General features: G+C 46.7%; 2 protein-coding genes across 4 annotated transcripts in view; one reads left to right on the forward strand and one right to left on the reverse strand.

Moving 5' to 3' along the window:
• Window positions 1–19,021: 19,021 nt before the first annotated feature.
• Window positions 19,022–39,819, reverse strand: TLR3 (toll like receptor 3). Of its 2 annotated transcripts, XM_054990628.1 has the most exons (5): window positions 39,686–39,773; window positions 26,081–26,525; window positions 24,068–24,259; window positions 21,431–23,274; window positions 19,022–19,889 (listed from the first exon to the last, which is right to left on the reverse strand). In XM_054990628.1, exons 2-5 carry the CDS (start codon window positions 26,519–26,521, stop codon window positions 19,661–19,663), a joined length of 2,706 nt encoding a protein of 901 aa, XP_054846603.1. In that variant the 5' UTR covers window positions 26,522–26,525; window positions 39,686–39,773; the 3' UTR covers window positions 19,022–19,660. The 2 variants fall into 2 exon arrangements, with proteins under 2 accessions (XP_054846603.1, XP_054846604.1); XM_054990629.1 differs by lacking the exon at window positions 26,081–26,525 and having other exon boundaries at window positions 39,686–39,819.
• Window positions 39,820–69,254: 29,435 nt separating this feature from the next.
• FRG1 (FSHD region gene 1) overlaps window positions 69,255–71,384 on the forward strand; it is an 11,293-nt gene continuing 9,163 nt past the window's right edge. The window contains exons 1-2 of one of the 2 annotated variants that reach the window (XM_054990064.1): window positions 69,255–69,457; window positions 71,012–71,079. In XM_054990064.1, coding sequence (XP_054846039.1) covers window positions 69,396–69,457; window positions 71,012–71,079 — 130 coding nt within the window. In that variant the 5' untranslated portion in view covers window positions 69,255–69,395. Of the gene's footprint in view, window positions 69,458–70,031; window positions 70,186–71,011; window positions 71,080–71,384 lie in introns of those variants that run through there. The other variant, XM_054990065.1, reaches the window with a different exon arrangement.

Here is a 71,384-nt window from a genome sequence, read left to right on the forward strand (position 1 = left end):
ACATGCAGGGTATTTCTATTCAGACATATTCCACACAGCATTTTCACAAATAAATGTAAATAATGCCCTAAGTCCTGCAGGCGCTGTAAATTAGCGACACAATATAAAAAGTGGAAACAAACCATTCCTGAATCAAATATATTCCAACCTATGTTTATCTTTCACTGGGTTGTTATAAATTCTGGAAGATGACTGCAGAATTTATTTGCTCTTGGAAAATGCCCCTAGTGACTGGAGGATTTTCATACTATACTAAACCGCCTCAATGGGTTCTTCTGTGTCCATAAGTGAACAGCAAAAACCAGAGACCACGTTCTAGACAATAACTTCATAATATTTTAATGTGTTTACATGTTTTTGTTTTAAGGGAGCTCCTTTCAGCACTGTAATATTCAGTTTCACTGTAGAATACATTTGATTGCTCATCTAAATTTTTACCACTAGTGATTAAGGATCCCCCAAACAAAATTTAGCTTCAAAAAGTCAATGTGTAAATATAAATATGTAGGATAGGAATCCTGGCTGCAGAGCTGAGTAAGGTGGTGTTTAACCCTTTGTATAGAAACTGGCCTCTAGGGCCACTTAAGGTTCCTGGCAAGGGAGAAACAGGAACAATACCAGTCTATCTTTTCTCCTATAATGACTAAGAAAATTCTCAGGGGCCCAGTTTTGATCAGAGAAACAACATAAGGACATTAGCACTGGCTAATACTTTCCCCTTAATACAAAAACAAAGAATCCCCCATCAAAGCTCTAGCTTTTCCCAAATATAATTCTTTTTCACAAATTGTGACTACAGACAATCATCAGCAAAATGCTGAATTACTACCATGCACAAATAACCACAGTTGTTTCTCCTGCGATTTTGCCCCATTTCTGCACCAGATTATTTTAAAATAATAATTCTAGGGAATCTGGGAAATGGCAAAATTATACAAGTGGGGAAGGCGGTCTGTTTACCAAGAGGGTTGGTTGCATGCACAGGGGGGCAAGTTGGGCCTACTTCACAAGTGCAGGAGAATAAAGTGGTAGAAAGTTGAGAGAGTAGAAGAGGCCCTGCTCCCCCAGACAGCAGATAGGAGATCACCGGCAGGATCGCACTTTGGAATGATCCCTTATGTCATTGTGCACAAGGAGTGGGTGAGAGTACAAGAACCAGGGATTATTTATTTGCAAAAAACGAGTATGTTTCCCTGCAAACAGAAAGCCGGCACAGCAGAGAGCCTTTCTCTTGCTGTGCTATTCTGTTCCTAAGAAGATGCACAGAAGCATTCAGGGCTGGACTCGCCACCTGCAGTCCCCCCTGGCGCAGCGTAAACAGTTATCTATCTGCGTTTCCACATTACAGTATATCACTTCTTCAGAGCAGCGGTTTATCATTGCGTTAGTGATGCTCCCCCGCTGCCAATATTTCCCTGCAAATAAAAAGACAGCCCCGCAAGCAAAGAAAGGGGCGCCATCCCCTCGAAGTGGTCTAATCCGGGGGGGCTAAGAAAGCTTCCCTGTCATTTTGGTCGGTGCCAACAAAAGGCGCTGCCTAAGAAAAAGTTGGAGCTCCGCATGGAGCTTCTTGCGCCAAGAAACGAGCATCCGCAAGAGCCCGAAAGCGGAATGCAGCGGGCCCTGCGAGCACTTCGGACGGGCTCCGGGAAGCGGCCGTCGGACTCCGCGGCCCAGCAGAGACCCGCCCCCGGGAGAACCCGCCGCGCGCCCCCACTTGCCTGGGCCCCGAGGGCTCCTGCCGGGGCTCGGCGTCCGGCGCGCCCTCCTCGCCGATGTCGGGCAGGGTCCAGAGCAGCGGCTGCTTCCCCGCCGGCGCCGCCCAAGCCCCCGGCTCTCTGGGCAGGGGCGGCGCAGCCGAGCGCGGGGAGCTGCTGCCCGCGGCGCCGGCCGGCTTGGCCGCGGGCAGGGTCCGAGCGGCGGCGGCTGCGCCAGGCGCGTTAACGCCGCGGGCGGGCAAGGGCGGGCACGGGGCGGGCGGCAGGAGCGGCGGCGGCGCTTTGGGCGGCGGGAAGGCGGGCGAGGACGAGGAGGGCGAGGCGGCGGGCTTGAAGAGCTTGGCGAAGACGGTGCCCAGGTCCAGCACGGCCACTTTCATGGTGCCGCAGCCAGGCTTGCCTGCCTTGCCGCCCTCTGGCCGGGCGCTGAGGCGCAAGAGGCGACGCGAGAGCGAGAGCGCGCCCCGCTTGCCTGGGCCTGCCGTTCGGGGAGGGAGGCGGGCAGGCAGCCGCGGTTGCTACGCTAAACAAAAACCCAGCGAGGCGCAGGCGTCGGTGGGCGCCCGGCAGCCGCCGGCCTGGGAGGCAGGCGGGAAAGAGGGCAGGGGCGCGCGCGCGCTCTCTCTCCGGGACGCCGCGGGCAACCTGGCCCGGCCGGAGCCTCGCGCCTGCCCTGCCGTGTCCGTCAGGGAAATGATCACAGTCAATTTATACGCCACTCTTCAGGCTGGTTTGTTGATTTTGTTTATTTGTGTCATTTATAGTCCGCCTTCCTCGCTGAGACTCAAGGCGGATTACATAGTGGGAGCTCAGGTAGGCTTGCCAGCCTCCAGGTGGTAGCTGGAGATCTCCCGGAATTATAACCGATCCCCAGGCAACAGAGACCAACTGCCCTGGAGAAAACGGCTGCTCTGAAGGGTGAACTCTGTGGCATCATACCCCACTGAGGCCCCTCCCCTCCTCAAATTCCATCCGCTCTCGGCTCCACCTGTAGGAATTTCCTAACCTGCAAACCCTAATATCAGGGAAGTTTCAATACAGTGTCAAGGACATGTCCATAAACAATGCTATTCAAAGTATGTTATTTATTATTTATTTGGTTTAATTCGATTTATACCCCACCCTCAGGGTGGCTGAGTCCTAATAATGATAATGTTATCATTATCCCCACAACAACGAACTGTCTGTGAGGTGGGTGGGGCTGAGAGAGCTCCCAGAAGCCCTGTCTGACCCAAGGTCACCCAGCTGGCTTCAAGATGAGGAGTGGGGAAGCAAATCGGATCTCCAGACTAGAGTCCTGCGGCTCTTAACCACTGCACCAAACTGGCTTTCATGAGAGCAGCTTTCCACATGGTGTTCTATGCAAACACACATAAGAATGTTCTGTTCCATCGTAAATTCTATATGGCTATCCTAACAGTTTATTTTTCCTTTGCTAGGTAGGTTTTTGGGCTGTTTGACTCAGAACTTACCAAGAAACTACTTTTAATTGTTAACCTATTGATTACTGCTCCCTGTGCTAGATTTCTTGCTGCAGCGTGTAAAATTCGTAAGGAAATAGTAAGTATAACTAATTTTAACAAGTATTAATTATTTCCAAAGAATTTTATGGGTAAATTATGTATATACTATGTTTTATGTGTTGTAATTTTCTGTGTTTTATTCAAAAGAACAGTTTTGGATGTTCTGTGCTGGTCCTAGACTGTATTAATAAACTATAAACTGAAAACACACGCATGCAGCCCAGTCCTGGCACAGCAGTGGAGGGGGCTAAAGGGTCTTGACGGCACCATTTTGGATTGCGAGCAGGGGTTCACATGACTGAATTCACCCACATACCCAAAAAATAAACATCCCCCAATACAATTGCATGCTTTGGAGAAGAAATGCTCTAGCTCAGCTTCTCTCTTGGCTAGAGGTGGGCAGACGGGAAAAGAGACCAAAATTTTGCACTGATCAGGCCAGTTTGGCATTTGCAAACTGGCAGGTTCTAGAACGCCCATTTCCCACGGATCCATGACCTTTTCACCAGTCTGTTGGTCCATGGTCCGTTTATGCCTTCCGGTGCCACTAGCCAGTGACCCTGGGAGCGCTTTAACATTTAAATCCCCCCTAGCTCCAGCTAACTGGCGGCTGTGCCCACCTCTACTTCTGGCCTTGCTAGTTTTGTTCATGCAGGATTGTGGAACACTTCCGGATGTTTATTGCCCTCACCTGCAGCTTAAAGTGGTTGAGTCCGTAAAAAAATCTGCCTCCTTATTTGCCTGTGTGAAACCAGGCCTCAGTTCCTCTCATGTAAGTGTGTTTGGGATAGTTGCTTTTAAAACCTTAACTGTGCAAAGAAGGTTTGTGGCCGAGTTTTGTACATGGTGGGAAATACAGTTATCATCATGGATAAGGCAATATGTAAAGGAGTGTCAACTGGCGCCTGTGGCTCTCAACCATATGTGCACATGATCAGCAAAAGCTCATTTCTTCCCCATCATGTGTGAAGCAGCCCTGTGGTATGTTTCACAGTTTGCAAAATACAGCTGACAATGGGTGTTTCGACAAGAAAAAAAGGGCATGCACCCAATAATAGTCACTCGTAGTTTTGGGTTCTGTATTATTTCTTACTGGGCATTTGCAGGTGTTGCACAGTGGTTAAGTGGTCTGGCTGCGAATCAGCACTTTACTGGTTCGAATCCCACTACTGCTGTTAGGCACGAACCTGGTTGCCTTTAGGTGTCCCTCTTAGCCAATCACAATGAGAGAGACACACTACAGAGTCCTGTGGATTGAAGCAAAATAGATTGTTTATTAAACAATGGATGAGCAATTTTACACGGAAGTAAAGGGTCTCCTCGTGCTCATTGCTCATCAAAGCTACAATAGCAGTGCAAAGCAATTAATACCTTTTGGCTAATTATAATATTTGTTATCTTACTGGCTCGCAGAATGCAGGGGTCCCCCATTGGCATAGAAAGGGGGCCTCCTATCTTGACACAATCTGTCTAGGGGTACTCTAATTGGATGAAGCAACCTAGGTCAGCCCCGTAATTGGAGAACTTGCAAGATTGCAACTTCTTATCTGTCTTTGGGCTTGTTTCTCTAAAAGAAGGAAGAACATCTTCCTTCTTATGGGCGCATTCCTGCCCGCTCTATTTCTAATGTTACTTTTCTAACAGCGCCCAGAAGTCGCTGAAGCCACTTCTTTGCAACCTTGAAGCCTTGAAGCCTGCATGGAGCTGGGTTCTGTGGGTGGAAAGGAATGCGCCCCCAGTTCTGCCGCCTCTCTCTTTCCCAGCCTTGAGAGAGATGTTGCTAATTCTGGCTGACCTAGTTTGCAACATTTTGCATTAACTGTTCTTACAAAGAGCTTTTTGTATTAGAGTCATATAGAATCATACAGCAGGTGTGTGACAGGTCCATCTCTATCATACAGCAAGCATTGTACTGTTAATTCTCAGTTCTCACAGTGATTAACATGTCTAACATACATTCTTCTTTGGTCCTTTGTTTCAAATGTCATTTTCTTGCAGGTTGCATTACAAATACTACAATAGCTCCTGGGCATAGAAAAAGTGCATATAATACTGAAAGGCACAGAAATGGTATATAAAATCTCTTTCTTCAAATCCATATTCCTCACTGCCATGAGCTCAGTAGGGTGGCCTTGAGTAAGCCACTCCTCTCAGCCCAGCTCCCCGGCTGTATTGTGGGAATAATAATAACACTAACTTGTTCACTGCTGTGGATGAGGCACTAATCTGTCTAAAAGAGCGGTACATAAGTGCAGTTGTTGTTATTGTTATTATTAAAAATTCAACCTATCACATGTATTCTTTAAATCAGTTAATTAATCCTGCAATAATTTCAGATATTCAGTAATTATCTTAAATATTTGGATCTGAGTATTGTTCTGGTACTTTGCCTTTTGGTTTCAATTTCCAGGAAGACATTGAGGGGGGAAAGTTACTCAGCAGATACGTATTGAACAGAAACGTGATCCATAGTTCTGCCACACAGGATTGTCCCAACTAGCATTTTATTTCTTTAGAAAATGTGTAAGCTGTATAAGTTGTCTCTCTAAGTCCTGCTTGAGGCGGCTTACAAGTAAAAACAATACCATAGATCATAAATAATCAATATAAAAACAGAACAAGCTATTAAAAACAAAAACAAGTCATTAGAAACAGGCTAGAGAAGTATAAAAACAGCATAAAACAACTTTTGAGCTCTTTAAAATGCCAGAAGCAGACCATAAAACAACTAAATAAAACCCCTTAGTTGAAAGCTGCTTTTGGTCCCCATTGGTGAGAAAGGCAGGGTATAGATGAACATTTTAAAATAAAGTTAAAAGATGTGGTGAAAAGAAATGGTCGGGCCAGGCCCCTCAGAGAGAGTGTGGTAAGCCCCAGGCAAGCGTCAAGGGAGAGGGCATTCCAAAGGCAATTCTGTGCATAACGTTCCCACTCTCTACCAACCATTGCAGTGACATACAGTGCAGTCCTACGCAGAGTCACTCCAGTAAGCCCATGGGTTTAGACTGGAGTACCTTTGCACAGGATTGTAGTGGTAGTAGGTTTGGGAGGGCTTTCTGATTCAGCATGGCTGTTGTTTGGGTGAAGTGGCTGAAGTGGCTTGTAAAGATCTGCAGGCAGGGAGGGATGAGAGCCAGCGTGGTATAGTGAGTTAGAATGCCAGCCTAGGTTTGACTCCCAATCTGCCAGAGAAGCTTGCTGGGTGGCCTTGGGCCAGTCATACAGCTCCGCCTAACCTACCTCACAGGGTTGTTGGGAGGATAAAATTGTCATGAGCCCCTCTGACCAGCCCAATGACTCTGATTTGGAGGACTGAGGGGAAGAGCCTGAGGAGCCAAGGCCAGGAGGACCAGTGGGATCAGGCAGGGCCTGAATCGGCAGGGGCAGCTGTGACCGTGCTCCAGCACTGCCGGAGGCCAGGCTGCCAGAACCTGCAAGTGAGCTCTTGCCACTGGCCTCTGAGAAGACCACTAGACCTCTGCCAGGCAGGACACACACTCAGGCCCCTAGCCCTGCAGGACCATCTGCTAGCCCACAAGAATGGTGGTGGTGATGGAAAACCCAGGCTGAGGGGGCAGAAGAAAGCAAAGTGCCAGAACACAGCGCAGCCTCAAGAACTTCGACATCTGCCAGCTGATTACCACCCAGTCTGTTTAGGCTGAGGCCTGAGAGGGCTGCTGTGCTGATCAACCAGTCCGCTAGATATAAGCTCTGTGCTTATATCTGAAACCAAGTTTCAGTCTGCACTCCCAAGTCTAGTCAGCCAAGTTGGTGGACCTACTCCAGAGGAGCCCAGACCTGGCCAGCCTACAGAATGCAGGACAAAAATGAAGGAAAGAATAGTGTAAGCCACTTTGGGTCCCCACGGGATAGAAAGACGGAGTAAAAGTGAAGGGAAATAAAATGTGCACGCTTTGTCCCTCTGACTCCCACCCCACAAAATAGGCAGCTGAACTGCTTGGTGGGTGGAGATGGAAACCAAGAGCCAGTTTGGTGTAGTGGTTAAGAGCGCAGGACTCTAATCTGGAGAGCCGGGTTTGATTACCCACTCCTCCACTTGAAGCCAGCTGTTTGACCTTGGGTCAGTCACAGCTCTTCCAGAGCTCTCTCAGCCCCACCCACTTCACAGGGTGTTTGTTGTGGGGATAATGATGACATACTTTGTAAACCACTCTGAGTGGACATTAAGTTGTCCTGAAGAGCGGTATATAAATCGATCATTATTGTTGTTGTTGTTGTTGTTGTTATTAATCACCCATCCCCAGTAAACAGATACTCCAAACCAGACAGGATGTAGGAGATCACTGATGAGGAAGGATCAACTCCCTCTAAGGAGAGAGATTCCAATACTGACAGGCAACACTGAAAGAAACCCCCTCGTCCGTGAGCCCTGGTTTTGATTAAAAACAGAATGTTCCTGCCCCTTATTAAGAGTCTTGGGAGAAGAAGGGAAACCTCATTCACACACCCATCCAGTCATACTTCTCTGTCCTTGCTGCACAAGTAAGAAGTCTAGTTGCTTTTAAAATAGCTACATGTTCAGGTGTCAAAGAGCATTTTGTGCATTCTCATATTGCCACATGATCCAGTAAGTTCTGAGCACATGCTGATATGATGAATGCCACTGACTGATAAATGTCACATGCTATGCAGGCACAAAAATAGCACATGCTATCTAGCAGTGCAATTCTAAGCAGAGTTATGCCAGTCTGAGCCCATTAAAATCAAGGGGCTTAGACTGGCATAACTGTTTAGGATTGTACTGTCAATGTAGTTTTTTTTTTAATGATGCCTAATCTGCCCCTGATGCATATGTGATCCAAGCATGCTAACAAATTGTTAAGAGTATGCCATCAGCCACTATCCAGCTAGTTGCAAGGCCAAAGAGAACCATAACACAGATGCAAAACTATTTTGTTAAAAAAACACTTTAAATTGCAAGAAAGCCATTGTTGCAACTGTATCAGGTGGTCTACGGAAGTGCTAGTGGCCGTTGCAACCAAAGTTGGTTTGATCTTCCAGTGCCTTATTTTAGTAAAATCGAGTGTTTTCTCATCTTTAGGCCTTTTTGTACAGTCAACAGGCCTGGTTAATGGAATTGGAGCAGCCAATACTTTCTGTAGGGCATGAGACGGAAATCTCTGGAGGGGAAATCAAATCCCAAGAAGACCCATGTAAACTTCTGTGACCTTTCTAAACAAAACGTGGGGCTGAAGTACAGTGAATAAATATTGCTCCTGTTTTGCTGTACATGCTCACTTATAAACGCATGCATTTCCATTACGAGGACATCAAATTTGATGATCTGATAAAGGGTTGAATTTTATAATTTTGATAAGGATGACTTTTAATCATCCGAGTCTCACCTAAAAATGCTTAATGCTGAATTTTATATCATATAATCTTAGATTTAATAATATACAAAAAAGATAATTTGTCAACAATAAAATTAATATTCGGTAAGACATCTGTAAGTTTTGCTGATTTAAATGAGACAAAGAATCTTTATACATTTTGATTAAATGTACAGTAGTTTGGTATAGTGGTTAAGAGTGCCAGGGCTCTCTAATCTGGAGAACTGGGTTTGATTTCCCACTCTTCCACTTGAAGCCAGCTGGGTGACCTTGGGCTAGTCATAGCTCTCTCAGAGCTCTCTCAACCCCACCCACCTCACAGGGTGATTGTTGTGGGGATAATAATAACATACTTTGTAAACCACTCTGAGTGGGTGTTAAGGTGTCCTGAAGAGTGGTATACAAATCGAATGTTGTTGTTGTTAGTTATCCATTTGTTTTGGGGAATCTAGTTGTCTTTCCTGAAAGAAGTATTTCTGTTATAAGGATATCACATCTTGTCAACACTTAAACCACAATACTTTGTTCCTAGAAAGAAAATCATCTTTCTCTCTAGCTAGCTGGAAGATTATGCTGTGAGAAAATGTGTTTGTGCAAGCCCATTGCAAAATTCCTGTATTACTAGCAATGAACACAACTCCACCCATATTCATACTATTTTCTGGAATTTTTTGATCTTAATTTCTGTGAAGTTATTTTTATTGAGATTTACTGCAAAAGATCTCAATTTCAATCCCTGGCGCTTCTTGTTAAAGAGCAGAAGGTGATGTGAAATACCTCAGCCTGAGACCCTGGAAAGCTGTTGCTGCTCAGAGAAGATAATACTGACCCTAATAAACTAATGTTCTGACTAGAATAAGGCAACTTCAAGCATTCATGGGTTTCCAGTCCTTGGCTGGCCACATATGCATCACAGTACACCAGCTGTTAGCTGGAAGACCATAGTGGCAGGGCTTTTTTTCAGCTAGAACGCAGTGGAACGGAGTTCCGGAACCTCTTGAAAATGGTCACATGGCTGGTGGCCCCGCCCCCTGATCTCCAGACAGAGGGGAGTTTAGATTGCCCTCCACACCGCTCAGCAGCACAGAGGGCAATCTAAACTCCCCTCTGTCTGGAGATCAGGGGGCGGGGCCACCAGGCATGTGACCGTTTTCTCCGAGGGCAACCCACTGAGTTCCACCACCTCTTTTCCCAGAAAAAAAGGCCTGCATAGTGGCATTCCATTAGTCTGATACCATGTCTTTTCAGACTGAACATGTACCCAGTGAGCCAGCTGTAGTGAGATAGTCACACGCAAACACATGAAACTGCCTTATGCTGCGTTAGACCATCAATTTATCAAGATCAGTATTGTCTACTCTGGCAGGCAGCTGCTCTTCGGGGTCTCAAGCAGAGATATTCACATCACCTACTTACTCCATCTTTTTAACTGGTGATACCAAGGATTGATCCTGGGACCTTCTGCACGCCAATCAGATGCTTTACCACCAAGCTACAGTCCTTTCCCTGGGGAAAACTGGGCATTACACATGAACATTAATAATTACCAGTTACCCCCTTGAAGCTTCCTCGGCTTTCACGGCTTCAGCGAGATGGGAGAATTTGTCACTTGGACTAGAAAGATCAGAAAGATGAGATGAGAGCATCACAATGAAGATAATCCAATTACTGTAATTAAGGCATCATCACATACCAGTTCATCTGTAAACAACGTACTTTATTTTCACTTCAAGTCTTTTGTAAGCTACCCTTTAAGCTACAATTTCACGAACATGAAACTTACCTTGTCTGGATATTTAGTTTTTCCCAATTGTTTTATAATTTCCAAACATAGCATTAAAACCAAGCTTTATTAATATTTACAACTTTATTATTTCTCAAATAACAAAGCTGTAAATACGTATAGGTAAAGGTAGTCCCCTGTGCGAGCACCAAGTCATTACTGACCCATGGGGGGACGTCACACCACGATGTTTTCTTGGCAGTCTTTTTGTTACGGGGTGGTTTGCCATGGCCTTCCCCAGTCATCTACACTTTACCCCCCAGGAAACTGGGTACTCATTTTACCAACCTCGGAAGGATGGAAGGCTGAGTCAACCTTGAGCCGGCTACCTGAACCCGGCTTCTGCTAGTATTGAACTCGGGTTGTAAGCAGAGCTCGGGCTACAGTACCGCAGCTTACTACTCTGCGCCACCAGGCTCCTAAAAATATTTATAATGTACAGAGCAGAGCAGAGTCACCTGGGCTCAGGAGCACATGGTCTGCAGCTGCTAGAGGAGGTAAGGGCTTTTTGCCTTTCTTGGCTGTGGTGGGTTAAGCTGAGAAGCTAAGGGTGGTCCTCTCTAGCTTTGGGGCTTTTTGTGTGTAGTTTTGTGTTGATTTGAGTGTAGTTTTGAGGCTGAGTGTGTTTGGGCTTGATTGTGTTTGAGGGTGAGTGTGTTTGTAAGGCTGCTGGGGGTTGCTGGAGTACAAGCCACACACCCCTTTGTGCTCACCTCCTGTGCTTAGCAGGAAGTGACCTTTTGCATTGAAAAGGCAACTGCTGGGCAGGGGCGCGAGCCTTTGGCGCGAGCCGAAGGGCGAGAGCTAAAGGGCTCTTGGCCTGTGGCTCTTAGCCGGGGGATCATAGCCGTTTTCTTTCCTCTTTGTGTGTTATTCCTAAAACAGAATAATGAAGTCAGAATGCCAGCAGGGGGTTGGGGGCTTTCCAGTGTATTGCACTGAGTGTCACATGTATGACTATCTGCCTTCTGGTCAGAAGTCCTGGATGTGTGTTCACTGCAAGGAGCTCCTGGTTCTCAGGGAACGAGTACGTACCCTTGAGGCCAAGGTGGCTGACCTGGAGAAGCGGAGACAGTTAGATAGGCACGAGGACAAGATTCTCAGGGACAGGATAGATGTGTCCCACTCTAAAAATGGCAGCGTTCTTGTTGTCAAGGAGAATGAGGATCTTGTGGAATCAGGGCACCGTACTGAGGATAAGGGGAACATGCCCTCAGAAGGGACCTCTTCTTCAGTTGGTGAGCAGGTTTCCTTTCGCATCAAGGAACCATCCCTGGGTGGGGCGGGAGGGAGGCTCTTGGTAGTTGGTGATTCGATCCTTAGACAAGTAGATAGCTGGGTGGCACAACCGCGTTCTGACCGTATGGTGACTTGCCTGCCTGGTGCGAAGGTAGCGGACATTACGCGTGTTATAGATAGGCTGGTAGATAGTGCTGGGGAAGAGTCAGCGGTCGTGGTCCATGTTGGAACCAACGATGTTGGGAAATGCAGTCGTGAGGTCTTGGAACAAAAATTTAGGCTGTTAGGCAGGAGACTCAAGGCCAGGACCTCCAAGGTAGCCTTCTCAGAAGTGCTACCTGTTCCACGCGCAGGGCCAGAGAGACAAACGCAGATCAGGAGTCTCAATGCGTGGATGAGATGATGGTGTAGGGAGGAAGGGTTCAAGTTTGTTAGGCACTGGGATTCTTTTTGGGACAAGCGGGAGCTGTACAAGAGAGACGGTCTCCACTTGTCCCGAGAAGGAACCCGGCTGCTGGCACTTAAAATCAAAAAGGTGGCAGAGCAGTTTTTAAACTAAATGCTAGGGGAAAGCCGACAAGAGATAAAGTGTCTCTGGTTCAGGATGGTTCATCTCAGAGAGATGAAGGGCTAGGTATAACACTTCTACAGGGAGATAGATTAGAGTTGTCAACTGAGATGGAGACAAACAGTGCAGATGACCTAACTACGTCTCGAGGCAAAGTGTGCCGGGGAAGTTACAGGTGTTTATATACAAATGCTAGAAGTGTCCGAGGTAAAATTGGGGAGCTGGAATGTTTAGTGTTGGGCGAATCCATAGACATTGTGGGCATATCAGAAACTTGGTGGGATGAGGAAAATCAGTGGGACACGGTGATTCCTGGATATAAATTATATCGGAAGGATAGGGAGGGAAGGGTTGGTGGTGGGGTGGCTCTATATGTCAGAGAAGGTATACATTCCAGTAAGATTGAGAAGGTAACTGAATTAGATTCGCTTCTGGAAATGCTATGGGTTGAAATTACGGGCCCAAATGGAAACTTAACTGTGGGAGTTTGTTATCGCCCTCCAGATCAGAAAATAGAGGAGGATTATAAAATGATGACAGGATTAAAGATGGCTGCTAAACAAAAAAACTGTGTTGTAATGGGTGATTTTAACTACCCACACATTGACTGGGCCAATGGGTGTTCGAATCGGGGGAGAGAAAGTGAGTTTCTAGACTGTCTCAATGACTGTGCTATGGAACAGATGGTTACAGAACCTACTAGGGGAGAGGTGATCCTGGATTTGGTCCTCAGTAATGCTGAAGACCTGGTGAGAGATGTAAATGTGATTGCACCACTTGGGAACAGTGACCATAATGTTATTGAGTACAACATATGTATAAATAGGAAATTGCCAAATAAGACCAACACAGCCATGTTTAACTTCAAAAGGGGTAACTTTTCTGAGATGAGGGGGTACGTGAAGAAGAAACTGAAAGGGAAAGTAAAAAAGGTCAAAACACTTGGGGAATCTTGGAGACTATTTAAAACTACAATCCTGGAAGCTCAAATTAAATATATACCGCTGGTTAGGAAAGGCACAAATAGGTTTAGGAAAAGGCCAGCATGGTTAACAAGCAATGTAATAGAAGCTGTAAAAGGTAAAAAGGATTCTTTTAGGCAGTGGAAAACTAGTCGGAGTGAGGTTGATAAAAAGGAGCATAAGCTGTGGCAAAAAAAGTGCAAGTCTGTGATCAGACAGGCAAAAAGGGAATATGAGGAGCATATTGCAAAGAACATAAAGAAAAACAATAAACAATTCTTTAAATATATTAGAAGTAGGAAACCAGCTAGGGAGGCAGTGGGGCCCTTGGATGACCAAGGCGTAAAAGGATTACTAAAGGGTGATAGGGAAATGGCCGAGAAGCTGAATGCGTTCTTTGCTTCTGTCTTCACTGTGGAAGATAAGAAGTGCATGCCCACTCCGGAAGCACTGACTTTGGGAGGGGTTTTGAAAGACCTGAGTCACATTGAGGTGACGAGAGAGGAGGTTATGCGACTGCTAGATAATTTAAAAACTGATAAATCACCGGGCCCAGATGGCATACATCCAAGAGTTCTGAAAGAACTCAAGTGTGAACTTGTAGATCTCCTCACAAAAATATGTAATCTGTCATTAAACTCTGCATCTGTTCCTGAGGACTGGAAGGTAGCTAATGTTGTCCCCATCTTTAAAAAAGGTTCCAGGGGAGATCCGGGAAATTACAGGCCAGTCAGCCTGACGTCAATACCGGGTAAGTTGGTGGAAACTATTATCAAAAATAAAATTAGTAGGCACATTGATGACCAAAAGCTGATGAGGAAAACTCAGCATGGGTTCTGTAAGGGAAGATCTTGTCTCACCAATCTGTTAGAGTTCTTTGAGGGAGTGAACAAACAAGTGGACAAGGGAGACCCGATAGATATTGTTTATCTTGACTTCCAGAAAGCTTTTGACAAAGTTCCTCATCAAAGGCTCCTAAGTAAGCTCAGTAGCTATGGGATAAAGGGCCAAGTCCTCTTGTGGATCGAAAACTGGCTAATTAATAGGAAACAGAGAGTGAGTATAAACGGGCACTTCTCACAGTGGAGGGTGGTGAGCAGTGGGGTGCCACAGGGGTCGGTATTGGGTCCAATGCTTTTTAACTTGTTTATTAATGATTTGGAATTGGGATTAAGCAGTGAAGTGGCTAAATTTGCAGATGACACGAAATTGTTCAGGGTGGTGAAAGCCAGAGAGGATTGTGAGGCACTCCAAAGGGATCTGTCGAGGCTAGAAGAGTGGGCATCCATGTGGCAAATGAGGTTCAATGTAGCCAAGTGCAAAGTAATGCACATTGGAACCAAAAATCCAAAATATAAATACAAGTTGATGGGGTCTGAACTGGCGGAGACTGACCAAGAGAGAGATCTTGGAGTCATGATAGATAACTCACTAAAAACGTCAGCGCAGTGTGCGACTGCCATAAAAAAAGCTAATGCTATGCTAGGGGTTATTAGGAAAGGGATTGAAAACAAATCAGCCGGTATCATAATGCCTCTGTATAAATCGATGGTGAGGCCTCATTTGGAGTACTGTGTACAGTTCTGGTCGCCACACCTTAAAAAAGATATCATAGCACTGGAAAAAGTACAGAGAAGGGCAACTAAAATGATTAAAGGGTTGGAACACTTTCCCTATGAGGAAAGATTGAGGCGCTTGGGGCTCTTTAGCCTGGAGAAAAGACGACTGAGGAGAGACATGATAGAGGTTTACAAGATAATGCACGGGTTAGAGAAGGTCGAGAAAGATGTGTTTTTCTCCCTTTCTCACAATACAAGAACTCGTGGGCACTCTATGAAATTATTGAGCAGTCAGGTTAGAACAGATAGAAGAAAATACTACTTTACACAAAGGGTGATAAACACATGGAATTCGTTGCCACAGGAGGTGGTGGCAGCTACAAGCATTGCCAGCTTCAAGAGGGGACTGGACAAATATATGGAGCAGAGGTCCATCAGTGGCTATTAGCCACAGGAGATAGATGGTATTCTCTTTGTGGGAGGTGGTGCTCTGTTGTCTTGGTGCTGGAAGGAAGGCAGTGGGAGGGCTTCTGGTGTCCTGGCCTCACTGACAGTCCTTTAGATGGCACTGGATTTCTAGCCACTGTGTGTGACAGAATGTTGGACTGGATGGGCCACTGGCCTGATCCAACATGGCTTTGCTTATGTTTATGTTCTTATGTACACAATTTACAATGTATAAATGTTCTATATATACACACCAATGGCCCAGCACTGGGAACTGGCATCATTAGGCACCCAAACCCACCCCAACTCTAAATGGTCACTTAATCTCCCACTGTCTGGTGGCAGTGGAGAAAACAAAACATAAGAGTGTATGCATTGCTGCCTCCTCCAAGCATCCCACCCAAGCATCCCAAAGGCTCCACAGGTAAGATCTGGAGATTTTTCCTGGTAGGGGGAACAAAGGAGGAAGTAGAGCAGCAAATCCTTTACATTCCTTTGATACATACCAGCACCAACACAAAGTATTAAAAACCCGCACACTTTGCTGCCTCCAACATTGTGCCGTTTCAGGGGTGGAGAAGGGATCAGGGAAAGGAGGAAAGATGGTTGCCTCTGGGGCAGGAGAAAAGGGCTACAACTGGCCATGAAGAGTTCCAGCTGAGGAGGGGAAAAGGAGGGGACACAATGTGGTACAAAGGTAAGTGTTGGATTCAAACCAAGGGGCTGGGTTCGAAGGTATCATCCATTCATGGAAGGTGCCCTTCTATTACCAGAAAGTATCCTCCATGAGGAGAAAGGTACGTATGGACCCAACCCCAAGGTTTAGATCCTATCAGTGCACACAAAGGGAGGGTGAGAGTACAAGAACTAGAGATTATTTGCTAAAAACAACTATTTTTCTATGGGCTAGGAGTTTAAAGCCTTGGCCTGGATAGCCCAGGTAAGCATGATCTTGACAGCTCTCAGAAGCTAAGCAGGGTCAGCCTTGGTTAGTAACTAGATAAGAGACTTTCAATGAAGACCAGGGTTGCAGAGGCAGACGGTGGCAAACCACCTCTGTTCGTCTCTTGTCATGAAAATCCCACCAGGGGTCACCATAAGTCAACTATGACCTGAGGGCATCCTTCACCATCCAGAGTTTGAAACTGCAACCCTGGAGTGTAAGAAATGGTGAGGAAAGGATTCCAGGTTCAAGTGAACCATTTCAGTGGGTAGCAATTCCTGGAGAAAACCTTTCTCTCCCTTTGAACCAGAGCCTGATCCTGAGCTATATGGACCGATGGTTTAATTTGGCTCTTACTTCATATGTACTTCTTAGGCATTCCTGGTAGTAAAATGTGAAATTGGCAGAAAGCCACGAGAACGAAGCACTGATGTAACCCATTCTGCCTCCCCCCCTCATGATCTGCCCGAGCTTGTTGGGAGAGAGTGGGCTAGTTGCAGTCTCTCCGCCTAACCTACCCTAAAACATGATTGTTAGGAGAAGAAATGGAGTAATTGTAGTAAACCCTAATTAATACAAATTTCCTGGGAGCAAACCCCAATTAATATACCTGGGTAGGATTGAAATGAAGCACACAATCAATTTATTAAATGTTAACACAATGAATAATAGAATAATGAGGTTGGAGGGGTACCTCTAGGGTCATCTAGTCCAACACTTCGCACTGCAGGAAATTCACAACTATCTCCCCCACATCCCCAGTGATCCCTGGGGGCTGTAATCAGGAGAACCAGGTCTGATTCCCCACGCCTCCCCTTGAAGCCAGCTGGATGACCTTGGGGTAAGGGGCAAGGATTCTGCCATTTCTCCATCATGCTGTTTCTACACCGGCCTCATGATATTTGCAGATGGAAACTTAAAACTGGGGATTACAGTCTGTTAGATGCATGAAGCATATCCCTATGCATCCGATTAAGAGGGTTCACGATACCTTAAGATTCATTTGTTTTTGCTTTAACAGTTCATTATCACAATTAGACTTTATTAAACACTGCACCTCTTACAACAACTTAACTTAAAATGGCTGCTGCCTTAGAAGTTAGTTTTCTGCTGGTGTTCCCTATTACAATCCTGGCTGATTTCATGCACTGGAGATATCATCCAACCTGCATTTTCCTATCCTGCTGCCTTCATTCTGGGAAGAAATGAGAAAAAGATAACACAGACCATGCTGGACATGAGTAAAGGTAGCCTTTTCCCAGTCAGGACCCCTTCAGTGGGAAAACGGGTTCCTGCTGCAGACGGTCTTTTTCAGAACTTGTTTTGTTCCACAGTATAGTAATAGATCTGAGCTCTCGTCCTGCTGGGGGCATTGTTACGCAAATGGGGTACATGTGTAACCTTGACCTGGGATCATCCCCCTTGTGTGTCAGGTCAAACACATGCACTTGTGGTGTATACCAGGGTCTCAAGCTTTCTAATTAGGCAGATGTGGAACTTGCCAACAGCAGGAAACATTATGATTTTATTTTTATTGGATAAACATTGCTCAGAAATAAAGATGGCAAGAAACAGAGTGAATGCCAACGTGTGCATGCATGCGTGCATGAACACATAGCTGATAAGCAATCAAAACCTATTACCTAAGATAACCGAGTTCTAAATTTCCCTTTCAATAACGTGCCAGTAAATTGAAAGTTATAAGATCTTATACAACCAATAAGTATATAAACAGTACAGATATAAAAGTCTTGGGAATAAAACAAGCAGTACATTTAAGTTAATAAACTAATTATTACATATTTGGCTTCCCTGAACCTAGATACGTAACATTTCTGCTTCTCTCTTCTTCCCTCCCTCCCTCTAAGCCACTATATCAATTAGTTTAACCTAAATAATCAAAGAAAACCTTCCATTTTTTCCAGAAGTCATTCTCAGCCTATTTTGTAAGTAGGTAATCAGTTTGGCCATTGAAGCATATTCATGAACCTTACTTCTCCACCAGGACAAGCATCGCTTTTCCTTTTTCCTGCAAATAATACTCTTGCTGCTGTCACCATATAACAGAAGAGATCTCCTTCTTTTCTCAGATTAGTTGGTAAAATATTTAAGAGCATACTTTTCGGAGTTAATTCAAATCTAAGTTTGAGGATCTTTTGCCTCTCTTCATGTATTTTTATCCAGTATTTTCGTGATTTCTTACAAGTCCACCACATATGGTTAAAATGTTGCATCCATATTCTGACACTTCCAGCAATGTCTCTCACAGACACACACAGTTCAGGCTTCCACACAGGTTGCCTGCTTTGCCCAGAATGAACATTCTCTTTCTGCTCAGTAACTAAAAAAAGCAGTTCACTCCACCCACACTCTGCCATCAACCAATCATCTCACTCACTCATCCCTCTCTTTCATCTCTAGTGTTCATCTGTAGCACACCAAGCATTTAAAGACACACACACACTTAAAATAATTACACCCAACTTAAATGTCTGTTCTCAAATGCGTGTGTACTCTAGGCCTCGGGAGAAACTGATGTCAGGAGGGACACAATCTGCCTGGGGCGGGGGTGGTCCAAATGACCTGCCAACTCAGTGGGCTTCAACACGACAGGATAGAGCTTTTCTTCTTCGTTCTCGTCTTTCTGGGGGGTGGGGGTAGAACACATGGCATTTCTCTGTCCTCCATTACAAAGAACTTTCTGACGCCAAAAAGCTTTCTATGAGGTGTTCCCTCAAAGTTTTTCTCAATTACTTGAAAGTAGCCACAGGATGAGTAGGTCTGGTAACTGCATCAAGAAAATGGTGATGGGGGAAGGGTTGAATACTCATTCTCATAACACCTCTTCCCCAATCAAATTAGCTGCTTTTTGTGGCAGCTTTTGAAGAAAAAAACCACCAAGAGATACCATAACACACTACTGTATAATATTTATCTACTTACTTGTTTTATTTAAAACATTTATAAACCTGCCTTTCTCCCAGTAAACTGGGACTCAAGGTAGGTAACAATAATAAAAACAGTAACAAGAACAGTTTTAAAAAGCAACAAAATTAAAACGAGAAACAATTGCTACAATTCAAGGCACCCAATAAAGCATTTATCTTGAGGAGCCAGTGTCTCTTCTAGAGAGTTCTGTTTTGCAAGCCCTCTGAAAATACAACAGAAACACAAATCTTCTAATTCCCTCCAGAAGATTATTTCATATCATTGGAGCAGCCACAGAAAAAGTTCACAAGCAAAAAAAAAGTAGGACAGGCATCAGAATTATCAAATTATCACACAGTATTACTATACTGAGTGAAATGTCCATATGGGATCACACGAGGAGAAGCAATCCCTCACATATGTTGGCCCTATGTCATAAAGGACCTTCCGTTTCAAATCCATTCTGGCCCAGAGTCAGTTATGCCATTCACTATTTTTTAATGTTTGGTGGCACAACAGGAAAATTTGTGGTGTTAGGGCTGTCATTTTCCTCTCTATTCCAAGAATATTTTTGAGACAGCATTATGACTGTTGAATGAAAAATCAAAAATACTTTAACACAACCGTTTAAAAATTTCATTGTATCCGACTGCTAGATTTAAGGGCTGATTTTAGCTGCAGGTAAAATGCATTGACTCGTTCCTTCTGTGCTGGCCACTCCAATAAGCAGCGAGATTTGAACATGGCTCTTCGTAAACAAAGTGCATGATTCAGTTTATAATCAGGAATGTCATGTCGAAAAATCAGTATGATGGAGTCTCGACTTTGTTCAATAGCTTGCTGTATGGCATGATGTACCTTGAACCTATGAGGGAAGGGGTGAAATTATTTTAGTACCTGTAGGCACATATGGACTTCTGACAGAGGGTGATGGATGCAACCACCAAATGGCTGCCACAGGAGGCGGAGCCAACCACCAAATGGCTGCCACAGGAGGCGGAGTCAACCACCAAATGGCTGCCACAGGAGGCGGAGTCAACCACCAAATGGCTGCTATGGGAAGCAGAGCCAACCACAAAATGTCAGACTTATGCATGTCCTTACTCCCTGACAGTAGCTCTTCAGCATTTCCGTTTAACAGGATGTCTTTTAAAATTAGCATATTGTTTAAAAATATTTTCTTACATATACACAAAATAAGTATACATATTGAGCTAGCTAAGCAAGTTTCACCTGGCAGTATCTTCATTTTGCAAGCATCTAACACCCTTTTGGAAAAGGTAAAAATGCTTTTCCGGGCTTCTCCTCTGCTTTAGATCAGCCCTTCTCTCATCAGCCCAGACATTTTGAATCTGTACTATTTTTTGTACCAATGACAGCTGGTGCATGCTGGTGAGAGCTCTTTGCATACATGGTGTGTACAGTAAGAGAGAGATTCTGGCTAGATTTTGATAGAAGTAAATTATTTTTGAGAAGATAACCAAAAATTTGATGTAGTGATGCTGCTATTAACTTCCACCTGAACTATAAAAATATAATCAAATTGGAAAATTGATGATTTCAGGAGAGTTCATTAAGCATTTGAGCCATGCTGACCTATCATGTTTAGTCGGAAGGATGCCTCACTATGCTTTTAGAGTATTGTTCTGCTATTTGCACAGGTAAAGTACTTTACATATCACAAACATCAGAAACTCAAAATGCCCTGCTTGGCCCTGCCCTCTTTCTAAAAACACTCAGAAGTCAACAAGAAAGGTGTCAGCAGGTGCCTTGGCACCCACAGGCCCCACACTGGGGCCCCCCTGCTTGAGTGCACCAACAGTGCCATCCTAAGCCCGTTGAAATCAATGGGCTCAGACTGGAGTAACTCTGTTTAGGATTACACTGTCAGTGTTTCACCTGCTTTTATAAATAATTGACAACGAACTCTTTAAAAAAGTTTTAAATTCCTATTTTTTTGTTTGTTTTAAATCCTGCTGCTTGGTTGAAGTTTTTATGTTGTGAGACATCCTGGACAGACTTTTCCGAGAGGCGTCGAAGAAACTAATGAATAATAAGAAGAAGAGCATGTCCTTCTTGCTTACCTTACTCTGTAAAACATCATCAAAGTTACTCCCATTTAAGTCAAGTGAAGTCAATGGGGCTAGCAGGGTGTAACTGTTTAGATTTCACTATACAGGTAGCACAATTTTAAGCTGCTAGGTTTGGACTCTATAACTGACTTGGCTCCCATCACTGAACCCTGGGAACTGCAGTGTTGTTTTGTGAGGGTCTGAAACTTCTTGCAATAGCAATCTAACACTCCCATTTCCCAGGGTTTCTTGGCTGGGGACTCAAACAGTTTAAGCATTTACATGCTCCCACCCCAAATGCAAACAGAATCTCCATTAAATCATTGTCTCGTACCTTTTGCACCAGGGATCTTTTAAAAGATGGTTGGTGACAACAAATATAGTTTTCCTGCTCCTGTTGATACTGTTGACAATGGCTTCGAATTCAGATATTCCAGCTTCAAAGTCTCGTTCCTCTAAGCAAAACCGGATGATGGGTTCATTGTTTTCTTTGCGTCCTTCTAGAGGAATAAAGTTCTTGAACACCCAATTCTTGTCCTTCTGAGCATGGATGATGTAGGCATCGTAATCAAACTGTTGCTGTGGTCTGTCTATTTCTCTGAATCCTAGCACTCTGTTTACAGACACACTCCAGAGGAATTTTATTCGCCATCCTATAAAGTGGATGAGTAGGACCACAAAAATAAGCAGCAATGTGACGGTCGTGTTTACAATGTAGAGCAACTTGAAGGGGGCATTATCACAGGGCAAGGTATCAAAGTGTATCACCAGAGTACTATGATATTTAGGTGGAGTATTACATAGGTACTGATTTAAACCTGGGATATATGTTTTGCTGCCATTGAGCCAGTTAACAAACCAAGCAATACTCTCACAAGTACAGTCAAAAGGATTTTCCCCCATCTCTAGTTCTTTCAGGTTTGCAAAAACTGTACCAAACACTTCTTTCTCAACTGCTGTAACAAGGTTCTTCTGGAGAAACAGCGAGGTCAGAGATGCAAGGTCATTAAATACAAACTCGGGGAGCAAGTTCAAATTATTGGACGCCAAATTCAAACTTCTTAATTGAGGTAACCCATGGAAAACTTTTCCTGGAATCTCATCAAAGCCATTAAATTCTAAATCAAGGAGACGTAGGTTCTGAAGGCCTTTTAAGAACAGGACCAGACCATCTGGGTTGGCATGCTTCCAAAGCCGAGCCAGATTATTATGCTGCAGATCCAAAATTTCAAGTTGGTGGAGTCCGTCAAACACATCCTCTCTCATGTTCGCAATATTGTTGTTGCCAAGATCCAAGATTGTCAAATTTTGTAATGTGCGGAATGGTGAGGGAGAGATATTAAGGTTGCGGCAACCAACTTTCCTGAGTCTCAGCTTTCGAAGACTTGGAACAAATGCAAATGAATCACTTGTCAAAGTCAGGAGATTGTTGTAAGAAAGATAGATAGTCTCAATATTACTAAGACCTTGAAATTCGTGACCTTTGATCTCCTGGTCAATTTCATTTATTCCTAAATCCAGAGATTTTAATTCTCCCAGCCAAGAGAAAGCCCCAGCTTGTATATCTGTGATTTTAGTTCTTGTTAGGTTAAGGAACTGCAAAGGAGAATGAGCAAGCGATGAAAATGTTCTGTTAGTTATGGTCCTTTTTGTTGTTCCCAAGGTCATAATACACTTGCTTAAACTCAAGTTTTTCAAGTTTTCCAAACCGGTAAACATATGAGGAGTAATCTCTGGAAATGTATTATCATCCATAATAAGACACTCTAAACGTTTTAGTGACTGAAAAGCAAAATCATCAATTTTTTGCTTGATGGAGTTTCTCAGATTCAGAAAATTCACATTGTTCAATCCATCCAAGGAATGAGAAAACAGATGTGCAATCTTATTGTCCTCAAGATTTAAAGACTTTAAATTTTGGAACCAGACAAGAGCACCATTTTCAATCGCAGACAAATAGTTATTAGATAGGTCTAATATAGTAAGATTTGTTTTTTGCATTCTACTGAAAGTCGAGTTGGAAATATGTGAAAGTTGCACTTGGCTCAGTGAGAGATTCTGGATGCTTGTGCTAGATAATTCTAAACAAAGTTTCTCTGTTCCAGGAGGCCCCAGGTGAACTCTGTTCAAGTTAAGTCCATACAGATTTCCAATAGCCCGGAAACAGCCTGGGTGAAACTGGAAAGATATAAAATATACGTGAACATAGAAAGTTCCCTTAAACCAAATCAAACCATTAGTCCAGCTAGTCTAACTAGGCAGGGGCTCCTCAGGCTTTTCTACCGGCTAACTGGAGATGTATGCAAAACATGCTTTACTACTCATACAAACAAAAAACTTGAGGATAGAATGAAATAAAAAGGTTGCCCAAAGGCTTGTTTAGACATTATGCTTCCACTACCTAGATCAGTTTTTTTAATGGTGGTATTATACAAAGAATCTGAGTGAAATTCCCAAGACCCCATTCCACCTAGGACACCAGAGACCTGTGAGTGGGTCTCCTAACATTTAGTTTGGTCCTTGCTTGTAGGTAGGTTTCAAATAAATAAAATTAATGGCACTGAGACTACTTTTCACGCACTTCTTACAGTCATATACAGATAGTAAATTAGCAAAAAAAAGGAACAATTACATATAATATAAACTTTATTGAGCTGCACCCAATTCATATGGCAATATTCCAGAATCTCCATTACTGAAACACTGGCTGTCATGAAACTTGTGAGAATCCTCTCTTTCACTGTGTATATTCCATATTATCCCATATCTATACTACCCATTTACACACATTCCTCAATATTTCTATACCAGCAGTCATATAGACAAAGGAGGCTGTGCACACAGCAATATTTTGGACTACAAGATATTAAATTAATAACAGATTATTAGATGCATTTCAAATAACTCAAGAAGTCAATGTTATGGCTCATCTTCACTTTCAATACCACAATCCGGCTATTTAGTGTTTCACCTCTGTTAAGGGATTTGATGACAAGTCCAGTATTTTTAATGAAGAGTTACTAAGAAAAAGGAAGTCTTCTTTCTTTAACTCAACAATTTTATTCTGAGACATCACAAGCTCCTGGAGGCTCTCCAACTGTTGGTAGGATCCTAATTTTGTAGATGACAGAACGTTATGAGAAACATCCAACAATTTCAAATTCTAAGGAGACAAAAACAAAGGGTTAGCAAGGAAGTCCTGAAACATTAGCTACAACACAATTTGCAAAATTGTTTCAGATTATATCACGGTTGATCAGTTAGAGTAAGATAACACCATGCATTTAGCTTCTGAGGACTTCTGAAAGAAAAGATAACTCTAATCTGGAAAACCAGGTTTGATTCCCCAGTCCTCATCTTGAAGCCAGCTGGGTGACCTTGGGCTAGTCACAGCTCTCTGGAGCTCTCTCAGCCCCACCCACCTCACAGGGCGTTCATTGCTGTGGGGATAATAATAACATACTTTGTAAACCACTCTGAGTGGGCATTAAGTTGTCCTGAAGGGCGGTATATAAATCAAATATTATTATTATTCATAGTCCTTGCCATTGTATTTCTTGGCAAGAGACTAACAGAGGTGTTTTGCAGTTGCCTGCCTTTGCAACCCTGGTCTTTGTTGGAGGTCTCCCATCCAATTACTAACCAAGGCCGACCCGGCTTAGCTTCTGAGATCTGAGGAGATCAGGCTTATCTGGGCAATCCAGGTCAGGGCTAGCCATAAGTGCAAAGTATCTTATATCTTTAGAATTGTAAACTCCACTCTCTGTGGCTGTGCAGGGAACCATCCCTCACCTTTCTTTGAGGAACTCAAGCCAAACATTGTTTTTTCCTCAAATCAAAGAGCTAATTTGGTTTCTCAGAGGAGAACTTCATGTTTGCAGGGAACATCTGCAAGGAAGCATCTGTCTCTAATATAAGAAGATGCTTGGCTTGGATATTCCGAAGATCCAAAACAACATTTATTTATATCATTTCCATGTCATCTTTCCACCCACATAGGGTACCCAAGGTGGTGAATATTTAAAATAAGAGTATATATAAAATGGTTGTTGTGGGTTTTCCGGGCTGTATTGCCGTGGTCTTGGCATTGTAGTTCAACTACAATGCCAAGACCACGGCAATACAGCCCGGAAAACCCACAACAACCATCGTTCTCCGGCCGTGAAAGCCTTCGACAATATATATAAAATACTTAAACAATACAATAAAAAACATATAAACACACACAAAAAACACAACCAAGGAGAAAAGCCAGTAACAGTTACTAGGGGCTTGCCAAACAAACCAAAAAAAGTCTTCATCCGCTGAGTGAAGATCACAATGGAATGAGACAGTTGAAACACCCTGGCGAAGGAGTTCTCCAGTTTTGGTGCCATGACTGAGAAGGCCCTTCCTTGGGTTGCCACCTGTCTATCTTCAGATGGCGGAGGTAACCCAAGCAGAACCTCCAAAGATGACTTGAATGAACAAGTAGGTTCATATGGGAGAAGGTGGTCCTCAAGGTATGCTGGCCCTAAGCTATGTACAGCTTTAAAGGTCAATACCAGCACCTTGAATGGCGTCCAGTGGCAAATTAGGAGCCAGTGTAGATGGAACAAGACTGGAGTGATACGATCCCTAAAAGCCTCTCCAGTCCATTCTGGCTGCAAAATTCTGTACCAACTGCAGCTTCCATGCAGGCTTCAAGGAGTAGCCCCACAAAGAGGACACTGCATTTTGCAATTGCCCTTTCTCCCACAGCAATACAGTGGCACCCATGACCCCTCTTCAAAATTCTAAAAGAGCCTGCAGGCTCAACAATGTCGGAAACCCCTGATATGGACAAATATCAAGACAAGTTTGCACCACATCTGGGCAGTTTCAGCCCTAAACGAAAATAGCTTCTACTTGAGATCCTGGAAAGCTACTGATGGTCTGGATAACCATGCAAACATCATACCCCCCACTCTCACTCATAAAATGACAGGTGGAATCTACACCTTACCTTGAGAGTTTTGAAAGGATCATTTTTAATTGCTATTATGTTAAATCCCAAGTTAAGCTCCCTGAGACGGGTACAGTAAGTAAAAACGTTGTCAGAAAGCATATGCAGTTGATTGTGCTGAAGGTTCAGACCATTTAACAAAGGCAAATTTTGGCATAGTTCTGGATGCAGTTTAGAGATGCTGTTGAATCCCGCGTCCAAGGAGACAAGCTGACTATACTTCGTAAGATTTGCGGGTGGCAACGTCCTTAACTGGTTATGAGAAATATCCAAGGTGGTAATGTTTGTTGGAAGATCAGAGGGAATTTCTGTTAACTTTAAGTGGCTACAATCTGCCACTTCGTTTGTGATTTTACAAACACTCCCAGTTGATCCGCACTGAACACAGAATGACAAAAGGATGAAAGGCAGATATAAGCAGCAAATAAAAAGCATCCTCATTTTTCTGGAAAAAAAGGTAAATATTTAAAGTTAGCATCTACTTTTCAAAAATACCTATAGAAAAAAAATCTAAGTGCGGGGTGAGCAATTCCCAGCTATGGGCTAAATATAGACCCCAGACGAGTACCAACTGATTCTGACCCAGGGCTTTTTTTCAGCTGGAACGTGGTGGAATGGAGTTCCGGAACCTCTTGAAAATGGTCACATGGCTGGTGGCCCCGCCCCCGATCTCCAGACAGAGGGGAGCTTAGATTGCCCTCCGTGCTGCTCGGCGGCACAGAGGGCAATCTCAACTCCCCTCTGTCTGGAGATCAGGGGCGGGGCCACCAGCCATGTGACCATTTTCTCCGAGGGCAACCCACTGAGTTCCACCACCTCTTTCCCCAGAAAAAAAAGCCCTGTCCTGACCATATCTCCCCCCATCCCCCACACAGAGGCACACCCTAGTCTATCCCTTCATTCCTCTGCTCCTAACAGATGAGAAAACAAATCAGAAAGCTGACCAATATTACAGACTACCATAAGGGTCCCTCCTCTCTCTGGAGCCTCCTGGCTCATCTCTCTAGATCATCCTGACATGTTCCTAATCTATAGAAAAGGGCAGTGAGGCTCTTATTTCGGCAGAAGCAGGGGTACTATGTGGGGAAACAGTAAAACAGAACAAGATTGTGGTGACTAAGAAATGCTGTTTTGGTCTCTCCCCTATCCCATTCGCTAGCATGAAAGAAAAGAGAAGAGGGGTTGGGGAGAGGGTGGCTGAGCTTTCCAACAGGTACAATGATGGAAGAAGTCCACTCCTGGTGGAAATTACCAGTTCTATCCACACGAGTAAACAAATTGGCTAGAATTGGTGCCCATCACTCTTGAAAAACTCTAAAAATATTAGGGAGGATAAAAATTTTCTCCAAAAGCTTTATTCTTCTTAATTACAGCTATTAAGGACTTTACTTCACTAGAAAGCACAGAAGGCCAAAGAGCTTGATGGGCTTGTTGTGATAGGACCTATATCAGTCCTCTGTTCAGGATCATTGAATATCTGGGGGAAATGTTCTTCCCAGCTATCCTTAGATGAGTCTAACAGTGAAATCCTAAACAGAGTTACTCCAGTCTAAGCCCATTGAAATCACAATGTCACAAATGTACTCTTCCATCCAGATTTGCAAGGAAGTGCCAAAACTTTGGCATACATATCCTTCTGGACCAATACAAAGACAAGTTCCTGCCATGACTCTTTCTGCAAAGCAAGCTTTTTCCTCCTAAGAAGCTGTTTATAACTATTACAAAGTTCAAAAAACATTATGGCAAACAGTTGTTTGGAACCTGCTTACACACCTAAGCTCCTTTTTCTTATTCAGGCATTCACTGTCAAAAACGGGTATTAAAAGTTGCTCGTCTTTCATTTAATAGTCTTATATACTGAGAGCATTCCATTCCTAAGTTTGAGAAATCACATACTATTCAGCCCCTGTTGTATTTCAGACTGAAATGTGGGGGTCCATTTCAATCAAATATCTGCTGTGATATCAATTTGAGGTGTTGAGTAAAATACCAGTTATCCCACCATTCCAAAAAAAATTCAGGAATACAGATCTGTAACATGAGTGGCTGATGGTCATTTTCTGGGAGTGACCTCACCGAAACCTGTGAGATATCATCCAAAAGAGCAAGTTATACTAGTACCCCTCTGACCAAAATAAGTGAATTCACCATATTTGTTTTCTTCCATATTATGATGTATTAATCAATTGATAAAATTATTCTAGTCTTATTAATCAAGGGATCTTTCATTCTCCTTTTCTCATTATAAAGATGCACGTCATAATCAGCCCTGTCTCTTGAACTGCTAGCACCAATATGGGCATTTAACAGTGCAATCCTAAAAAGAATTACTCCAGTCTAAGCTCATTGTTTTCAATGGGCTTAGGCTGGATTAACTCTTCTTAAGATTGCACTGAAAAAATCTCCTAATCTTTGCCTTAGGATATTTAGTCTCAAGTTCAAAAACATAAATCTTTCAATCGATCCAATGGCATTCATAATAAAAGGGAGAGGAATATAAACATTATTGTTAAAATTATCTGATTTTTAAATGACAAATGGCAAGTCATTGCCAAGGAGGAACCTAAAGGTGGCAGCGAAGTTACAGTACTTTTAACAGATGTGGATATCAAACATGTCAATCGACCACTAGGGCACCCTATATTATTAGAAGGTATAGCATTAAACAAGTATAGCTGTTAGGCAAGATTCCCAAATACAAATTATATCATGGTATCTAATGCAATGTATAAATGAAAGATCTTGAATTTTATTTAGCCAACCTTCACATTCCAAGAAATACATTTTAGGTAATGCATACACTGGGTCCCTGTCAGTCAGAGATATATTTTGCAGAGATTCATAACATATTGCCCCATATTCCTCATGCTATCAGAGTTATTAATAACATTAATAAAATCAATTGTTGCAGAGGGTAAGGATTCTTGGTCTGACTGTAAAACAGGATTCAGTCTTACATCTGTTTCATTTGTTTTGAAGGATTGATTTATCTCTGTGTGAACCACTATATTTGATTTACCAGCAGTTCATTTAACTGGAGACAGACAAGTAGGATCAAACTTACAGTTACCTGGCACAACATGATTATATAAGCTAAGTAAATCACCAATCTGAGTTGTAGGCTGAGACGAGGGCAGGGCGGGGATGTGGGAGAATCAGGTCTTCCACTCTGCCCTCGAATCTTGCTGGGTGGCTAGTCACTCTCTCTCAGCCTAACCTACCTGACAGGGCTGTTGTGAGGATAATATGGCAGAGAAAACAAGCAGCTTTAGGTCCCCAGTGGAAAGTATAGCACTTAATAAAGGTGCTACTGGACTCTTTAAAGAAAAGTACCCAATGGGCAAACCTAGTTGTTAAATAATTAGGAGAGACAGGGAAAGGATAAGTGTATACGTGGTCATCATGTAAAGCATTGCATGGGTTGAGCTCTAACTTACATATAAAGTGCCTCTTGACATATTACAGAAATGGGGTCTGTGTCAGATGTAAGAGAATCCCAAGTAAGTTTGGGGCTATCTTCAATTCCTGCGTGTGTGGTACCCATTTAGGATCAGAACCATGGTGCACATGAAGAAGTGTGTTCTCTGGGATACACGTGGGCTTCTCCAACAAGCCCAACGATGCCCCTCCTCTAGGCCCTTCTACCGTTACAGAAGTTTTCAGTGACATCCTCATTAACTAGTAAAATAAGCTTCGACCTTCAGATTAATAAATGAATGCCGTAGTGCCAGTTTGGTGTAGTGATTAGGAGTGGCAGGACTCTAATCTGGAGAGCCAGGTTTGATTCCCCACTCCTCTGCTTGAAGCCACCTGGGTGACCTTGGGTCAGTCACAGCTCTCTCAGAGCTCTCTCAGCCCCACCCACCTCACAGGGTGATTGTCTTGAGGATAATAACAACACACTTTGTAAACTGCTCTGAGTGGACATTCAGTTGTACTGAAGGGTGGTATATAAATAAAATATTGTTGTTGTTGTTAGTGAAACTCCATCATATTAACTAGGTGCCAAAGAAGTCATCTGGAAGTCATTCATGTTAAAGCAGTCTTGATGTGTAGATAATACATGCAGCAGAGCACAGGAAGGAGCCCGGGGCTTGCATTTTTATAAAACCTTTCATGTAGGTGTTGCTCACAGGATATCTCCACCTTTTTGTGGCTTTGTGAATTTCACTACCAGTAGGTTCAAGGTCATGGTAGATACCAGTCTAAGGTTCATTCTTATGATTCATTTTTATAAAGGGAGGAGGATTGTTTATTGCTTTTTTATTGTATTGTTTTTAAATTTGGAACCAGACTACCATCTCAGTGAGAAAGATGGGGCATGAACAAGTTAAATAGATAACATGTTTAACCTTTATGCCTGAGCTGGCACTTAGGACAAATGTAGGTCTAATATGGGCACCTTACTGCAAGTCCTAAAGGAAGAGTGTGCTGGATCTTTTTATTTCTTACAACTTAAGCAACACCGCTGATTTAAGTAACATACATTTTTTTCCTTCTGAAGCATAAACATGGTACTTGTTGAGCTGGATCAAACTGTGCAGCTTCCCCCTCCTGCAGCAGCCAGAAATGGATATCCTCTTCTTGGGAATCTCCTTTCCCTCAGTTATGATCCACCGATTGGCTTCCCTGCCTGTCTCCTATTGGTGGGGGGCTATATGAGTCATCTGCCCCAACTCACGTCTTCACCCCTCTCTTCCCCTTATGGTTGGCAGGGATATTACGAACATGGTGCAGAGTTTGTTTTTATGCTGCTAAATCTGGCTTTTACTATTATTTGATGTACTGTTTTATTAATGTGTTTTTATCTGTATGTTGTAATCCACCCTGAGCCCGTTCGCAGGGAGGGTGGACTATAAATTCAATTAATCAATTAATACAACAACAACAACAACAACAACAGGAACAACAGAACTGAGGGGAGCATTTCGGGCTACCACAGGAAGGGAGAACATGAAAGACTTACTCTATGGGCTAAAGTCCTCGGCTGCGCTCACAGAAATATGCCACTGGGTCCAACCCGTTGTTTCGAGTCATGAAATATATATATAAAAAACAATGTAAATTAGATATTCGTTGGTTTATATTTAGTTTAAAAATTACATTGCATATTCATCTGATGTTCAATGCAGCTCACAGCATAATTGCAATATACTAAAATATATGCTCATATCAAAATACCAATACGGCACTGTTCAGTCAAGTCCTAAAATCACAGATCAGCAAATCACAGAATGCAGTAATCAGCTAAATCTGGAAATGCCTTTTAAAAGAGCACCAGCTTACACAGCTTCCTAAATCCGGGCGGTGAATAATCGTTGCACGGTTTCTCTTGCTGCAATGTTACAGTGCCATCTTAAGAAGAGTCACCCCAATCCTAGCCCATTCATTTTAATGAGCTTAGACTGGAGTAACTCTTTTTAGGATTGCACTGTAAATTACTCATTTATTAAAATATTTGTATCCTGCCTTTCCCTTAGGGCTCAAGGCAGCTTAAATATTTAAAATAAAATCATAAATAATCCAATAGAACCCCATTACCTCCCACACCCTTCTCCGAAACCTGCAGCTCAAATCTCCATTACCTCCCCCACCCTAGCCTTACAGAGTCTCCTAAAAACTTGCAAGGACTGTGCAGCCCTCAGCTCTTCAGGCAGCCTGGAGCACTACCGAAAAGGCCTGGGCTCTAGGAGATGCCAAGTGGGACATACGAAGGAGCCCTAGGAGATGCCACGGGGACATATGAAGAGAGATGATCTTTCAGATATGAGAGTCTGAGGCCATGAAAGGCGTTAAAGGTTATAACCAGCACCTTGAACTGAACTTGTTAATAGATCAGCAGCTAACTTATTAACAGACCAGATGTATTCTTGTCAGCCACTTGAACACAAACTCAAAGCATTGGATCGGAAATTAGACAACCACATCTGGGCTTAAATAAAGAGATATTGATAACATCCAACTGCAGAACTCAGGACTGTCTCATCCAGCAGCCTCATAGAAATACAGAAGAATATGGGTGGCAAAATGTAACCCGGAGGCACTCCATGTCAGGTCCATAAGTCCAGTGCAGCTCCATAAGTAACTTTTTCTCTGGGGGTAGAAAGTACTGAAATTCTGCCTCCATCCGCCCTATGTCCTGAACCACCGTATGTATTTTGTTTTTTGTCTTGTTTTTGTCAAACACTAAATTACTGGCAAAAGATTATTACAATAAAAACTCTTCCTTACCAACTTGCTTTTCTCTATGACACAATAAAAGAGTTTATTTTTGTTAGCTGCCTGCAGAAAATACTTGCCCATGAAAAGCAGAACATATATGTTCTCTAAGTAAGTAAAGAATGCAATCAAAGTGGGAATAAATAAATGGGCTACAGGCTAAACAGAGTCTGGCCTATAAGAACATAAAAACAGCCCTGCTGGACCACAGCCCAAAATGGCACTGGAAGCACATTATTTGTCCCATTGGAGGACTCCATATCATCATCATAACAACAACAATATTCGATTTATATACCGCCCTTCAGGACAACTTAATGCCCACTCAGAGCAGTTTACAAAGTATGTTATTATTATCCCCACAACAATGAACACCCTGTGAGGTGGGTGGGGCTGAGAGAGCTCCAGAGAGCCATGACTAGCCCAAGGTCACCCAGCTGGCTTCAAATGGAGGAGTGGGGAATCAAACCCGGCTCTCCAGATTAGAGTCCCACGCTCTAATCTGGAGAGCCCCTTCTTCCCCCAACACCATGGTTCCAACCCTATGGCACTTCTAAATATGACGTATATCTGCAAGTTCCCGTGGTGGCCACATGGCAAACATCATGTCTCAATTGGCTCTAAGTGTGGTGGTCTCAGTAGCCCAATCCTGAATATGTTTACTCAATAGTAAGCCAAACTGACTCCAATCCTACAAGTGAGATGGGGAAAAAAACAACAGCATCTGACAAAGAGAACTCATTAGATTCATTAGAGTCATTTTAAAGTACATTTTTTGGGGGCGATGGGACCTTAAACACTCACAATGCCCCATTTTTCAAAATCGATTTCAAATAGAAACTATCACCATTTTTAATTTCTACTTCTAAATACAGTTCTTCTCCCTTATGCTTTCCTCTTTTAGAGAACCTGACCATAATGAGCTACAAATATCAAATCCTCCTGTCACATTTTTAAGCCTTCAGGGATGCAGAATAATTGTTTTTCTCCTGCAGTGCTAAACAAGAAGTGGAGAGCAAAGAAAGAACAAGAAAAAAGTATCCACCATTTCAGAGATTTTGGTGGCTTGTTCTGAATGGTTTTATCAATGATGTTGGTTTTGTTGGTGTTGAAGTTGGATGAATATGTCTGGCATTGGGTGGCTTGCGAATAGAGAATGCCTTTGCACCAGTGTGGCTGAAGCTGAAGAATATCTTCTACGGGAAAACACCTTTCAGTTCCTTTCCCTGTTTCATACTGATGCTAAACTTCTCCTTATTGAAAGAGGTTTTGCAACTGAATTAATGAACTGACATTTTTGCCCTTCAAAACTTTCAGTAGTTTCTAACAGACAGTGTTTTTTAAAGGGATTCTACAACGGGAGAAATACACAAATCAAACTAACAACAAAATTACAGCTGAAGAAGGATCTCCAAATGGGACTCAGATTATGGTGGCTCACACCACTAGATATGGCTACTCAAATTGGCTTCTATCGGCTTGATTCCTAGAGCCCTTTTTATTCTGGCACTCCTACCTTGCCTACCGTAAGAGCATCCAAGGGAAAAACACTGTGTTCCCGTAATAAATCCAATAACCTCAAGTACAGATTTCCCAATATGCATTCACTGCTGATAAACCACATAAAGTGCAAGTGCTATGCAATCATAATGTACAATATTTATGATACATATAATCCGCTTGGGAGTTCAAATAAGAGAATAATACATGTACAACAATAAATTCAATTCATGGGTAATCCTACTGTAGTTAACAATAAATACTTTCACAATGTTCAATACATACGATGAGCAGCAATTTTCATAAATAGTCCAGTATCACAGTCTATATAGTAACTTTTCAACCCAATGGTACATAGGAAAGTAGAGTGGAAACAGCAAGGCTCGTTTGGAGGGGGAACGTGCCGGAACACCATTCCGGCAGTTCCCCCAACAGTCAGGTGGCCCCACCCACCTGACTTGAGGCCATTTTCGGCCATTTCAGCCTCAATTTGCGCCAAAATGGCCCTATTGGATCAGTACCAAGCTGGAATCCTTCCCTGCCGGCACCCACCCAAGCCCGGCCGTTTCAGCCCCAAACCTGGCCGAAACAGGCCCAAAATGGCCATTTTGGGGGCCATTTTAGCCTGGATCAGGGCCAAAATGGCTGGAATCTGGGCCGAAATGGCTGGGATTGGGTCGGTGCCAGGCTGGGGAGGGTTCCCCTGCCAGGCACCGACACGATCCCGGCCGTTTCGGCCCCAATCAGGGCCAAAATGGCCATTTTAGGCCTTTTTGGGCACATTTCGGCCTCAATCGGGGCCAAAACGGCCCGGATTAGCACCGAAATGGCCCAGATCTGGTCGGTGCCTGGTGGGGGAACCCTCCCCCACACAGCACTGACCAGGTCCGGGTTGTTTTGGCCCAGATTCAGGCCCAAACAGGCCCCAAAGGGCCATTTCTGGCCCTTTGGGGCCCATTTTGGCTGGGGTCAGGGCCAAAACCACCAGGATTGGGTCCGTGTCTGGCAGGGAACCCTTCCCCTTCCCGGCACCAACCCAGTCAGGGCCATTTTGGGTCCTATCCAGGCCAAAACATGCCCAAAGTGGCCATTTGGGGCATGTTTCAGCCCGGATTGGGGCCAAAATGGCCCTGATCTGGCCACTGCCAGGTGTGGGAACACTCCCCCATGGTCAGCTGGCGCTGCTGCGGCCTGCAATGCTTGTCCTCCCAGCCTGCAGGCTGTTCGAGGCAGCCCGCGGCGGCCTCCAGAGCTGGCATCCAGCACCACTGCCGCCTGTGATGCCTGTCATCCTGGCCTGCAGGCCGGTTGTGGTGGCCAGTGGCCCACAGCAGTCTCTGGAGCCCGTCCTCCCAGCCTGCAAGCAGTGAGTATATCTTCCCTCCTCACCCCCCGGTGTATTTGCTGGCTTTGTTGTCTGTGTGGAGCTTCTCTAATCTGTCTTGAAATGCATAGAAACACGCTCTTCTTGAATGTTACTCTATGTCCCCCTTCCCCAGATGTACAGTGTGCACTGGAATTTTTAATTTAAAAATCTGTGGTTTGCTGGCTTTGTTGTCTGTGTGGGTGTTGCCTTCTGACACACTTCTGGTGATGTCAGGGGGTGTGGCACATGCAAACCAGTTATGCTAATGACACACTTCTGGTGCTGTCAAGGGGCGTGGCAAATACTAATAAGTTATGCTAATGAGTTCCTGCAGCTCTTTTTCTACAAAATGACCCCTGGGATACAGTATGGCAAGATTAATAATTGTTCTTCTGTGTAACTGTAGTAAGTAGTCCCTGTGATGGTAAGGTAAGTATCTTTCAGTCTTTTCACAGTGGGACGCAACCCAAGTGGCCTTCCAATGTTGGTGAGATCTTCAGCAAATAAAGTTGCCACAGGGGACCCAGATGGAAGTAAGGGTGCACAAAACAATCCCGACAGGACGCTGGCTAATCTCCTGTTCCGTCATATCACAAGTTTATCAGGGGAAATTTTCTTTTTCCATTGTTTGCCAGCCAATATTTCACCAAGTCTTTCCTCTGGTCCAGTAGCTGGTAGACTGTGATATTGTACTACTGGATTATTTATGAAAACTGCTGCTTATCACTGTATTTATTGAACATTGTGAAAGTATTTATTGTTAACTACAGTAGGATTACCCATGAATTGAATTTATTGTTGTACATATATTATTCTCTTATTTGAACTCCCAAGGGGATTATATGTATCATAAATATTGTACATTATGATTGCATAGCACTTGCACTTTATGTGGTTTATCAGCAGTGAATGCATATTGGGAAATCTGTACTTGAGATTATTGGATTTATTACAAGTGTTTTTTTCCCTGGAGGTACTTAACTGTAATTGGCTTGTTTGATATACCGGGGAGCATGGCAGATGTGTAGTCACGTCACCATTTTGTGTGAATACAACAAGAAGTATATTTTCCAGTTTTAGTCTATGCAACACAGATTTTTCAAGGTATGCATTCACTCGTCCCAAAGCTGGAAAATATTCTTGTGCATGTCTTATTCCCACAAAATGGCAAACTACATGTATCAAGAGGATCACATGGAGCATGCTCTCTAACATGTGAGGTAGGGGAGCCAAAATTGTATTGACGGAAGAGGCTACTTGTGCATCATCTAAAATTATCTTTCACCTTTGTGATTATAAATACTACATTTCTAAGGTTTTTTTCAGCTTTACAGGGGCCTGTTTCAAATAGTGTTAAGGGGTTCTGACAATGAACTGCTTTTTTTTATACTTTCATTTTGTTCTTTCATTCCAGGACCCTCTGGGCATTTTGGAAGCTGATCTGCAGCAATGCTGACATTTGGGCTCTAACAAGGTGCTCTGAAATCTCTCCCCTTCCTTTTTAAAATGCTTAAAATACATCCAGAAGGAGAAAGTCTGCACTATTTTTGATATTTTGGCTGGTTTTATTAAAGATCTTACTTAAAATATTTCTAAATCCAGTTTTTATACACTTGCCAACATTTATTTAAAAGTTTCTGCATAATCTTTAGCCTGAAAAGGGTATGGCTAGCTATACCCTTGCTAGAGTGTGCCTGGGAAAATTCACTCTGGGCCAAGCTAGAAGTGACGAACTATACTTGAATGGCAAGTGAACAGACTCACTACGTGATCGAGTGGAGAGCAAGTGGAGCGCAAGTGAACAGGGAGGAATACAGGCGAGTCTGTTCATTTGCCATTCAAGTGTAACTCGTCACTTGTAGCTTGGCCCTGAGAGTCTCTCTAGATGTGCAGGTTTTTAAAGAGCTGGGTCTGGGGAACACAGTTCCCAGTAGCCACACAACAGCTGGGGGGAATGGCTGTTAAAAAAATAAAGGGGGGCCCAAACGGCCTCAGAATGCTACCATAGAGGGAGGAAGAGCTCCTGCCTCTCCCCAAAGCCATTTCTCTATGTCAAAATAGCGCTGGGGAGAAGGGATTTCCCTGTTTTTACTGCTCCACAGGCACAGAATACTCCGTATGGAGCAGCAAAAAAAAGACACTCCCCACTCACTATTTTGGAAAACAGCTTCAGGGGGAAGGCAGGAGCCCTTTCTCCCCCCCCCCCCCACGGTGGAGTTCTAAGCCCATCTGGGCTCTCCTTTATTTATTAACAGTCCTTCCTCAAAGCTGCACAGCAGCTCTGGGAACCTGAGTTGGGGAACTCAGACCCAACTCTTTAAGAGACTCTTACTGGAATGAGTATTTGTGCCATTCAGAAAAGTGGTGGGTGGTGGAGGGGTGGCTGCCTGAGGTAACGAAGGCCTCCTTGAGCGAGGGCGTGGCCACTCCAGTCTTGAAACAGGCTGCGGTGCATCTGCTTCTAAAGAAGCCCACCCCGGACGCAGGAGATTCCTTTAACTATGAACCAGACTCTAATGTTCCATTCCTGAGCAAAGCGATTGATAATTTCAGGCTTTCCTGGGTGACATACATTGCTTAGACCCTTTCCACTCTGGTTTTAAGCCTGATTATGGGACTGAAACAGCCTTCGTTGCCCTGGTGGACGACCTGCTCCAGGAGGAGGACAGAGAGAAGGACAATTCTGTTGGTTCTCTTGGACCATTCAGTGACTTTTGGCACCATCGATCATGGTAGCCTTCTAGACTGCCTTTCTAGGCTGGCATTGGGATGCACCGTTCTGCAGTGGTGCTGGTCGCACCTGGAGGGTATGTTGCAGAAGGCCTCTGGGGTCTTGCAAGGGTCCGTCTTGTCCCCTATGCTCTTTAACATCTATATAAAATCACTGGGTGGGGGCTTCCACAGATTTAGGGTGTAGTGCCACCAATGTGCAGATAACACTTGGCTCAATTTCAGGCTTTTGGCTGATCATAGAACCACAGGTTTGGAACCTCTAGGGCCACCTAGTCCAACCCCCTGCACAATGCAGGAAATTCACAACTACCCCCCCCCCGTGACCCCCTTGCTGCACGCCCAGAAGATGACAAAACACCGTCAGGATCCCTAGCCAAACTGGCCTGGAGAAAACTGCTACCTGACCCCAAGGTCAAGCCATCAGCATTATCCTTCCTGCCTAATTTTTAAATGGCTGCTTTTATGTCTTTGTATGCATTTTAACTGTGGTGTTAATCTTTTTAATGGCATGCTGCCCTTCTTCTTGGTGGGTTCTAATGGTCTGAAAATGTTATTTTATTGTATGTGTGTTAATTTGTTAGCTACCTTGCTGGCATTTGTGCTGCCAATAACGTGCCCTTGGATTAAAGTCAGCATTATTTCCCATGGGGCATATCGATACATAAAACAGCAGCCCAGCAACCCCTACATCTACAATAGTTTTGTGGACCTGATTTTGGGGGGGGGGGCATTCCATGTTAGGTTAAAAGTGTATTTCATGGATCCAGTAAACTGTAGAAAACAAAAGACTAAAACTGGCCCTGGTGTTAAATAAATTGGGTGTTAAATAAATCCAACACAGAGAGCCCAAGCTCAAGGAAGTACAACAAGAGGTATAAATTTATATACCTTATGTTTGTATGAAATTCAAAGTTTTTCTTTTATATTCAAATCCTCAATCGGAATAATAATCCAGAATAATCGGATAGGTAGTTTCACATGTAATTTCTGTTGGCGACTCATGTACATAAACTTTTGATATATTGAATTATTCTGATTGAGGATTTGAATATAAAAGAAAAAACCTTTTAATTTCATACAAACGTCAGGTGTATAAATTTATACCTCTTCTTGTACTTCCTTGAGCTTGGGCTCTCTGTGTTTGATGCTTATCTAGAAAGTTTCCCTCCTTGCTTTTGGGTTAAATAAATTCAATACAAATTGGAACTGAAAATTAAAGTTTGCCCGAATGGACTGGCTGAGTTTAGCGTGCAGAGAGAGGTAAATTTACAAGCCTTACGAAATGCAATCTGGCTGGATTTTATCCTCAACCCCTATAGGGGTTTTGTGACCCTGTAGGGGAGTTTTTGCTGTGGTTCTTAATTTAAAAAAAGACTCTGGTCCCGCATGCTCGTCTCCCAGCTCCCAAAATTAGACAAGATCGCAACAATTCCTGACGTGGAGCATGTTCTTCAGGCTTCAAACAAAAAATGCGTTGAGTGTATGCCGCTGTTGGCATTTGTTACTAGAAGGCGCGAAGAAGCAGAGGAGAAGACGGGGAGAACGCGCTTTCCTTTCCTTTCCTTTCCCGCTTTAATGCAGCCTAGTTTCACCGGCTTCCCAGTGTAAAGCTTTAAATATATATTTCTGGACGGCAATTCTGCACCGTGGAATTGCCGTCCAGAAATATATATGCAAAGACCCCCCCTTTTTAATTGCAAGGCTGGCATCAAATAAGGGCCTGTGGGACACGCAGTAGGAAAGCGCACATTTCGCCATAGAGAAGCAAGTATTCGGGTTGCACTTACAAGCGAGGCTTCCCCGGGATCGTCCCGCCGTCCGATCAAGGGGCTTGAGACGCGGGTGCCCACAGTCCTGCAACTGCGGCCGTCAGAGCTTTTTGCAAACTTTCTGCAAACTGAAAGGGCCTGCGCTTTCGGGACCGACACCCAGAACAGAAACTGGGAAGGAGCCGGAGGGCTGGGCAGGGCTTTGGCAGGCAAAGCAGGAAGAATTTAAGCCACCCGCTCCCTCTGCCCGGGGCCCCGCCTTCAGCAGCTTTGCTTTCAGACACGGCTCGATTCAGAAATGCGCTCCGAGGAACATCACGCAGGGTGTGTTTTTTTAAAGCCTGCAGTGACTTATTTATAAGAAAGGATAGAAATACTCTGTTTTACAGTAGAAAAGAGAAAGAGTCTAGTAGCGCCTCTGTGTGTGTGTGTGTGTGTGTGTGTGTGAGAGAGAGAGAGAGAGAGAGAAGGAAAGACCTCCAAAACGGCCTATCATTTAACAGACTTGCTCAGATCCTGCAAACTGGAGGACGTGGTTTCTTTGATTGAGTCAAGCCATCTCGTTTTAGGTCTTTCTCTTTTCCTACTGCCTTCCACTTTTCCTAGCAGTATTGACCTTTCCAGAGAATCTTGTCTTCTCATGATGTGACCAAAAGTAACACCTACAAGACTAACAAAATTTGTGGTCGGGTATGAGTTTTCCTGAGTCAGGCTCACTTCTTCAGATATCTGAAAAAGTGAGCTGTGACTCAGGAAAGCTCATACCCTATCATTAATTTTGTTAGTCATATAGGTGCTGGACTCGCTCTTTTTGACTGCTACAGACATGGCTACCCATGTTGCTTTCAATGGGCTTAGACTGGAGTATTTCTGTTTAGGATTGCATGTTGGTCGGCTTCTGAGGAGCACTTACGCAGAAACTAGCTTCAGTCTCCTTATACACATACCATAAGGTTTAATCTAATGTCGAAGACAAGCATACATATGACCCTTGGAGCAGAAGAAAGCAAAACCAGGATCTACACAGATCCTCATGGATCCTATATTTTTTAAAATAGGACATCCGCAAATGTAATATCAAACCACATATGACAGTCAGGTCCACAGACTGAAACATTAATCCTTATGAATTCATATGATTTTTACCTTTAAACAAAATAAAAACATTGTCACATTGTAGATCATGTCTTACGCTGTAGGCAGCAGCTTCATGATTCTGCCACAGTGCAAAAACATGGTTCTAAGGATCACAGATCCTTAGGATTTTTACATGGGGTAGCCCCAAACTCACCATCCCATGATATTATCATGCCTATCACCACAGATAGAACCCTAAAAATCTTACATTGCCAACCAGCCTGGAGAGTTTTAAGAATTACAAATGCCCTCCAAAGGAAAGATTTTAACAATCTCAGTGACAGTAGATTATTTGGTAAGTACCTCTTTGTTGCTATGCCCCCAGAGGCCCCTCCACAGTAGGGTTGCCAACACCTCCAGGTGGTTCCCAGAGATCTGTTTCCAATTATGACTGAACTCTATGTCAGGGCTCATGGCAGCCACCGCTGGGCAGGACATTGGCAAGTCTGATCCTGACATCAAAGGGGTGCCAGGGGTGCTGCAGGACCCTGCTCTGTGGAAGGAGGGGCAGCATACCTCACCCAGACTCCCTCTCAATCCACTCACTGGCCTGCTCAACCTGTACCACTCACCCCCTTTGATCTCCACCATCTCCTCCTTCATCAACTCACCTTCACTCCTACTCAACCCACCACCCCAGTAGTCTTCTGAGCTATCCTTTATAAGGCTTTCTCTCCCTACCCTGCCCTCCTTCCAAACTCCACCTGTCAGGCCACACCCCTCCTTGGCCTTCCAGCATTGTCCTGGGCTGCCTCAAGCAGCTGCAGCTGGGGTAGCTGATTTGGCTGTGTTGGTCAGCAACAGCTGTGTCCTGCTGGCTGGCTGTCAAGCTTCTCTGGCTAAGCTGATTGCTGAAGGCAGGCCCAGCTGTGGCCCCTTGGCTGGCTGCCCAGTTTCTCTGACAGAATGCCTGTGGCAGCTCCACCAGGAGTTGTTTGGTTCCTGGTGTCTCCTGAGCCAGGTTATTGCCTTCTAGCTGGTGTATAGGCTGGGGCATGGCTCTGAGCTGCTGTGGCTGCTTCTCCTCCTTGTCTGGTAAGGGCTCTGCTTGGGCAGCTGCTGGGTCCCTATTCCCACTGCCTTTGCCCTTTCCCTCTGCTCTGCTTAGTCCCCTATCTTCCCACTGGGGGGTGGAGCTAGCTGGCCTCCCCCTGCCCCTTCTAGCCCTCTGAGGCTTGGAAGCTTCATCTCTTTCCCCTGGTGGAGGCAGGTTCTGGCCCTTGATGCTGGCTGGGGTGGCTGGACAGCTGTCTCCCAGCTGCCTGCCGTCGCTTCCTCCCGGCAAGTCTGGGGGCTGTGCCTCAGACCCTGGACACTCTATATGACTGACTCTATTTCTCTTGGAGAGATGGTGTCATTGGATGTCAATGCCTGCGGCATTATTCCCCTCCAAAGCCGCTTCTTACTGTGGTTGTTGACCCTCCTAGAGATGCCTATGAATTATAGATGATCTCAAAATGACAGATTTTAACATTCTCAGAGATCTGGAGGTGTTGCCTGGAGGCGTTGCCAGCTTTAATATGGAGTGTTCTGAGTGGGGTATAATTCCATAGAGAACACACTCCAAAGCCACCGTTGTGTTCAAGATAGTGAAAATCTGTAATTTTAATGTTGTTTGTAATTCTGTGAGATCTCTAGGCAGGTTGGCAACAATTGTAAGGTGGTACCTAAGTGGGGTATAATTGCAAACAGGCCAACCTCAAAAGCCTGCATGTCTCTGAGAATGTTAAAATCTGTCATTTGGAGATCACCTATAATTTGTCAACATCTGTAGGAGTGTGGCATCCACAGTAAGAAGGGTTTGGAAGGGGTATAATGCTCCAGGTACTGGCCTCCAATGACACCATTTCTCCAAGAGAGACAACTTTGGTCATATGGAGTTTAGCCATAATCAAAACAGATTTCCAGTTCCAACTGGAGGTGTTGGCAACCCTACAATGGAGGGGGTCTCTGTAGGGTATAGGGACCAAAAGGCTGCTCTCCAAAGCATCTACAGTCACTGAGATTTTTAAAATTTCTCCTTTGGATGTAATTTGTAATTCTGGGAGATCTTCAGGCAGGTTGGCTATCAACATAAAGAAGTTGTTTCAGACACCATAGGCACCAATAGCTAATGCCACCATTGTCTGTAATATAGGGTTCAGTTTAAATGGAATGAGATCTTCAAGTGTGACCTGGAAATGTGGGCAATCCTAATAAGGAGGGTCCTCAGTGGGGTATAATTCCAAAAAGGTGACACTCGTTGTGTTCGAGATAATTAAAATCTGGAATGTGAAGGTCATTTGTAAATCTGTAATATCTCTAGGCAGGTTGGCAACAATTGTACCTAAGTACAATTGGCAAAGCTCAAAAGTCTCCATGTTGATGACAATGTTAAAAGCTGTCATTTAGAGACAATGTTAGAATCTGACATTAAAATCTGTAATTCACAGAGATCTCCAAGAGGGTTACCAACCACAGTAAGGACGGTCTTTGGTGGGGTATAATGCCACAGGCACTGACCTTCACTGACACCATTGTCTCCAAGAAAGGTAAAGTCAGACATATGGAGTTCAGTCATAATAGAAACAGATCTCCAGGCAGCCTTACTAGGTAGGGTGTTGGCAGCCCTACTATGAAGGGGCCTCTTTGGAGTATAGTAACAAAGAGGCTACTCATCAAAGCATCCGCTGTTACTGAGATTGTTAAAATCTCTCCTTTGGATGTCATTAGTAATTTTCGGAGAGTTCCAGGCAGGTTGACAATCACCAGAAGGAGGTGTTTCGGACACCACCGATGCCAATATCCAATACCATCATTATCTCCAAATTAGTTTAAATCGTTCATAAGGAGTTCAGTTGAAATGGTCATATGGAGTTAAATAGTAATAAAATAGATCTCCAGGCCCCAGCTGGAGGTGCTGGCAACTGTACAATGGAGGGGACCTCTGGGGAGGTATAGTGACAAAGATGCTACTCTTCAAAGCATCCAGGGTCACCGAGATTGTTAAAAACTCTCCTTTGGCAGTTATTTGGAATTTTGGGAGATCTTTATCTGTGGATGCTCCACAGCCTATTTCAAGGGTGGGGGGGACCACTCCCTCCCTGAAGGAAGCGTTAACCACCTTTTAGACCAGCCCCCCTGGCAGATTTAGACACCTAGGAAGGGCAAGGGTCATAGGCCTCAAACCTAGAAGGATCCTGTCCACATCCTCAGACTGAATAAACTGGAAAAGGCCTACATTGTACAGACACAATTACGCCAGAAAGTGTTCTTTCTTTTCCACCATCACTACCACAGAGTACTCTTTAAAATTTGCTTTTGCCCATCTTAGTGGATTCATTCTGAGTCTTCCTGCACTGTCAGTAAACCAAGGAGGTACCTGGGCTCTAACACCAGGGAGAGGATGGTGGGGAGTTACTGTGAGCTAAGCTACAAGAGACAAATTGCATGAGGAGGAGCTTGTGAAGGGAGTTGCAATGCTAGCTGGGGAGGCTTTGTCAATTTCCCCTCTCTACAGAGCCAGGGAGATGTTAATTTCCTCTTTGCCTCCTGAAGGCTCTGTCAGTTTCACCTCCCCTTCTAGGAGGCAAAGAGGAAAGAAACAAATCCCCTGAGCAGCCATCTCCCTGGCTTTGTAGAGAGGGGAAATTGACAAAACCCACTGATATCTTTTAAAACTCAGCTTCCCAGCTAATAGCATGACTCCCTTCACGTGCTCCTCCTCGTGTAATTTGTCTCTTCTAGCTTGGCTCGCAGACAACTGCCTGGGTCATTTTTTCATTCCAGAGGTCAACTGGGGCATTGATAGGAGCACCAACCATATTGATAGGAAAATCCCCCAAAGCTGTCAGAAAACATTTTGGATCCATCTTGCTCCAGGAGGAGATCATTTTAATACATCCCCCACCTGTACAGATGAAGAGTGTGACCTGCACAATGTGTAGGGCCAGCTATTACTTGAGACGGGCCCATGGTTGCCATGGTGACCATGAAATCCTGAGCAGCTCCTGCCGAGATAGCTTCGGCCTGCATGCGGGAGTCCCCCAGAACAACCAGCCTAGGGGTCCTCAACCCCACCCTCGAGACCACCTCCATCAGCTCTGGCAGGGAGACGGTGGGCAGCGTTCTCTTGTGCTGATGTGACCACTGAGTCCTGAAGGGGGTCGATTCATCTTTCTCTGGGGTCTAGCTTTGACCATTCTGCCTTGCCTGATTGTTCTAGAAGGTCAGACAGTTAACGGCCTCAACTGCTCCTGACAGTATTGCTCTCAGCTTCTCTGACACGCTCAGCTCCCTCAGCATGTTACGGTAGGCTTCTTTAAAAGTGGGTGCTCCTCAGCCTATTTCAAGGGTGGGGGGACCACTCCCTCTCTGAAGGAAGCATTAGTCACCTTTTAGACCAGCCCCCTGGCAGATTTAAGCAGCTGGGAAGGGCAGGGGTCATACAAGGAGCTGGTAGGCCTCAAACCTCCCAGGATCCTGGCCACATCCTCAGACTGAATAAACTGGGAAAGGCCTACACTGTGCAGACTCAATAGTGCCAGAAAAGTGTTCTTTCTTTTCCACCATCACCGCCACACAGTACAGTTTAAAATTTGCTGTTGCCCGTCTTAATGGATTCATTCTGAGTCTTCCTGCACTGTCACTGAACCTGTCTCTCTTGTCTTCCTCTCTTGCAGCCCCTCAGTAAGCAGAGAAGGTACCTGGGCTCTAACGCCAGAGAGAGGCTGGTGGGGAGCGACTGTGTGAACTGCCTGGGCCCTTTCTTCATCCCAGAGGTCAACTGGGGCATCGACAGAAGCACCAACCATATCGTTAAGAAAATCCCCCAACGCTGTCAGAAAATATTTTGGAGCCATCCAGCCCCAGGAGCAGATCATTTTAATAGATCCCCCACCTGTACGGATAAAGAGTGTGACCTGTACAATGTGTGGGGCTGGCTGTTACATGAGACGGGCCCATGGTTGCCATGGTGACCATGAAATCCTGAGCAGCTCCTGCCAAGATAGCTTCGGCCTGCATGCGGGAGTCCTCCAGAACAACCAGCCTAGGGGTCCTCAACCCCACCCTCGAGACCACCTCCATCAGCTCTGGCAGGGAGACGGTGGGCAGCGTTCTCTTGTGCTGATGTGACCACTGAGTCCTGAAGGGGGTCGATTCATCTTTCTCTGGGGTCTAGCTTTGACCATTCTGCCTTGCCTGATTGTTCTAGAAGGTCAGACAGTTAACGGCCTCAACTGCTCCTGACAGTATTGCTCTCAGCTTCTCTGACACGCTCAGCTCCCTCAGCATGTTACGGTAGGCTTCTTTAAAAGTGGGTGCTCCTCAGCCTATTTCAAGGGTGGGGGGACCACTCCCTCTCTGAAGGAAGCATTAGTCACCTTTTAGACCAGCCCCCTGGCAGATTTAAGCAGCTGGGAAGGGCAGGGGTCATACAAGGAGCTGGTAGGCCTCAAACCTCCCAGGATCCTGGCCACATCCTCAGACTGAATAAACTGGGAAAGGCCTACACTGTGCAGACTCAATAGTGCCAGAAAAGTGTTCTTTCTTTTCCACCATCACCGCCACACAGTACAGTTTAAAATTTGCTGTTGCCCGTCTTAATGGATTCATTCTGAGTCTTCCTGCACTGTCACTGAACCTGTCTCTCTTGTCTTCCTCTCTTGCAGCCCCTCAGTAAGCAGAGAAGGTACCTGGGCTCTAACGCCAGAGAGAGGCTGGTGGGGAGCGACTGTGTGAACTGCCTGGGCCCTTTCTTCATCCCAGAGGTCAACTGGGGCATCGACAGAAGCACCAACCATATCGTTAAGAAAATCCCCCAACGCTGTCAGAAAATATTTTGGAGCCATCCAGCCCCAGGAGCAGATCATTTTAATAGATCCCCCACCTGTACGGATAAAGAGTGTGACCTGTACAATGTGTGGGGCTGGCTGTTACATGAGACGGGCCCATGGTTGCCATGGTGACCATGAAATCCTGAGCAGCTCCTGCCAAGATAGCTTCGGCCTGCATGCGGGAGTCCTCCAGAACAACCAGCCTAGGGGTCCTCAACCCCACCCTCGAGACCACCTCCATCAGCTCTGGCAGGGAGACGGTGGGCAGCGTTCTCTTGTGCTGATGTGACCACTGAGTCCTGAAGGGGGTCGATTCATCTTTCTCTGGGGTCTAGCTTTGACCATTCTGCCTTGCCTGATTGTTCTAGAAGGTCAGACAGTTAACGGCCTCAACTGCTCCTGACAGTATTGCTCTCGGCTTCTCTGACACGCTCAGCTCCCTCAGCATGTTACGGTAGGCTTCTTTAAAAGTGGGTGCTCCTCAGCCTATTTCAAGGGTGGGGGGACCACTCCCTCTCTCAAGGAAGCATTAGTCACCTTTTAGACCAGCCCCATGGCAGATTTAAGCAGCTGGGAAGGGCAGGGGTCATACAAGGAGCTGGTAGGCCTCAAACCTCCCAGGATCCTGGCCACATCCTCAGACTGAATAAACTGGGAAAGGCCTACACTGTACAGACTCAATAGTGCTAGAAAAGTGTTCTTTCTTTTCCACCATCACCGCCACACAGTACAGTTTAAAATTGGCTTTTGCCCATCTTATTGGGTTCTTTCTGAGTCTTCCTGCACTGTCACTGTAGCTGTCTCTTTTGTCTTCATCTCTTGCAGCCCTTCAGTAAACAGAGGAGGTATCTCGGCTCTAACGCCAGAGAGAGGCTGGTGGGGAGCGACTGTCAACTGCCTGGCTCATTTCTTCATTCCAGAGGTCAACTGGGGCATCGACAGGAGCACCATCCATATCGGTAGGAAAATGTCCAAAAGCTGTCAGAAAACCTTCTGGATCCATCCAGCTCCTGGAAGAGGTCATTTTATTAGATCCCCCACCTGTGCAGATCAAGAGTGACCAACTGGTACTTGAGACAGGCCCATGGTTGCCATGACGGCCATGAAATCCTGAGCAGCTCCTGCCAAGATAGCTTCGGCCTGAATGCTGAAGTCCCCCAGGAGAACCAGCCTGGGTGTCCTCAACCCCACCATAGAGAGCACCTCCATCAGCTCAAGCAGAGAGACTGTTGGGTAGCGTGGAAGGTGGCACTCCAACAGAATCCCAGTCCTCGCTCTCAGTCCAGACTTCAGGTACACAGCAACAAAAGCAGAAGTATCCTGGATAGGGCACCATCCTAGGGGGATAGAATCCTTATAGACTATAGTGAAACCATGTCCCTGCCTAGCAGACCTCTGCTTATGTAGCACCAAGAACTTGCGGGGGACACAATTGGGTGAGGCCAACCCCTCCCCTTACCAGAGCTCAATGATACATGTTTCTATAATACCTGAACTCACATCGGGTGCACAGGAACAGGACATCCCATACAGCATTAGACAACCACCTGCATCGCTGCGCTCTACACCAGGGCCCTCAAGCTGGCTAGGGGAGACCACAAAGAGAAAGGCACGCAGCCAGAGCAGCCAAGTTCAATCTCCACTTGGGGAGAGACCAGGCACAGTTCTGCACTGAGCCCCAATCGCAGCTGAGATGGCCCCCTTGTCTCCGAAGTCTGCTCTGCCTCCCCCTCCTGGGTGTGGAGTCTAGTCCACCCCCACCCCACCCCCCTGCAGCAGAAGAGATGGAAGAAGATGGCTCTTTCCTTTCTTCTTTATTTGGGCTCTGCAGGAAAAAGAGGGAAAGTCGATTACTCCAGAGTGTATAACCCAGCCTCTTCCCCCTTCAGTTCTTGTGGCAGCATCCCTTTGGTTCCAATGGAGAACTGTAACATATTTTAAAACTAATGAAGAGGCAACGCTAATGGGAGCGTCTCTTCTTTTAACAATATGAACTGAGCAATGGAAGTCCTTACTGTTGTGAAAGATTCAGGAGCATAAAGACAGGGATGAGGGCCGAACAGGAAGATAGCGCAGTGACACTTGCTTGGCAACAGGTGCTTAAAAGATTCCACAGACAAGGACCTGGCAGACCCAGGTTCAAATCCCCATTCGGCCATGAATCTCACAGGGTGATCAAGCACCATCGGTCTCTCTCAGCCTACCCTACATCGCAAGGTTGTTGTGAGGCATGGGAGATGGGAGGAAACCAGACATTCTGCCTCGAGCTCCTTGGAGGGAGGGCCGGAAGAAATAGATAAAAATAACATTAGAGTACCATTTCCAGTCTTTATGGGAGGTGGCATGCTGTGTTGGGTGTTTCACACATGAAGCTGTTGGGCGACTGCAACGACTCCAGGCCCTGAGAGAGAAAGGCCACCTGTTAGCTGCAACAACTGACGCTCCAGGAAGTGGCTTTCTCTACAGGGAGGCCCTGAAGCCCCGTCTCTTCTGCTTTCACTGGCAGCTGCTCTCCTGAGCCTGAGAAGGGTCTCCCCCCACCCCGGTATCCTTCCATTCCATATTCCCCAATACAGAGCCAGTGGGCAACATGATTTCTGCTGACACTTCCCGGGAGCTCTCCACATTTGCTGGGGAAAGGGATGGAGTCAGTGCTTGGCAGGCCTTGTACTCGGTGCCAATTCCAAAAACACAACAACCTTTGGGGGCTTCAAAAGAGGTTGCTGCCAGTGGCCAATCAGGAGGATGGGTCAGCATCTAGGGTGCCCCACGCTCTTGGCCTTTCCACTGGACCCCCCATTTTCCCTTGCCCGGACTGTTCGTGGGTTGGGAAGATTGGCAGGGGAGCTGCTGTCTCCTGTGCAGCAGGGAGATCCAGGAGGCACATTCCCTCCCTTAGCTAGCTTTTCTGCTCACCAGAACTGCAGATGTTCCCTCATTGCAGGACATTTCTGGTTCGTGATCGTCCTCCTCCTCCACAGATCCTGAGATTTCAGAAGGCAAGTTCAGATCAGTTTCTGCCCAGGCCACCCCGGCATTTCTGCTTCTCCTGCCTAGGAGGAAGGTGGGCTGCAAGCACCTCTGAAGCCCCACTACCTTGGAACACAGCGGGGACAGCTAGAGGTGGGAGCTCCAGGGGACCAGAGACATTATGGTGGCCCTGGGCATGCCTGTACATTCCCATTCAGACCAGCTCTTGTCTTGGGCGTGCTCGAAGCGGGGACAGGGGGCTACACAGGAAAGTAGTCCAATGACTCTTGCTTGGAAACAGGTGCTTAAAAGACTCAGCGCATGAGGCCCTGGGAGACTCAGCTTCAAATCCCCATTCAGCCATGAATCTCACAGGCTGATCAAGCACCATCGGTCTCATTCAGCCTACCCTACATTGCATGGTTGTTGGGAGGAATGTGAAAGAGACGGGCTGGAATCAAGCATTCTGCCGTGAGCTCCTTGGAGGGAGGGCAGGAGAAAAATAGAGAAAGAGAACATTAGATTACCATTTTCCATCAGCTGGTGAGAGGCCATACCTGATGGTGTTGCTGCACAGGAATCATCCCAAACGCTCGAGGTGACCGACTCCAACTCCTGAAGAGAAAGGTCATTTGTTAGCTGCAATGACTATTGCTCCAGGTAGCCACACTTTCTACAGGGCGGCTACTGTAGGTCCATCAAACCTGCTTTCACGGGCAGCTGCTTGCCAGAGTCCGAGAAGGGTCTGCCCCCACCCCTGGGATCCCTTCATTCAATATTCCCCATATGGAGCCAGTGGGGTTCATGATTTCTGCTGACACTTCCCAGGCCGGAGGGCTGCTATTTCCTGTGGAGCAGGGAGATCCAAGTGGATGATTTGCTCCCTTGGCTTGCTTTTCTGCTCACCATAAGTTCATCTCTTTCTTTTACATCCTCCTCCTCCTCCTCCACCTCTTCCTCCACCGACCCTGAGGTTTCAGAAGGCAAGTTCACATCCGTTGCTGATTAGGCCACCCCTGCAGTTGTGCTTCTCCTTCACCAGTCTGTGTCATTCAGCCTACCCTACATAGCAACATTGTTGTGAGGAAAGTGAAAGGAGTGGGAAGGAACCATGCAGTATGCCTCGAGCTCCATGGAGGGAGGGCACGAGAAAAATAGAGAAAGAGAACGTTCGGTTACCATTCAATGTGACTTAGAATTAAACGGAACATAAACGCCATCAGTGATCTTGGGATCTCGATTCAAGAGCATCAGTACTTAGTTGCTTAAATCAACCCGCAGAAAGTGAAAGGCTCTGAGGGCAAGCCGAAGGCACTGCCTGGCAGGTACAAAACACATACTTGCCACCACTTTGTTCTTCTTCTTCCTCATAAGCCACTTCCACAATCTCCGCCACCACGCCATCCTTCGCTTCCTGGGTTGGGAAGCTTGGCAGGAGAGCTGCTATCTCCTGAGGGGCAGGGAGACCCAAGTGGATGATTCGCTCCCTTGGCTAGCTTTTCTGCTCACCATAATCTTCTCTCTTCTGGCATTGCTTTGAACCTCGTCCTCCATCAATGACCCTGAAGTTTCAGAAGGCAAGTTCACATCAGTTGCTGCCCAGGCCACCCCTGCATTTGTGCTTCTCCTGCCTAGGAGGCAGATGGGCTGCAAGCACCTCTGAAGCCCCACTACCTTGGAATAAGGCAGGGACAGCTAGAGGAGGGAGCTTCAGGTGGCCCAGGACATTCGGGTGGCCCTGGCCATGCTCCTACAGTCCCACCCAGAACAGCTCTTGTCTCATTCAACCTACCCTACATCGCAAGATTGTTGTGAGAAAAGTGAAAGGGGTGGGCAAGAACCATGTATTCTGCCTCGAGCTCCATGGAGCGTGGGCAGGAGAAAAATAGAGAAAGAGAACATTAGGTTACCATTTTCTGCCTTCATGGAAGACGTGTTGCTTCTCTCGCTGGAAGAGGAGATTGAGGGCAGCGATCGTACTTCCTTAGAGAGAAAGGCCATCTGTTAGCTGCAACAACTGATGCTCTGGGAAGCGGCTTTCTCTACAGGGAGACCCTGAAGCCCCAACTCTTCTGCTTTCACTGGCAGCTGCTTGCCAGAGTCCGGGAAGGGTCTCCCCCCACCCCGGGATCCTTCCATTCAATATTCCCCAATACAGAGCCGGTGGGCAACATGATTTCTGCTGACACTTCCCGTGAGCTCTCCACATTTGCTGGGGAAAGGGATGGGGTCAGTGCTTGGCAGACCTTGTACTCCTTGCCAATTCCAAAAACACAACAACCTTTGGGGGCTTCAACAGAGGTTGCTGCCAGTGGCCAATCAGGAGGATGGGTCAGCATCTAGGGTACCCCACGCTCTTGGCCTTTCCACTGGACACCCATCTCCCTTGCCCGCAGTCTTCCTGGGCTGGGAAGCTTCACAGGAGGGCTGCTATCTCCTGAGGGGCAGGGAGATCCAAGTGGATGATTCACTCCCTTGGCTAGCTTTTCTGCTCACCATCCAGGCTGTTCTCACGGCTTGCCTGAAGAACGCCTCTTCCATCTCCTCCTCTTCCTCCACTGACCCTGAGATTTCAGAAGTCAATTTTACTTCAGTTGCTGCCCAAGCCACCCCGGCCTTTGTGCTTCTCCTGCCTTGGAGGAAGATGTGCTACAAGCTCCTTTGAAGCCCCACTACCTTGCACCAAGGTAGGGACAGCAAGAGGAGGGAGCTTCAGGTGACCAAAGACATTTGGGTGGCCCTAGGCGTGCCTATACATTCCCACCCAGAACAGCTCCTGTCTTGGGCATTCTCGTGGCAGCATCGCTTTGGTTCTAATGCAAAGCTATAATATATTCCAGTACTATGGAAGAGGCAACGCTAATGGGAGCTTCTCTGTCACAAGGAGTGTCCTAACTCTGGGGACGGATGCAGGAGCATAAGCATGGGGACGGGGACAGGGGGGCTACTTGGGACCGGAGTCCAATGACTCTTGCTTGGAAACAGGTGCTTAAAAGATTCAGCACATGAGGCCCTGGAAGACCCAGCTTCAAATCCCCATTCGGCCGTGAATGTCACATGGTGATCAAGCACCTTCGGTCTCATTCAGCCTACCCTACATCACAAGATCGTTGTGAGGAAAGTGAAAGGGGTGGGAGGGAACCACGCATTCTGCCTCGAGCTCCATGGAGGGAGGGCACAAGAAAAATAGAGAAAGAGAACATTAGATTACCATTTTCAGTCTTCATGGGCATTGGCATTTCTTTGTTGGAAGACTTGAGGTGAAGGAAGGCACTGACTGTACCTCCTGAGAAAAAAAGGCCATCTTAGCTGCAACAACTGATGGCTAGCTTTAGGCGAGCTTTTTGCTTCGCTAGCTTTTCTGCGCACCATCACAGCTGGTATTGTTTCCTTAGGAAAGCAAATGGTTCTCAGTCCTCCTCCGCAGACCCTGAGGTTTCAAAAGGCAGGTTCACATCAGTTTCTGCCCAGGCCACCCTTGCATTTGAGCTTCTCCTGCCTAGGAGGAGGATGGGCTGCAAGCACCTCTGAAGCCCCACTACCTTGGAACAAAGCGGGGACAGCTAGAGGAGGGAGCTTCCGGTGACCCAAGGACATTCTGGTGGCCCTGGGCGTGCCTCTACATTCCCACCCGGAACAGCTCTTGTCGCGAGCATTCTCCTGGCACCATCTCTTTGGATCCCATGGGGAGCTATAAAACATTCTAATACTCTGGAAGAGGCAAAGTTATTGGAAGCTTCTCTTCTTTTAGGAGGATGGATTGAGCAATGGGAATTGTGACCAGTTTAGGAGCATAAACACTGGGATGAGGGGATGCTACATGGGACAGCAGTCCAATGACACTTGCTTGGCAACAGACGCTTAAAAGATCCCACAGATGAGGGACTGGGAGACCCAGGTTCATATCACCATTCACATCTCACAGCATGTTCAAGCACCAATTGTTCACTCTAAGCCTATCGCAAGGTTGTTGGGAGGAAAGTGAAAGAGATGGGCGGGAACCATGCATTGTGCCTTGAGCTCCTTGGAGGGAGGGCAGGAAAAAAACTCAAAGAGAACATCAGATCACCATTTTCCATCAGCTGGGGAGACGCCATACCTGATGGGGATTCCCGTAGGAGGTCTGAGACGCTCCACATACTTGACGTCTCAGAGTGCAGCTCCTGAAAGGGAAAGGCCACCTGTTGGCTGCAAGGACTGATGCTCCAGGAAGCTGCTCTCTCGACAAGGAGGCCCTGAAGCCCCAGCCGATTCCAGATTGCCTACCTTTCTCCGGAACGCCGCACATCGTTGTGCCAAAAATGCGAAATATCGCACGAGTTTTGCGCGACGCCAAAACAGAGCCAACAGTAGATTGCTTGGATTCTTGTAATCTGGAGTCCCCAGGCTTGCTATCATATCCGAAGTCTTTTCCAGTTTTCTCGAGCTTGCTGTGGATAAAAAAGAGAACCTTAGGTTACCGTTTTCTGTCAGCTGGGGAGATGTCATACCTGATGTTTTTTCCATTAGGAGGTCTGAGACACTCCAAAGGCTTGAGGTCTCAGACTGCAGCTCCTGAGAGAGAAAGGCCACCTGTTAGCTGCAACGAATGATGCTCCAGGAAGCTGCTCTCTCTACCAGGAGGCCCTGGAGCCCCATCTTTTCTGCTTTCCCTGGCAGCTGCTCTCCTGTGCCTGAGAAGCGTCTGCCCCCTCCCCGGGATCCTTCCATCCAATATTCCCCAAATGGAGCTGGTGGGCTTCATGGTTCCTGCTGACACTTCCCAAGAGCTCTCCCCATTTGCTGGGGGGAGGGACGGGGTCAGTGCCTGGCAGGCCTTGTGCTGCTTGCCAATTCCCACCTCCGTTCTAAAGACACAAAAGCCTTTTCAACTGAGGTTGCTGCCATTGGCTACACAGGAGGGTGAGTCAGCATCTAGGGCACCCTACACTCTTGGCCCTTTCACTGGACACCCCTCTCCCTTGCCCAGATTGTTCCTGGGCTGGGAAGCTTGGCAGGTGGACTCTTATCTCCTGAGGAGCAGGGAGATCCAAGTGGATGATTCACTAGTATTTTTGCTCACCATAAATGCTGATGTTCTGTCCTTGCCTGGCATTTTTTATTCTTCCTCCTCCTTCACTGACCCTGAGATTTCAGAAGGGAAGTTCACATCAGTAGGTGCCCAAGTCACCCCTGCAATTGTGTCTCTCCTGTCTTGAAGGAGGATGGGCTGCAAGCGCCTCTGAAGCCCCACTACCTTGGAACACAGCGGGGACAGCAAGAGGAGGGAGCTTCAGGTGACCCAAGACATTCCCACCCAGAACAGCTCTTGTCTCGGGCATTCTCGTAGCAGCATCTCTTTGGATTCATTGCAGAGCTATAATATATTCTAATACTCTGGAAGAGGCAGTGCTAATGGAAGCTTCTCTGCTTTGTCACAATGAGTGTTCTAATTCTTGTGATAGATTGAGGAATATAAGCATCGGGACAAGGGGCAACACAGGACAATAGTCCAATGACTCTTGCTTGGAAACAGCTGCTTAAAAGATTCAGCGCATGAGGCCTGAGAGCAGGGCCGGATCTAGTGCTCCCGGCGCCCGGGGCAATGCCTGCCGGCCCTCACGCGCGTGCAGAGCGCTCGCACACTCCTGACGCAGCGTGATGACGTCATTTTGATGATGTCATCACACTGCGTGCCGGAGGCAGCACGGGGGGCTGAGAAGCTGCCCGCGCCATTCGCTTCAGAAGCGAACGGCGCGGTCGGCTTTGCAGCCCCCCACGCTGTCTTTCGCCTGCCCCGTGGGACAGGGGGCGACCGGCTTGCCGCGTGCCCTCTGTCCTGCAGAGCAAGCAAAAGGCAGCGCGGGGGGCTGCGAGGCTGCCCGCGCCATGCGCCTGCCCCACGGGACAGGGGGCGGCCAGCTGCCCCCTCTCCTGCGGGGCAAGTGAATGGCATGTGTGGCCGCGCTGCCCTTTTCCTGCCCTGCAGGACAGGGGGTGCGCAGCAAGTCAGCTGCCCCCTGTCCCGCAGGGCAAGCAAAAGGCAGCGTGGCTGCCCATGCTGCCGCCTGCACGCTCTGGGAGCTGCTTCCAGCGCCCCCTCCGTGGCGGCACTGGGGGCAGACTACCCCCCTGCCCCCCTCTAGATCTGGCCCTGCCTGGGAGACCCAGCTCAAATCCCCATTCGGCCATGAATCTCACAGGGTGATCAAGCACCATCGGTCTCATTCAGCCTAGCCTACATCACAAGATTGTTGTGAGGAATGTGAAAGAGATGGGCTGGACCAAGCATTCTACTGTGAGCTCCTTGGAGGGAGGACAGGAGAAAAATAGAGAAAGAGAACATTAGGTTACCATTTTGCGTCAGCTGGGGAGATGCCATACCTGCAGGTGTTCCTGGCAGGGAGCTGTCCCAGATGCTCGATGTTATTGACACCAACTCCTGAGAGAGAAAGGCCCCCTGTTAGATGCAACGACTGATGCTCCAGGAAGCTGCTCTCTCTACAAGGCGGCTACTGTAGCTCCACCTAACCTGCTTTCATGGGCAGCTGCTTGCCAGAGTCCGAGAAGGGTCTGCCCCTCCCCCGGGATCCTTCCATTCTATATTCCCTATATAGAGCTGGTGGGCTTCATGGTTCCTGCTGACACTTCCCGGGAGCTCTCCCCATTTGCTGGGGGGAGGGACGGGGTCAGTGCCTGGCAGGCCTTTGGGGGCTTCAACAGAGGTTGCTGCCACTGGCTACATAGGAGGATGGGTCAGCATCTAGGGTACCCCACGCTCTTGGCCTTTCTGCTCGACACACATTTCCCTTGCTTGGCCTGTTCCTGGGTTAGGAAACTTGGCAGGAGGGCTGCTATTTCCTGTGGAGAGGAGAGATCCAAGTGGATGATTTGCTCCCTTGGCTTGCTTTTCTGCTCACCATAAGTTCATCTCTGGGATCCCTTGCTTCTTCCTCGTCATCCTCCTCCACTTCCACCGACCCTGAGGTTTCAGAAGGCAAGTTCACATCAGTTGCTGCCCTGGCCACCCCTGCATTTGTGCTTCTCCTTCACCAGTCGGTGTCATTCAGCCTACTCTACATCGCAACATTGTTGTGAGGAAAGTGAAAGGAGTGGGAAGGAACCATGCAGTATGCCTCAAGCTCCATGGAGGGAGGGCATGAGAAAAATAGAGAAAGAGAACGTTAGGTTACCATTCAATGTGACTTAGAATTAAACGGAACATGAACGCCATCAGTGATCTTGGGATCTCGATTCAAGAGCATCAGTACTTAGTTGCTTAAATCAACCAGCAGAAAGTGAAAGGCTCTGAGGGCAAGCAGAAGGCACTGCCTGGCAGGTCCAAAACACATACCTGCTACCACTTCGTTCTTTTTCTGTTTAAGCCACGTTCTGAACCTCCTCCACCACGCCATCTTCCGCTTACCACCCTGCAGGGTGACAGATCAAAGACTCAGCATGACTTTCAGAGTGGCCCAGCACAGCCGTCAGGCACTGGGACAAGTAGGATGCAACGGAGGTGCCCCATGACGGGCACATGCCCCCCATGCCTGCAGCATTTTGGCTTGGCACAGGAGAGGCCGTCCCTCAACAGCACTGGGGGTGGCCTTTTTATTCCTAGCCACCCTGTCCCGCCCCCATGAAAATGCCCCGCCTCTTCCTTGTATTCTAGTTCACCCTGAGCTTCCCCAGGGCCCCTGCAGCTCAGGGCGCATCCCAGCATTTTGTTCTGAGAGCCACATTTGGAAATGATGGGGTGGGCTGAGCCAGGATTGGCCAGGTCTGCCCCATGTTCTCTCCGCAGCTGCCCCAAATTTAGCAGGGTCCACCCATTTGGAAGATGGGAGCCAGTGAAAGGAGGCTCCTTGTGGGATGTGGGAGACACATGCTTGAAGTCCAGGCTGAGGCCAAAACCCAGGAAGGAGGGGGGATGAGACTGGGGGGAGGTCTGGGCATTAACAGTAGCAGAGCCAAGTGAAAAGGGGGCTGGTGGTGGTCTCCAGAGCATCTTTCTTATGCCCTGGCTTTACATCCATCCTTTCCTTCCATCTCCAACCCCAACCCAAAAGCTGAAAAGAGAAGGAAAAGAGAGTTAGTAACTTGTTGTGGACTATATACTTAACTTGAATACCAATGTCTTCTCTGGAGCTTTTCTTCTCAACGCGTTTAAGAGAAAAGAGGGAAAAAAATACTGCTTTACCTTTAAACTGCCTTCTTTTGTGCTGAACTACAGTTGTGGCTGCTATTTTTTGTATGATATTTATCTGATTATTCTGCACATATTTATTGTATTTATTGACTGTTTTACCTCAATACTAATTTAATGGAATGTTTTTGGATTGTATATACCTTGTGATATTTATTGATGCACTTAAACTCTTTATATTCTTGATTGACAGTATATATAAATCCTGATGTGGAATTCTGTAAATTGAGTTGTGGTTACTTTGAGCCCTCCAGTTTGGACTTGCCCCAGGGGGATGGCCACAGTTGGGCTTCTGGATTTCTTTTTTTCTTTGCTCTGTCAAGTGCCGGTTTGCTCTCAGCTTCTGTGGATGAGACTGCCTTGACACATCCCCTCCATACTGACATTGCCAGCCTCGGCCAGAGGAGAGCCACAGGGGGCTCTCGGACCACCATGATCACCCCCATAATTGCCCCCCCCCAAGGAGCTGAAATTGAAGCAGCAGCTGGTGGTAAGTCTGGAGGCACCAAACCTGCCAGGAAAGCCTGGTCGGATTTGGGAAGTGAGGTGATGCCGGGAAAGACCCAGTAACACTCTTCCGCTGTTTGTCTTCCCTGACTTTATTCCGAAGTAGACTCAGCTGGATGTTAGCAATTGCCTGGCAGGTTCACGGGGGGGGGGGTCTGCCTGCTTCCTCCTTCCACCTGCATGAATTTCCTCTACCCCCCCTCCCATAACACACTCACATTCTCTCTCTCTCTCTCTCTCTCTCTCTCTCTCTCTCTCTCTCTGAAAACTCAAAGCGCCTCAAAAAGCCCCTCAGGTTCTTATCAATTAAAAAAGGATGTTTATTTCTACTCACTTTTCCCCTCAAACATTTCTTCTTATATATTTTTGTACATTGTTTAGGGCAGCTGACATCATTCTCCTCTCCTCCTCTCCTCGTGAGGGAATTTCGGCTGAGAAGGTGTGCCTCAGGGGGGCTTTGGCAGGCGGACTCTCAAACGGCAGTAGAGCCCACTGAGGCCCTCCCCTCCCCAAATTCTGCCCACCCCAGGCTCCTCCCCCAGATATCCAGGAATTCCCCAACCCAGAGTTAGCAACCCTCATGGGATGGCTCGAGGTGTCCCAGTGAGGTTTCTTGGCAGAGTGGGGATTTGAACCTGGGTCTCCTAGCCACTTTGGTTTTCATCATGCACAGGAGAATTCATTTAGTATAGTTTTTACTGTTTGCCCTCCAAACACACACACACAGAGAGAGAGAGAGAGAGAGAGAGCAAATATTTGACTGGCCCAAAGCCACCCAATAAGGTTAATGCTTCTCCAGTCCCATTTTATCCTCCCAGCAGTCCTTTGCAGTAGACTAGAAGAGTGTGACTAGCCCAATAATTTATTTATTTATTTATTTATTTATTTATTTATTTATTTATTTATTTATTTATTTATTTATTGGGCTTCTATCCTGCCCTCCCTGCAAGCGAGTTTGGGTCGGGTTACAACAATAACATAAATGACATTTTAAAACATCAACAAAACAGCAGAATTCCTGTTGACACCACCCCCAGACAACAGATGTGCAATCACCCCCTGCCAGTAAAACACAAAAGGGGGGTTAAAAGAGGGGAAACAAGCCGTTTCAATCAGTCAGTAACTCATATGAGGGAGGCATATGATCAAGCTGTAACTCATATGGAGGAGTTAAGACTAAGACTAAATTAAGACAAAGGGCCGATGATGAAATGCACCTAGAGAACACTCCAATTGCCTGAAGGAAGGAAGACCGTACTCTATTTATAGAGTCATCTACTGCAGAAATACAGATAGGGACACCATACAAAAGTTGAGAAATCACCACTGAGTTGAATGAAAACACCAATAGCTGCTGGGATGTACTATGCTCCGTTAGAAACAAAGAAACACAAACTTGCCTTCACAGTAACCATAGATTTCTGAGTGACCAGTTTATGACATCTCCAAGACAAGGTAGACTGAAATAAAACAGATACCTAAAAGAGGAAACCTGCTAGATCTTCTGCCCATTAACTGTCCATGTCTCTCTTTTAGTTGAAGAGTGAGATGCAAACTTAATAATTTTAGTTTTAATAAAACTGATAGTTCATCTTCGTTCTTCTGTGCCTCCACACATGGGGACTGCGCAGGCGCAGGCCAGCCGCCGGAGAATTTTCTAGAGCTTCCATGGCTCCGAAGGGGCCGTTTGTCGCGCGCCTCAGCGACCGTTTTCCCGCCCAAACGGTCACGTGATCCTCCAGCGACCAACGGCCCCTTCCCTCAGTTCTCTTCTTGCCGCCGCTTGGAGAGAACGTGAGCTTCGTTGCTCTGTGCTTTTTTGTGCTTCGTGCTTTATTCTGACTGATTGCTTGGCTTTTGACTTCGGACTTCGTGACCTCGACTATTCTTCGGATCTCGTTTTGGACATTGTTGTGGACTCGGTAATTTGACTCGGACTGTTTTTGACCTTCCTTTCGCGTGCCCCTGAAGATGGCCTCAAAGGCTCTCTTCAAGCATTGCCTCCAATGCCACACGAAAATGGCCAAAACCGATGGCCATGAACTGTGCCTGTTCTGTTTGGGAGAGGCCCATAATGTGACGGCCTGTAAAATTTGCCAGGGCTTCACCAGCAAGGCCCGGCAGGAGCGCAAGGCCCGATTGAATTCCTCCCTGTGGCAGAAGGTCATGTCCGGAGGCGCTCCGTTGCCCTCCTCCAAGGCCGGCCCAAGCCCCTCTGCCGAACGGCATTCCAGAGCTGGCTCCGTGGCCTCCGCGAGGTCGGGGTCGAAACCGCGTCCCCCGAGTACCTCGGCGTCGAGAGCGGCCTCTCCAGCGCAGGGACCGGTGCGGCCGCCCCGTAGCGCTTCATCTACCAGGTCGGATCCGAGACCAGCTTCGGAACCGAGGATCCTGGTACCGAGTCCCCGGTCGGAACCGACGGCCGAATCGGTTCCGACGAAGCCTAAGAGGTCGAAGCCGAGGTCCCCTTCGAAGGCGAGGAGCGCGTCGGTTCCGAGTTCTTCTTCGGAACCACCGAAGAAGAAGAAAAAGACCAAGCACCATCGGTCGCCGCGTCCCGCTCCTCAGGAGGAGGTCATCGTGCTTCCTCACACGCCTTCCCCTCATCTGGGCTCCCCGGAGCCAGAGGACATCTCCGTGCAGGTGCCGGATCCGATGGCCTTCGAGACGGTGCCCGCGGAATTCTCGTCGGGGCCGGAGCCGAGCCCGCACCGTCGGAGCCGACCATCGCTTGCCCTTCGGTCGCCGAGGCTGGAACCGAGCCCGTCTCCTCGTCGGAGCCGTCCGTCGCCTGTCCGTCCGTCTCCACCTCTGGTCGGTCGTGAGCGGCATGGTTCCGGGGACAGTATCCGATCAGTCCGGTCCACTGCGTCCCGGCATCGGCAAGCTTCCTACCTCCCCTCGCCATACCGTTGCCAATGGGAGGGGGCACCTGCGGGCTTCTCCGTGTCGGAACCGAGGCCTTCGACGTCGAGGTCGGCGTGGGCTCCCCCTCCGCTCCAGGTTCCGGAATCCCAGCTCGGTTCCGATGAGGAGGATGTCGAGAGCTTTGGCGGCTACCAGTCGGAGTCCTGGTCCGAACCATCGCCGGCTGAGGAGCTAGTGCCATCTGCGGACTCGCCATTCGAGGACCTCCGCATCTACGCCGATCAGATGGCAAGGATGGCCAAGGCTCTCGAGATGGACATCTCTTCGGCACTTCCCCAGACCAAGGACAAGCTCCTCAAACGTATCTATGGAGATAATCCGGCGTACGTAGGCTTCCCCATGCTCGAGGGTATTGAGGAGATTGTGGAGAAGGTGTGGCAGGTGCCCTGTGATCAACCTCCAACGTCCAAGCGCATCGAGCAGCTTTACAAGATCAAGCAGGGCACCTGGCCGGCGTTGGTGAAACACCCTCCACCTTCCTCCTTGGTCACAGAGGAGTTCAACCCCCGACGATCGGGTCACTCCTCGGTGCCTGCCGATAAAGAGGGCAAGAAGCTTGATGCCATGGGCAGGCGCCAATACATCGTCGCTTCGCTGGGTCTGAGGATTGCCAACTACCAGACCATCATGGCAGGGTACCAGCTGTACCTCTGGGAGAAGTTGGCATCCTATACCCGGGACCTCCCTCCTGAGCAGAAGGCTGTGGTGTCCCTGCTACAGACGGAGGCTGTGAGGCTGTCTAAGCAGCAGATGAACGCTGGGAGCCACGCTGCTGACACTGCTGCTAGAGGGATGGCGTCGGCGGTGGTCCTCAGGCGCCACTCCTGGTTGCGGTCTACGGCCCTGTCCCAGGAGGTGCGTTCCAGGGTGGAGAGCATGCCCTTTGAAGGGGACTCGCTGTTCTCCAAATCGACCGACGAGACCCTGAAAAAGAAAAAAGAGGACAGGCAGACGGCGCGGTCCTTGGGTCTGGCTCCAGCGGACAAGCCCTCCTCCAGGTCACGGTACGCTCCCCGGTCCGGCCCTTACCACTACCAGGGCAGATACCAACAGCAGCGGCCAGGCTATCATCAGTATCCTGCCTACCAGCAGCGGCCCTACCCTCCCGCACAACAGCAGAGGAGGCGTCGGCCCTTCAAACCTCGTCAGGCACAGCAACCGGCCCTGCAGAAAGAACAGCAGGGCGCCGGGAGGCAGTACTGACAGGTCACACCAGCCGTATCCCTGAACTTTTCGGACAGACTTAGTCCACTCCTCTCTGAGTGGGAGTCAATAACATCTGACTCATGGGTCTTAACTATTGCTGAACTGGGGTACGGGCTGGAGTTTGTTGAGCTGCCTAGATGCAGTTCACCCCTGACAGCTGTCAATAACACTATGGCCGAGCTGGATGCGGAGATCGTGTCGCTCTTGGCCAAGGGTGCTGTGGAAGAATTGCCCTATGACGACTCTGTAAAGGGTTTCTTCTCTAGGTTCTTCCTGGTCCCTAAGAAGGATGGGGGCTTACGTCCCATCTTGGATCTGAGGGGCCTTAATGCCTTCCTCAAGGTGACCAAATTCAAAATGGTAACGTTGGCGGCTGTGATCGCCTTGCTGAAACAGGGGGATTGGTTTGCGGTTCTTGACTTAAAAGACGCATACTTTCACGTGGGCATACGGAAGGAGCACAGGAAGTACCTGAGCTTTGTTTACCGGCAACGGGTTTTCCGGTATAAGGTGCTCCCCTTTGGCCTGTCCACTGCCCCACGAGTGTTCACTAAATGTGTGGCCCCTGTAGTTTCCTTCCTACGGGAAGAAGGCTGTACCATCTTTCCGTACCTCGATGACTGGCTCATCGTGGCTGAATCGGAGTCTAGGCTGGTGCAGGACATTGGCTTGGTACTTAGCACTTGCCAACGCCTGGGGCTCCTGGTGAACTTGGAGAAATCCAAACTGGTGCCCAACTGCAAGGTGTCCTACATTGGTGCACTGTTAGACTCTGTGGAGGGTAAGGCCCTGCTCCCCTTGGAGAGGGCTCGGTCCCTAAGGGGTCTAGTGTCCATGTTTAAAAGGAACCGGTTCCAGTCTGTGCGCACTATCCAGTGCTTACTAGGGCATATGGCAGCGGCCACCTCTGTGGTGCCTTTCGCTAGGCTGCGTATGCGCCCTCTACAGAACTGGTTTGTGCGGAGGTATGATGCTCTACTGCACCCTCCGTCCCTCAAATTCTCTATCCCGAGGGTCATCCTCTCCTCCTTGGACTGGTGGCTGTCTGATGACAACTTGTTTAGAGGGACCCCTTTCGGGTATCAACACCATGACATCACGGTTACCACTGATGCCTCTCTGTTGGGATGGGGGGCTTACTGTGGTGATGTGTCGGTGCAAGATGTCTGGTCTGACAGGGAAAAGACCCTCCATATCAATGTGCTTGAACTAAGGGCCATTCGTTTCGCACTTGTGTCTCTTACAGCACTGCTGAGAAATCGTCATGTCTTGGTGCAGACGGACAACACGACTGCCATGTACTACGTGAATCAGCAGGGGGGCACAGTGTCCATGGCCCTGTGCCGGGAAGCCACACTCACTTGGCAGTGGGCTATCAAGAACGGCGTGTCGCTCCGTGCTATACACGTGGCTGGGTCGGACAATGCCCGGGCAGATGCCCTCAGCAGGGTCCCCTTGCTGGAACACGAGTGGGAACTGAACGTAGAGTGCGTTGGGCCGATCTTCCAGATGTGGGGTCATCCAGTGATAGATGTGTTCGCCACTGCGGCGACCACCAAGGCCCACACGTTCTGTTCCAGGGCAGGGAGCGACCCCCTCTCTATTGGGGATGCCTTCCAGTTTACGTGGACGCAGGGCTTGCACTACATGTTTCCTCCGTTCCCCTTGATTCCCAGGGTCCTGTGCAAGATAGAGGAGGACGGGACGGACTGCATCCTAGTGGCCCCCTTCTGGCCACGGCAGGTTTGGTTCCCGAAGCTCCTGCGGATGTCCCAACGGACGTGTGTGAGTCTGCCCCCTCGGCAAGACCTTCTCCTGAACGGGAGCCTAGTCCACCACGATCCCAGGAAGCTGCATCTAACGGCTTGGCGGATCGTTCCTCCCCGATAGGCTTTACTGACGAGGTGCAGAGGGTCCTCCTGAATGCTCGTCGGCCATCCACTAGGCGCGCTTATGCGGCCAAGTGGCGCAGGTTTGAGCTCTGGGCGCTTGCCAGAGGAGTGGTGCCCGAGAGCAGTCCCTTGGGGGTTGTGTTCGAGTATTTGTGCCACTTGCGTGGCCTGGGCTTGAAGGTTTCCTCCCTCAGGGTCCACCTGGCAGCGATATCAGCTGCTCACACCCGAGTTGAGGGTGCTACGGTGTTTTCTCACTCGCAATCCCGCCAGTTCCTTAAGGGCATGTACAATCTTTACCCACCTGTGTCTGCGCCAGTGCCTCGGTGGTCACTGTCCTTGGTGCTCTCACATCTCATGTTGCCCCCATTTGAACCTATGGCTACATGCCCCTTGGATATGCTATCCTACAAGGTAGCATTTTTGGTGGCCGTCACGTCGGCCAGAAGGGTCAGTGAGCTGTCTGCACTGCGGTCTGACCCTCCCTTTCTTGTGTTTCATCCCAACAAGGTGGTCCTGCGTCCCTGCCTTGAGTTCCTGCCCAAGGTGGTGTCCGCCTTCCACCTCTCGCAGGATATCTCACTGCCTGCATTCTTTCCTCAACCCTCCTCTAAGGGGGAAAAGGCCCTCCATACCCTAGACTTGAAGAGGGCCCTAGCCTATTACCTGGATAGGACGAAGGGATTCCGCTCCAGTCCTCACCTGTTTGTATGTTTTGGGGCCAAGGACAAGGGTAACAGGGCTTCCTCACAGACCCTGTCTAGGTGGATTGTGACGGCCATTAGCAAGGCCTATTCCCTGGCAGGGGTGGCTTGCCCGCTTCATGTCAGAGCCCACTCCACGCGGTCCCAAGCATCCTCTTCGGCACTCCTCAGGGGGGTGCCCCTGGTTAACATTTGTAAAGCAGCCACATGGTCCTCTGCAGACACCTTTGTCAGGCATTATGCCGTTGATGTCAATGCGGAGCAGGATGTATCTGTGGCCAAGGCTGTCTTACACTCCCTCTTTTCCTGAGGGAGTTTTGGTATGACTTTCTTGACGTACCTGTTGGGTACCCTTGAGTGAAAGTGTGTATATATGTACCTGGGGGTGTGTATATATGTAAATATTGAGTATTTATGTGTCCTTACACAGTATTTTTACATAGATGTATATATGCATATCTATTTATTGTTGATCTTGTTTGCTTAATAAAATTGTGTTGGACTTCACCCCCGCCTTCCTTATTGTGTGAAGCTTGGTACACTCCCATGTGTGGAGGCACAGAAGAACGAAGATGAAAACAGGGTTAACATACCTGTAACTTATGTTCATCGAGTTCTTCTGTGCTGACACACAACCCTCCCTCCTACCCCGCTGTGAACTCCAATGCACAATACTGTGATGGCTGTAACGGATATTGGTGTTTTTAAGGTGTTACGGCTGAAGTGTGTTGGTCAAGCGGCGGCAAGGGAGAACTGAGGGAAGGGGCCGTTGGTCGCTGGAGGATCACGTGACCGTTTGGGCGGGAAAACGGTCGCTGAGGCGCGCGACAAACGGCCCCTTCGGAGCCATGGAAGCTCTAGAAAATTCTCCGGCGGCTGGCCTGCGCCTGCGCAGTCCCCATGTGTGTCAGCACAGAAGAACTCGATGAACATAAGTTACAGGTATGTTAACCCTGTTTTCTTCATGCAGACAGTAAGTATGGAACCTTTTCAAGGCCCGGAGAAGGCTGTTCCGGGTTTGGGAATGTAAGACTGAGTCGTCTACATATAGTAAGAGAGGTACAGAAATGTCCAGTAATTTGAGCGAGTGTAGAGAAGGATAAATAAAAAAGCCTGGCAAATCAGACAAATGCAAGCTAAATACAGATGGTGCTAAAAGGCACCCCTGTCCAACTCCCAGACAACAGGGAAGGGGACATTTAAGTGACCTCACTATTACGCTGCCTTAGACAAACAAGGTTTTCAGGATATGAGCTTTTGAGAGTCAGAGCTCCCTTCATGTATCTGAAGAAGGGAGCTTTGGTTCTGTAAAGCTCCTCCCCTGAAAATCTTGTTGGTCTCTATGGTGCCACTGGACTCAAATCGTGCTGTTTTACTGCAGACCAACATGGCTGCCTACCTAAAACTATCCTTGAGGCAGAGAGTGGGTCTTGCCAAGCTCAGTCAAAGTTTGCTCTGGAGTCAGAACTCGGACAGATCAAACATTTAGAAGGCTACAGAAGCTATTCTCCAAGTCGGATGTAACATTTTTTATGGTTCAGTCTGTGGTGATGGACATGATATGTGATTGGATGGTGAGTTTGGGGTGACCCAACTTCTCCACACACACACGTCAGTGCCCAAGCAGCCAGCAGTGTCAATAAGGCTACCTTGGCAAGAATCAGCCAGTGGTGTAGTGGTGCAGAAAACCCTGGTGCTGCAGCTGCTGCCTGTCTTCCTCACTTGGCTTGTCTTTGCCTCACTTGGCCCATCAATGATTACACTTGACCAGAAGCAGCAGCCACAGATGACCAAAGATGAGGCATGTGAGGCAAGGATGAGCTGAGGGAGACAGGCAGCAATGGTCCTTGGTTTCACTGTGGCGTTGGCTGCCGCTGCTGGCTCGTACTTGCATATTAGCCCATTAGCTGGTAAGGCTCCACCAGAGGAGTCAACGTTGCTGGAAGAGGGATGGGACCAGTGGAGGTGAAGAGCCATTTTCCATGGCTATTTTGGCAACCCTGTCCACTCCTGCTAAGTCATAAAGGTAATCCATTTCAGTCTGATTGTTGCCCTCATCATGGCAGACAAATGTTGGTTGCTCTGATGAATGCTTTACACTGTTCCTCTGATTGGGAGACTGCATTACCTGTTAGTCTTGCTGTACTCTCTGTCCCCTCTGTTAAAGGGACAAGACATTTTTCTCCAGAACTGTTGGTAACCCTACTCCAGACCACTTTGTCTTTAATGCTTCCCACAGTTTTTTGTGGTACTAGTATTTCTTTAGTGCCCGTTCCAGCCTCTTTTGTGCTGTTCCAGAAGCATTTTGGAAGGGAAAGGGTTAATAAAAGTGTGCCCGTTCAGTATTTTCACTTCTCAAATCTTTTTCTGCAGTGTATTTAATGCTCCCCACTGTTTATTGTGGTCCTATCATTTCTTTAGCGCCTGTTCCCACCTGTTCCATTGTTTTCCAGAAGCACTTTGGCAGAGAAAGGGTTAATAAAAGCACACTGTTTCCATGTTTTCATTTCTATAATCTTTTTCTGTAGTGTCTTTAATGCTTCTCACTGGTTTTTGCTCTACTAGCATTTCTTTAGTGCCCATTCTGGCCTATTCCATGGTGTTTGGGGGGCATTTTGGCAGGGAAAAGGTCAATAAAAGTGTGCCAGTTCAGTATTTTCACTTCTCAAACCTTGTTCTGCAGTGTCTTTAATACTTCTCACTGTTTTTTGTGGTACTCGCATTTATTTAGTGCCCGTTCCAGCCTGTTCCCTGGTGTTCCAGGAACATTTTGGCCAGGAAAAGGTTAATAAAAGCATGCCAGTTCAATGTTTTCATTTTAAAAATATTGTTCTGCGGTGTCTTTAATACTTCCCACTGTTTTTCTGTGGTGCTAGCATTTCTTTAGGGCCCCTTCTGGCCTGTTCAGTGGTGTTCCAGGAGCATTTTGGCCAGGAAAGGGTTAATAAAAGATTGCCCATTCAATGTTTTCACTCCTAAAATACTGTTCTTTATTATATTATATTATATTATATTATATTATATTATATTATATTAATTATATTATATTATATTATATTATATTATATTATATTATATTATATTATATTATATATTAGAATGAAAATCGTAATTGTTCTTCCTGGGGAATGCAGCTTGCCCCCAAGGAAACCAGGCAAGTACCTCTCAAGAAGGGCAGGGTTCAAACTGGCAAAGTAGTGCTTTATCGGCTGAGTCTAATAAACTTCAGCAGCTTCTTCTGTTTTCCAGGAAACAATCCGTCTAGTCAACTTCAGTAGGAAAAAACCCCCATAAGCCTGCAATGCACAAACCATTCAACCCTACAGTGATTTTAAGCGTGTAAAGAAGAGCCCTCCTCTCCATACAAGAATGTTTATCCGCTGTCGTTGGCGAGCAGCCGGTAGATGGCGCTGCGTCAATGCTGTTGAAGGCGCCCCCCTTAAGCGATGTGAATAAGGACTGAGGAGGGAAAGCGCTGTTTTGGAGGCTGGAATATAATGTGAGCGTTGACAGACGGCCAGAGGCTGCCCATGCAGCGCCCGCCTAGCTCTGCCTTGAGGCTGTTCCAAAAACGGAGCAGTAAAGAGAAGCCTGAGGGAAGGGTGCGAGTCGCAGAAAAATCCTAAACGGAGTTACTCCAGTCTATGCTCGTTGATTTCAATGGGCTGGAGTAACTCCCGTTTAGGATTCACTATGAGAGTAGGAATCTGCGCCCCCTGGTGTCCGTGAAGGAGAAAAGGCGTTCTCCGGGGGTGGGGGGAGCTCTATACGCATGCTCAGAAACAAAGAGTACCCCAGGTATGCCTCTCCGGACCTCTGGAGGAATAGTTGCTAAACTCGTGGAGGGCAGAACACGCAAATTAGGAGGAGGGAGGCAAGAAATAAAAGGACAAACACGTGTAAACATAGGCCCAGTTTTCTTTAGAGAGGCCTCAAGTCAATCCGCGGCCAAGGCAAGGTGGATTGTCCCTCAGGAGCCACCGTAGGACGGCAACCAGACTAGGAGGCGGGGCGTTTTTTGTCTTCTCCGTTTAGAGAGGCCCTCAAGTCATTCCGCGGCCAAGGCAAGGTGGATTGTCCCTCAGGAGCCACCGTAGGACGGCAACCAGACTAGGAGGCGGGGCGTTTTTTTGTCCTCTCCGTTTAGAGAGGCCCTCAAGTCATTCCGCGGCCAAGGCAAGATGGATTGTCCCTCAGGGGCTGCCGTAGGACGGCAACCAGACTAGGAGGCGGGGCGTTTTTTTGTCCTCTCCGTTTAGAGAGGCCCTCAAGTCATTCCGCGGCCAAGGCAAGATGGATTGTCCCTCAGGGGCTGCCGTAGGACGGCAACCAGACTAGGAGGCGGGGCGTTTTCTTTTGCTCTTCCGGAAGAGGTAAACAGACATGGCGGAATACTCTTGTGTTAAATCGACCAAGTTGGTTCTGAAGGGGACGAAGTCGAGGAGGTAAGGAGTTTGGCCCTGGACGGGTTTCTTTTTATTGTTATTATTTTAATTTATTTATTTTATTTTGAGAAACAATAGTAAAAAGAGGGGTTACAGAAAGAAAAAAAAGGGATTGTATTACATAATGGTGTGAATCGGTTTCAGTTTATTCAAGCTTTAACAGCCCATAGGCCATACACTATAAACAAAAGGATTAAAAATAACAGTAAATCAGAGATAATTATATGTAACAGAAGATATAGGGAATATATAAAATGCAAAGTATTTCATCCCATCATCCCTTTCATTATTATTTTTTCCAAACACTTTTGGATTTCTTCTGTTGCTTGCCAAAACGGCATCTATTAGTTTCCCAAGGGGCTTTGAACCAGCACTGCGTCTGCTGCATCTTCTTAACTGGGGGGTCTCTGAGCTTGTACAGAGTACCTTTTCCTTCTCGCTGGTCCACGTGTCGCTTGTGTTAGGAAGGAGTCCCCTTTATGGAAATAAAGTTTTCCCCCCTTAAAAGCTTAAGAACTGGGCCCTACTAAAGATTCCTGGTGTCCCAGGTTGTGTTTCCTGTAGATTTGCCAACTTCTAGGTAGTGGCTGGAGATCTCCCAGCATTACAACTGATCTCCAGGTGACAGTGATCAGTTCCCCTGCAGAAAATGGCTGTTTTGGAAGGAGAACTCTATGGCATTATACCCCATTGAGGTCCCTCTGCTCAACTCAGATCTGGCAACCCTGGTGAGCTTCCCCTGTTATTTAAGTCGTGAAGGGGTTGTGGCTGAGAATGTAAGACTGCTTCATGGGATAGTATGGGTTCTTTTCACAGCCAGGTGTTGGTGGTTTCCTTGGATTCTCTGAATTTAATCTATGTAATATTTACTTATTCAGATGAATTATTTTGGATGTTCAAGTTCAGTATACTTTGCAATTCCTCCTGCCCTGTCCTCCAGGCTAATCGTGCAGAAGCAATCTCATTGCCTGAATGAAAGTAGAGATTCTGACTTACTTTGAGCCTTTGGGATTATGGGATTCTAGTGTATTTTTACCCATACAGCCTCCTTTCATCTGATCATCTTTCCCTTTGTCTTTCTGTTTCTAAGCAACCTTTATGTGTACTGCATGTTCTCTATCTCCTCTCTATGTATAAAATGCTGCATCATTTGGGGTCTGTGATTACTGTTCCAAAATTAACACTCATGGTGTGAAGGGATGAGAAGTTCCATTTAATGGTTTATGTTGTCTCCTACATGTATAGGCTTGGGATCAGGATGAGAAAATCACTGTCAAAATACAGTATCTTAAGTCCAATTGTAAGAGTTGTTTTTTCATTAATCTTTTTTTCTTTACTGTTGGGAGTCACCAAAAAATCTTAAATGCCATAGACAAAATGCTTGGGGATATATGTGCTGGGTTAATGATTTCAAGTGAATGAGTCTTATTGACAGAAATTTGTCTTGGTCATGCTGTCTATTTTTGCGGCTCTCCAATACTGATGTGCTTTAAGGATGATGGTGGTTGTATATTGTTAAGGAGAGGCTTAATATTAACTTGTGATTCTTTGTAGTAAGAAGAAAAACAAAGACCGAAAAAGGAAAAGAGAAGAAAATGCAGAGGATCGGCTTGATATTGTTGGTGAGTTGACTTTTTCCATGGAAGTGAGGCTGCTTGGAGTTCATGGAGAGGGGTGAAGACCTTTTCTAGTTACCAAGTAAAGTGTGTTTTTTTCAGTGGAACAAAAATTATAATTTTGATGGGGACATGCATCTCCTTGCTATGCAAATGTAATCTCTCTTGTCTCCATGCTCTAATGTAGCTATTAGGCATACGTATTCATCTAACAAGTTATAGAGTTGGAATGTTAGCTGATAAAGAAGGCAGAAATTAAAATCATTTAGAAATCCAACAACAGTAGGACCCTAGCAACATAACAGATATGT

Source organism: Eublepharis macularius, chromosome 10, assembly GCF_028583425.1.
Source record: "Eublepharis macularius isolate TG4126 chromosome 10, MPM_Emac_v1.0, whole genome shotgun sequence".
Taxonomy (NCBI): domain Eukaryota; kingdom Metazoa; phylum Chordata; class Lepidosauria; order Squamata; family Eublepharidae; genus Eublepharis; species Eublepharis macularius.

What these genes read in the sequence shown, in the direction of transcription:
- TLR3 (XM_054990628.1), bottom strand. Translation starts at nt 26,521, where the DNA reads ATGAGGATGCTTTTTATTTGCTGCTTATATCTGCCTTTCATCCTTTTG. An exon ending in CATCAAATCCCTTAACAGAG is followed by an intron (nt 23,275 to 24,067) that starts GTGAAACACTAA and finishes ATATCTTTCCAG; the next exon opens with TTTCACCCAGGCTGTTTCCG. An exon ending in AAAGATCCCTGGTGCAAAAG is followed by an intron (nt 19,890 to 21,430) that starts GTACGAGACAAT and finishes CTTCCCTCATAG; the next exon opens with GTTCAAGGTACATCATGCCA.